At 37.8% G+C, this 72089-nt stretch overlaps 2 protein-coding genes across 2 annotated transcripts; one reads left to right on the forward strand and one right to left on the reverse strand.

Annotated features, from left to right (window-relative positions):
* Window positions 1-17550: 17550 nt before the first annotated feature.
* On the forward strand, window positions 17551-26885 carry CTSO (cathepsin O). The gene is made up of 8 exons (XM_069855857.1): window positions 17551-17673; window positions 19907-20012; window positions 20801-20934; window positions 22880-23047; window positions 24502-24623; window positions 25793-25956; window positions 26414-26506; window positions 26796-26885. The coding sequence occupies exons 1-8, from the start codon at window positions 17566-17568 to the stop codon at window positions 26828-26830; spliced, it is 930 nt and encodes a 309-aa protein (XP_069711958.1). The 5' UTR covers window positions 17551-17565; the 3' UTR covers window positions 26831-26885.
* A 1049-nt stretch (window positions 26886-27934) lies between these two features.
* Window positions 27935-40416, reverse strand: TDO2 (tryptophan 2,3-dioxygenase). Its single transcript, XM_069855856.1, has 12 exons — window positions 40260-40416; window positions 39783-39888; window positions 38852-38942; window positions 37639-37709; window positions 35747-35874; window positions 33904-34090; window positions 32313-32420; window positions 31246-31357; window positions 31064-31121; window positions 30478-30557; window positions 29780-29870; window positions 27935-28733 (listed from the first exon to the last, which is right to left on the reverse strand). The coding sequence occupies exons 1-12, from the start codon at window positions 40292-40294 to the stop codon at window positions 28580-28582; spliced, it is 1221 nt and encodes a 406-aa protein (XP_069711957.1). The 5' UTR covers window positions 40295-40416; the 3' UTR covers window positions 27935-28579.
* Between the last annotated feature and the right edge of the window lie 31673 nt (window positions 40417-72089).

The following is a 72089-nucleotide window of genomic DNA, read 5'->3' on the forward strand; positions in this document are numbered from 1 at the left end:
ACAGGGTTGGGGCTATGACCACTGTCCTGGGAAGCCTGTTGCAGTGCTTGACCACCCTCTCAGTGAATAACTATTTCCTAACAGCCAATCTGAACTTCCCTTGATGCACCTTTAAGCCATTTCCTCGTCTATCATTTTTACGAACAGACACACTACATCCATTTTTTACACTATAGAGCACCTACTTAATGCCAGTTGTTTGTTCCAGTATCTGCTTTAGCTAAGAGGGTTCTACAGATAATAACACTTCAGGGATGTTATATATTAATAATCTCTATGACTTTTTTGTTACTTTTACCTTCTGTTAACTTGCTTAACCTAATTCAGAACACTGTAAATATACAGGTCTATTCCAACAGCAAGAAAAATTAATGAGATTACAGTAATGGTTAAGGCACTCATTTCTATGATGTTGATGTAATAAAAATAATCCATTTTAAGAACTGCAACACTGAAAAGATAATGCAAAACATTTGTGCAGACGCTGGAGTACTGCCAGCCTAACTCAGACAGTTGCCCTTGTGAAGGGAGGTATAGGAACCCTTTTCACAGCCTATTCAGAATGACAGCAGAACAATACCAAGTGAAACACAAGAATATGGAAAGGGACACTAACTGAGATGTAGTACTTCAGTCTGCTGAGTCAGGAGACTCTTCAGAGTCCTGACTCTGTGGGTCAGTTGGCGACACAGGGAATAATAAAAGTAGAAGTCATAACTGATAGCTCTTGGGATATGGCACACTAAGAAATTACAGTTACATATATCTCCCAATAATCACACTTACATGTGAGACCCAGAAAGTGCACTTGGAAACAGTGCCTTCTGTCAGTTCCTAATCTGCATGTATTTGTAGCCTCTGAAACCTATTCCCATTTCACAGGGAGGAAAAAGAAGATCAAAGTTTGAGTTGCCACTCCAAGCTTGAGATTTTTCTTGAAATAGGTATAATATAGACCCGGGATAGGAAAGAATAAGTCAGTTTTAGTTAAAACTGATATTCAGATATTAAGCTTGACACAAGAACACTGTCACAAAGCTCACTTGCTGATTACAGAAAGTGGGCAAAACCAGCTTTTGTAGGACTCGGGCACGGGGTGTGAGGGAAAGGGGAATCCTACAAGATCAGAAGCAAAAATAAAAAGCCTTGGGGGTTTAGTCTGGTTGCTGTGGTTTTCTCACAGTTGATCAAGCAAGATTTTAAAATAGAAATTTGTGAAAATCTAATTTTTTTTTCTCCATAGAAGCATAGCATGGAAAAGCAAACAAAACAGAGTGCTGATTGTCAATGCCAGCATTTTTTAATCTTTTCTGTAAATTTCCTACAGCCAAAGAACAAGTCATATCAGCCATAAAGGGTTAACAATTTGATTCTCAGTCTTGCTTAAACAGCTAGAGTACAACAAATTCTCCACAAAACAGGTGTTTCCATCATTTAATTATTCCTAGCCAAAATATGCATTTGAGTTTTAATATGAACATTGAGTTAAATGTGGAAAAAGTATTATGTAATGCACAAGCACCCTGCTGGTTTTAGCTCCCTAGTAAGGTATAACCGTTTTCAGGAAAGCTAACATAGAACAGCACGAGAATAATAAAATCTTTTTGATGACGTTTCCACAGCTACCCATTTGGATCTCCCTTTAAACTGTTGCATTCTTACATGGTGCAATGGATTATAATTGAAGAAAAAGTACTGGAAAATAAGACAAAGATATCATACCATTATTCCTTGACAATAAGCTACATTTGAATGTAACTGATTCACTGGTAGAACAGTGAGAGAACAATCTACTTAATGAACACCTCTATCCTACATACAGTATTCTACAACAGCATAATACCATTTACCTCTCTGCTGCTACCTGAGTGGGGCATAAATCATACTCGATAGAATTTTTTAAAGTAATACAGTATAAGATTAATGTTTAAATTAACCCTTGAAAATTTAAGGACAAGTCATGTCACTGTTGTGCAGTTTATTCTGCTGAAAACCTATTGATATATGTGCAGTGTCCAACTGCCTGTTGTGTACAAAGAGCCTGCTTGGGTCTTGCTGTAAAATATACTTAAAGATAGTTTCCAGACAAGTAAATGTTAGAAGTTCAGATCATCTCTACACTCATTAATTTTGGTGAAATAAACTGTGATTTCATATTGTAGCTACAGATTTTTACAGTAATATTTTTGCTCACATTTAGCATATTGCTCAATTTTGCTGCAGTGAGAGATTTCTAAGCATTTATGATCTACAGTGTTTGACGTTAAAATATCATAGAATCATAGAATAACCAGGTCGGAAGAGACCCACCGGATCATCGAGTCCAACCATTCCTATCAAACACTAAACCATGCCCCTTAGCACCTCGTCCACCCGTGCCTTAAACACCTCCAGGGAAGGTGAATCAACCACCTCCCTGGGCAGCCTGTTCCAGTGCCCAATGACCCTTTCTGTGAAAAATTTTTTCCTAATGTCCAGCCTAAACCTCCCCTGGTGGGGCTTGAGGCCATTCCCTCTTGTCCTGTCCCCTGTCACTTGGGAGAAGAGGCCAGCACCCTCCTCTCTACAACCTCCTTTCACGTAGTTATAGAGAGCAATGAGGTCTCCCCTCAGCCTCCTCTTCTCCAGGCTAAACAACCCCAGCTCTCTCAGACGCTCCTCATAAGGCCTGTTCTCCAGCCCCTTCACCAGCTTTGTTGCTCTTCTCTGGACTCGCTCCAGAGCCTCAACATCCTTCTTGTGGTGAGGGGCCCAGACAGCAAAGGGTCTCAGCTACAAGCCAGGAGCACATTTCCTCCTGCTAGGAAACTAACCTGATGATTTTCTGCAAAGCACCTGCAGTGCAGAAAAGTAAAATTGCTCATAGCACTTTCAAAGTTGGGAGGTGGAATATTATAAATAGTTCATTAAATAGCTTCTAATCAGATTAAAGCTATTCAGCAAAGAAAAGTCTTTTTCCTATAACTCACTGACTCGGATGTATAAATTATGCTCCTTCCTAAAATCGTATCAGGTAAAAGTTGCACTTAATTTTCTGACAAAACCCTCTAAGAGTGAGGTGACAATATATCACTTACAAACACTGTTTACAAAACTAGTCCCAGTGAAGATTCTTTGTTTATTGAAAGGCTGTTAGAAAATGTATTACTAACTTTACCCTGACAGATTTATTTTAAGTAAGTACAGTCTAAGTCATTTCTGGACCACTACCATTCATCAAGTTCACTTATTACATGGGAAGAATTTCTGAATTGCCTCCATGCTAATTTCTTTAAAATGAAAGTGAAAAGACATCACAAAATAATCATGCTTTTCAAATATTTCTTTCTCAACTTAGAAGGACTGCGTCTCAAGATTTTGTTCCTACTAGTACAACATAAGACTATAAAGTGAAGTCCACAGAGCATCCAATTTAGTTCAGTGTTTTGGTTAGTGATACAGCTATTACTACAACATTTTCAGTCTTCAGAATGGTTACAAGAATCAAATTGAACTGGCAAGGACTAAGTTGTGAAGTCAAACTTCTTCGAGTCATCTCTGATGACTAATCAGTATTCAAGAGCTAAGCTTGTATTCAAAACACTTTCTTTCTTCTTTAACAATTACTGAAAACTACTTCAACAATCTGTAGGTTGATGCTTCAATGAACCAAATGCATTTCTGTGGTTATTTCACTTGGCAAGCAATAGAGACACTTTTAGATTTTTATCATCTTGTTACTCTCCTCCTAGTCTCTAGAGGTGGTAATTCAATAACTGCAGGATTAACCCAGAAAAAAGCAGACAGACACTAAAACTCACTTGAGAATTTTTAAAAGAATTTAAGGAAGGCTAACCAGCAAGCTGGAGGGTTGTGCAATTAATCAATGACTTACCAAGTTTCCATGATGCAGGAGTTCTTGCTATTCTAGTTACGCACAATATCTCCACTTCAGGAAAGAGCTACACTTGAATTTATAACAGACAGACCAAATGCTGGTCTTTGCCTTCACTTTTTGATTTGCAACAGAGGTTGGAAAAAAAATCTTCCCTTTCCAAAATGACTAGAAAAAACAGTGATCGCAACACAACAGACTGAAGGGACATTCTTCTAATTAGCAAGAAAAACATTGCTCGCTGCATACTTGGCTTTCAAGTGAGATGGCATTACGCTTAAGTCTTAATTTTGTGGTTCTTAAAAGGGTCACCACTCGTAAAAATCTATTCAGAAAATGAGAAAGTATCAGCTATTTGTGCCAACATCCAAATAAAACAACGAATGTCTCCATTTTTGCCTGCATGACACCTGTTATCTCCTGAGTGTGGGATGGCTGCACCAGCTGCTCACCAGGAACACAGGTGGCTGCCAAATCTGCAGTCAGCCCTGGCTCCTGGGGATACAACTGGGACTGTTGAAGAGGCAAATCCTGTCTGGGCAGGCAAAAATTATCTCTCTTCAATGCATCTGACTCCATCAAGAAAGCATTTTTTAATGCAGATAAAGGGATAAATTCACCCCACTCTAATAGGTTCACTTCCTTTTCAGCAATGCACTCGAGAAACAGCCAGGCTGATCTGATCACAGAATCATAGAATAGTTTGGGTTGGAAAGGACCTTAAAAATCACCTAGTCCAACCCCCTGCCATGGGCAGGGACACCTCCCACTAGATCAGGTTGCTCAAAACTATGGCTTTATGGCCATTTCCCTGGCAATGCTTCCTGCATTGCTCCCCTGCCCAGCTGGCCACCTCTGTTTCTCCTCACCTGCTGCATGCCACAGAGGATGCTTTTGACTATGCAGAATCAGATTCAAAACAGAACAGAAAAAAAAAAAGATAATCATTAATTCCCTTTAATAAAGTTCAAACCAAGGAACAAAATTAAGCTAAGTTTATGTTGATACAAAACCAAAGATCGCTGAATAAAGTTCTCCCACAGCTATGAGACCAGCTGTAAAGAACTGCCCTCTCAACCTTTGCTGTCCTAATAACATACTGTGTCTGTTTCATAGCCTGCCTACCACACACCAAAGAGGAGCTCACAGGTTATAGATAGGGCACTGTTGTTTCAGGCTCCAACCTAATATATCCCTCTTTATAAAGAAAGATAAAGTCCTCTGGTAATTCAAGCTTGGCACTGAACCGCACCCAGCACTGTTTAAGGCAAACTGCCTGTGTAGTTAGAGAGGGCAAAGAGTAATCTGGCAGGCTTGCTGGGGAAAATGAGATCCTGAATGATCTTGAAGCTGGACTTAGGTAAACATCTCTTGCACAGCAGTTGGTTTCCCATTTTAATTGCACACATTTCACCATAACATTGGCTCCAAATTACAATACATTGTTAAAGCAAATAACACCGTAGCTATTTAATTGCTAGGGCCAGACAGTTTGCGCTTTAAAAACCGACTCTGCTTCAGGGAATGCATATTCTTCCCAATACTGGACCATGAGGTAAATAATAACAAACTCCTAAGTACTCATAAGTGCCCAGTTCCTTCTGCAGTCCAGAACAATGGAATCTAGTTCAGTAGCACTTAATACTCTCTTTGCATTCATTTTGGCAGACAATAAATAGTGGTGTTAACTGAAAAAAAATACTCCTTTCTTACCATCAAAATGAAGTAGATTGGCTTAAGAAACACACTCCAAACATGTTTATAATTCTCCTCAGCTCAAACTATATGTCATTTAATTTCGCAATGTTTTCAGTCATCTCAAAATACTTAAGCATGAATAACTCAATGAGACAAATGGCTGTATCTTGAGCACAGAAAATATTAAAATTGTTGTGTGTTTATGGTCAACCAAATGACGAAGCACTGCTAGTGCTGGTTACTACAACGTCTTTAACACCCCTCACCATCAAAGCGAAATTCTGTTAAAGTTAAAAGGAAGGATAAGCATCTCAATCACAAAATAAAAATGCTATGTATCTGAACATACTAACCTGTCAATAAAGAGCAGTACTCTACTCCAGAGCAAACAATAGCACACCATAAGCAACTAGCAGAACAAGTTGCTTCTCTTAGTCAGAGAATTCAGAGCATGTACTAATCTCAGCCATACATGCACATCTGTCCATGAATATCATGCCTACATTCCCAGAGATAACTACACAAAGACAAAACAAAAACCAAAACCCCACAGAGTTAAGACCTTGCTTTTGACCAGCTGTATTACAAACCAGTAATGCAATGGTAACTTAACACAGATATCTAGATGAGGCTGACCAGCTACAATGCAGCTTTCACATAGTTTTAGCTTTAACATCTTCTACATACATATTTAATTTTTTAGACAATATTTTCCTGTACGAATTACATCAATCTAGTTAACAAATGTTTAAAAACAAATTACAGCAATGTTGTTCATTTTAACTGAGACTTAAACATAGATGTTAAATAAGATGTTAAATCCTTTTCAACTAATATTAAATAAGGATTACTTTCCCTCAAATTCTACCATGTTGGGTTTATATTTATACTCTTTGGATACTCAGCCATGGCAACAAATGCACTATAGATGCTGTGTACATGACTAGACTGGTAATTAAAAAGCATTTTAAGAAAATATACGAGTAAAATTAAAATGTCAAATGTTTTTTGTAAAAGCACAATGTACTTCTTAAGTCCTTTTTAAAGAATGATCTTTTCAATGATCTTCAGGATGAAGGGCTTGAAATAAACTCTCAGCCTCCCAAGGAAAAGCTAAGAAACAGAAAGTTTTCCTCTTTAGAAATAAAATGTAACTGTTGCCATGAACAGGATTTTCAAAAGAAATTGCCTCTCCAGCTCTCTTTTGTGCTCAGCTATATATCAGAGGCTATGAGGTACAGAACAGGGAATACTAACTGCATCGTTAATGATTAAGAAATTGCTTTATAAAAATCTGACCTATAAACATTCCACTTCCTGGGAAAATTACAAGAGCAGTGCAGTATCCTCATCAACTGAAACAAGCAGACTTTAAGACCCAAAGACTTGGCAGTATCCTTTTAAAACTAGGATTAAGATTTGGTAAGACAGAAAGAATGAAGTAAACTATCATTACGTTTTAAATTATCCCAAATACGATAAATATTTGAGTAATTAATGGAACTTTCCTTCTTTGTTCTACAATTCCTGACATCATCTAAATTTTTCAAAACAATGTAATTTAATCATCTGGGAAACTCTACTTGCACTGCCATGTATGGTCTTATACAGAAGGCTCGCAGTACCAGTTTGTAAGAAGAAAACTAGAAGCTGTAATAGGATTTCTCCCTTGCCTCGACAAGCTGTAGACATAAGTTCAAGGCCCATAAATAAGACAAATTTACAGAGCTCTGCTGTGCTCATCATGGCATTAATTTTGCATCAGGATAATTCCACACTCACTTAAATGGAACTCCTCCTGGTTTACACCACCTAAAACCAACACTAGGACCACAGAATAATAGTGGAACTATGCTTTTGTTTAAAGTCTTACAAAAAATCCAACAGCCTAATAGGTCAACATTTATTTGAAACTATGTTAAAATGACATTCTAGCACATAGACAACTATAAGCCCAGCATTGACTTGCTTGACTGACACTTAATTTACATATGTGTAATTAATTTTCCTATGACCCTCTAACTTTCAAATACGCTAAAATTCTGATTCATAAAATGCTTATGTTAATTTCAGTGAAAGGAAACATATAACCCTAAAGCATTTCACTCTTCTACATAATAAAAGCATTTTTGCTATTTCCTTGGCTTCATATTTTTAACCAGCACAACTGTACACTATGCATTTCTAGTGCACTTTTTTCTTTCTCAATAGCAAATTCATTTCATACAACTGAACAGCAAATAGTCCAGAACAAGGAAGGGATTCCAGTTAAGAAGCAACCATTGAGTCACAGAGATAAAAGCCCAGGGTCCTTATCTGTCATCTAGTTCATCTCCTTGCCCTTCGGCAAGTAAACTTTTTCCAACATACCATCTATAAATATCCAGTGGGTATCTTCTTTGTTAGCAGCTCCATGCTTTAAGTGCATTCTATTTTAACTTAAAATATTTGTGAAGTCTTCAATATTGATTAATAATTACTATCAGATCTGAACATATTCATATAAGCAAATGCACATACACATTCTAACCAAATCCTGTAGAAGGCTTCATAATCAAGAAAAAAAGCCAGTAAAGTTTAAAATGAATAGAAGTAAAATGGGTCAAAAATGTAACAGCTCAAGCATCACTCTTCTAGTTAGACACTGCACATGTAAGCAAACTGGAATGAGACAAAGATGGAAATTCCCAAGGTCTGTTTGTACCACCACTCGGGATCAGAGGACGAAAATAGCAGGACAACAATACAGCACTGATACACTGGCTGTAGATGCTGACTGAAGAAAATGACAGCCATGGCAGGTTATGTGCTCCCCACGGCAACAAAAGAGGAAACTAGAGGCACAGTCCTATTCCTCACTCTTTCCCTAAATCTGTTTTCCTGTATACTAATCTTCCCATTCACAACAGTCAGCTGGCTTATAAGAGCTACAAGACTTCAGGAAAGCTCAGCACCTTCGGTAGCATGTATGGAAATGGTGACAACATGGGGCAAATTTCACACTAGCAGCACCAGAGAAGACAGAACAGTCACTCCTCTTGCATAAAAGCCTGCTGTAAGAACAAAGCCTAAAGTTGTTTTTTTTTAAAGTAAACCTTGCACTAGAACTTTACACTATAAAACCAGTATGTTTTCTTGCAAAGATTTTACTTTAAGCCAGACCTTAAAAGAGTGTGGCACATGAACAACAAAATCTGAGCAAGACTGAAGTCAGCCACTGATGTAAAACAGGCCCCTATTTCTGTGCACAGCTTAGTCATGGGCACAGACCTCATGCTTGAGGTGCGAATTTGACGTTAGTTCGACATTGCTGACCTACCCACAAAAAGCACTGGAAATCTACAGATATAGAGCACTACAGGGACAGGGTATAATTTCACTAGTATTATAGCAATAAGTCACAACTGATTCACATCAATATGACTGGAAAATCAGTCCTTTTAGGTTCCACAGGAAAACAAAAGCAGAAGGCATCATACATAGAACAGAAAGAACATAAGACTGGAATGATTCAACAGCATTTTTGAGTTACAATCACCAGTGGAGAAAGTCAGCAATCAGAACCTCAAAAAATGCAGCCAAAAACCTATGTAGGATAGAAATATCTGAATTCCTGAGTGGTACTTTTTTCTTTAAATTTGTTTCTCCTTTTGTTTGAATTTGGCAAGTCCTCTTACCCTCTTGCTAGATTCATTTACCAACAAAGTCACTGATGAATTCACTAAGAATGCATAAACAAATTAACTAGAGGATTTACAGAAATTTGCAAAGTAGATTCTGCAAAACAGCATTACTACTACTTTTGAGCACCTCGTCCATCTCCCATAATCAAACAGTTTGATGGAAGAAATAAGAACAACTAAAGTGAATAAACATTTAACAATGCTCGTGGAAAATGGGCTGCACCCAATATTGTCTGAATTTCTTCTGGAAAAGCTGGCCACTTCATCCGCTTTCTGGGGATAATTAAACAGTAAAAATAAAAACAAACAAACAAAAAAAAAACAAGCAATCCAACATGAAAATGATATTTGAATGACCCGGATCTGAGAAGTTTTCTAAACTTGAGAATACATAGAGTCAAGTTTTATACACACTGGCAAGTGGAATTGGCAATGAGACCAGAGAAAATCAGAAATGGCACAGTCACCATCTTAAAAGTCAATTCTGAGCTCCCTAAAACTGTCAAAATGCTTTACTTCAGTCTCACTCAAAATAGGTGTTGCTCCTTTTGTGATAATGTAATGCCTAAGCACATCCTTCTGCATTTTCAAATTCTGGTATGCTATTTGATTTGAATTATTAGCCCTGATGTCAGCCTTCTTTCATTCAGAATTCCCCCCTACTGACAAGACAGAAGCAAAATATTTTTAGAAGAGCTAGAGACTCACTGGATTCTAGGATATTCAGCTGAGATACAGAAGAGTCAGGTTTGAGAAGCAGGTTCTACAGTTACTTCATTATTTGCAGAGAAAGATAGTTTTGCCAGGAAAGACCTTATGGTCAACACAGACATTTATCATGATCTAGCTAGGCAACTCCTTGCACAGCTTGGTTATTTCTACAAACTCAACTACTCCCATGCGTAATTTTCTCTGCTTCTCACAAACTTCAAAGTCTACCTTGGGGCTCAGAAAAGATTACTCCTGAAAGTCAGCTGCAGCAATGCTGCTCATTACCCTTGCATGGGCTTAAATGGGACCAGATTACATCCCAAGACTGCAACTCTCAGTTGCTTTGCTTACATTTCATAATTGTTATCAGTGCAACGATATTAACAAACAGCACCACTGCAAGGTCTTAAAATAAACAAATCCTTAGATTTATCCAGAAATAACTTATCCCAACAAGTCTTTTTGAGAAAAGGTTCTCAGCTCCATCTGCTGCCAGATTTATTTATCTCTAAGGCTGAGGACTGCACAAGACAGAAAGATTAATTTTCTATTCGTTAAACATCTTGCATGCAAAAGGCAGAAGTCCAAACTGCTGCTATGTTGATAATTATCAAAGTGAAAGTCATCCCCTTGGGTCCCCTTCTCCCCTTGGGTCCATTATCACATCTTGTTATGGCCCTCAGCAGCAGCACCCATCCTTGGGAGACCTGTCTTCAATGCAGAAGTCATTTATTGTATTTTGCCCTTGTTTGGTATGATAATTATAAATGTAAAGGTCAAAAGGCACAGAAGCTAGGCTGTATAACAAGACTCAATTAACTATTTCAAACAGCTATGCAAAAATGACTGGGGGTGAAAAAATAAGCAAATCTACTAAATATTAACATGGTCTCTCACTCTGACCCTGTAATACTATGAAAAGCCACTCACTAATTACACTGTTGCAAGTTACAAGTAATTCTAGAAATGGGTAGTTTGCATCTGATGAGAAACAAATTCTTAAGAAAGGAATATCTGCATTTAAAGGAAATATCTTACAATTAGTTTAGATATTCCTAAATATATATTCATTATTGCTTCTTCCTTTAGTATGCAGTGTTTGGGCTCATTAAATGCTTCTAATGCTTCTAATCAATAGCCAGAACAGATAGAGAGATACGTAAAATGCTATTAAAATATCTAATATATATAAGCAATATATATAAAATATATAAGCACTTACAATCATAAAATTGTAATCAGACTTTCTGAAAAAAAATACTTCAAAATAAACAAAGCATACACTTGCACAGAAATATTTTAATCACCTCTGTGGTGTGACCTGTGTAACTAACATATGGCTTGTGTCAATAGAATCATAGAATCATAGAATAACCAGGTTGGAAGAGACCCACCGGATCATCGAGTCCAACCATTCCCACCAATCTCTAAACCATGCCCCTCAGTACCTCATCCACCTGCACCTTAAACACCTCCAGGGAAGGTGAATCAACCACCTCCCTCGGCAGACAGTTCCATTGCCTAATGACCCTTTCAGTGAAGAATATTTTCCTTATGTCTAGCCTGAACCTCCCCTGGTGGGGCTTGAGGCCATTCCCTCTTGTCCTGTCCCCTGTCACTTGGGAGAAGAGGCCAGCACCCTCCCTTCAGGTAGTTATAGAGAGCAATAAGGTCTCCCCTCAGCCTCCTCTTCTCCAGGCTAAACAACCCCAGCTCTCTCAGTCGCTCCTCATAAGACTTGTTCTCCAGCCCCTTCACCAGCTTCGTTGCTCTTCTCTGGACTCGCTCCAGAGCCTCAACATCCTTCTTGTGGTGAGGGGCCCAGAACTGAACACAGGATTCGAGGAGCGGTCTCACCGGTGCCAAGTACAGAGGGAGAACAACCTCCCTGGACCTGCTGGTCACACCATTTCTGATACAAGCCAAGATGCCATTGGCCTTCTTGGCCACCTGGGCACACTGCTGGCTCATATTCAGTTGGCTGTCAACCAACACACCCAGGTCCTTCTCCTGGCAGCTTTCCAGCCAGGCTTCTCCTAGTCTGTAGCACTGCATAGGGTTGTTGTGCCCCAAGTGCAGGACCCGGCATTTGGCCTTGTTAAACCTCATGCCATTGGTCTCTGCCCAGCAGTCCAGTCTGTTTAGATCCCTTTGCAGAGCCTCCCGACCCTCCAGCAGATCCACACAACGAAGCAGTAAGAATTGGTATCAATAAAACACTTAAGAAAACTTTAACCAAACAAAAAAAAATCCCACAAACTTTACATCTTATTGCTTTTCTAGGCCTGATTCTGATAATATTTTTTAGAAGTGCGTTTTCTTAATGAAGCAAAGCTAGATCTACTCTGGAGTAATTCAAAACAGAGCAAGGATTGCGTGCCTACAGACAGAGCTCTCTTTACGTATAATACTTTGGTAGGGTTTTGTTCATCTCAGCATAATGACAAAAAGCTTTAATAGCATGGTAGGCTAGAGAAAAAATAAAGCACTTGCAAACACTTTGGCTGTCAGTCACCTACCTTTTTGCTGTTTGTTACACTTCTCCCTGAGTCAGTCATCACAGGAAACTGACTTCTCTAACACTCTCTCCTCTTGAGCAAGATAAATTGACGTATCTACTCAGTAAACAAACATACTTTTCTTTCCTGCTATGCTGTACAGAATTTTTAATGCAAATCTATCTGGGATATATATTTTTCCCAAAGTAGGAGGAAATTTTGTTTATTTGATTGGTTTTGGGGTTTGCTTCTTTTTTTATTTTTATTTAAATGGACATTTAAACTGTACGGTTTGCAACTACCTTTCCAGAAGTCCTTTGCTGCCCTCATGCGTTTCACAGGAAAAATAACTCTTGAAGTTTACATACAAAACAAAACCGCTTCTCCAAGAAAGACACCAGCTTCTCCTGTTCTGAACAAGACATACTACATAGAAATAATAACTGAAAAGTAAGTGAAAGTTTGTCTTTCTTCCAGTACAGCTAAGTTGACTAGTTTAGAATTATTAAATATTAAAAATAAGAAAACATATTCAGTTTCAGAAAAAGATAATTCCCAAGCAACAGATTTAAAAGCGAGCAGGCCAATTTATTTAAAGTTGATGATGTTAACCTTGTGGAAAATCTGAAACATTTCATTTCAAAGCTTTTGTCTCAACAAACCTAATTTCAGCATCTTTCTGCTGCTTACACTGACTGGTAAAGCAACATCTTTCCTATTCCATAATACTGTACTGTGCAGAATAAGATTACGCAACTGTTGCATTAAGGCTCCTGTTACTCTCGTGATCTGTACATCCAAAGCTGCGGTTCCTATATCAGGATTTCCTTCGACATTACCACCAAGCACTGCCCTGCACTCCTCCCGAGGGTCTTGCCCTGATGCAGACACTGTTAGCAGATAACCAGAGTCACAGTTTGATGGATTTTGCACTCAGAATTTGGCTGCTGAGATTCAGATAGTCCTTAAAATGGTTTCATCATTCACTTCTCATGTTACTGCCTTCATCCTATCCAGTCTCTGTGCTAAACCGAGACCTCGTTATGTCAATATAAGTTTGTAAGAAGCTGCAATAACACCTCTTATGGCAATCCTGGGTTTACAATGATAAAACATACGTTAACAAGCTCTTTTATACTCTGGCCATGAGCCATAAACAGTCCTATACCAAAACTGGAGATAGTTCATCCTATCCCTCAATGGCCATTCCACAGGAGGAGGAAGGCAAAGCCAGAGCTGGATCATGACCCCCACAGGTTTGTTCAGCCCTGGATGTGAGCCATGTGGTGGGATCAGATCATAAATTTTTATTTATACTGCCAGGCTGTTCCTGAACTGCCATGCTTGTTTTATTACTAATCTAGCTGCCTTTTAAACTGCCTCAACTTCTCAGTAATGACAGCATGTTAACTTCTCTCTTCACTACAGAAATACGTAGAACTCCAACTTATAAAGCAGAATAATTACTTTTTTCTTTCCATCATTAAGAAAAAGTTACCTGCATGGTAAGTGTCCTGCAAATAAACATAAGTGCTCCCTTATCACTGGGGTGAACAGGATAGAACTGTTGACATCTCATGAATAAAGTACCAGGTTTTGTTCTGACAGACAGCAGCTCTGGCATTGCAGTCTCATTCTAGAAAAGCTTTTTGCCCTTGCAGTTTACTTGCTTAGTTTATAAAAACTAGGAAATGCAGCATCAGTACTGACAATGTCAAAATACTTTTGCCATTCTAATCCCAGAAAAGAACAAAAGGCTGCTTTTTGGGAGAAGGGAGAAGAGGAGTAAGTTTTAAATGCTTATGTAACTCAGAGAGCTGCCTAGTCCTGCTGATAGAAGTTATTTAAATCCTCCTGCAGTCATCAGTGGGGAGATGCCAAAAACATCAGTCAAGCATTCAAACTGCTGCAGTTATATGGCCCTCCCTCATACAGGAATTACCGTCCTAGAGAGGAAAACTTAAAAAAAAAAAAACAGTTCTCAAAATTCAGTATGTGAAACAGGGTTGACAGGACACAGAGAGGCAGAGCTTACCCAGCCACAGCCTGCCAGCCAGCCGGGCCACCCTGAGACATGACGACTGAGGAAGCCACTCATTTAATCCCTTGTCTTTTACTTGCCAGGTCAGCATATACCAGCTCACCCAGAAATTAAACATACATGGTCTGATGCATTTCATACACTGTAACTTCTCCTTCAAATTCATATTATCAGTTAAATTCTGCATGCTGGGAAAAAAACAAACAACTAAGCACTGGCACAATTCTGCACCTCATTCTTTAAGACATGCATGTTCCAACACACACTTCGCTGCTACACAACACAGCAATGGCAGTGAAACTTGACAGCCTGTAACATAAAATTTTAGGCAAGGAAAGCCTGGTGTTTCCCAAACACAACACTGCAAGGTTTCCTGGTGGCACCACAGGACAAGGCACCCGAGACTTCCCTTTGTGGCAACAAGTTGGGGGGGAGCAACAGAAACAACTGGAGTAGGTTTAAATAAATATTGTATTTACAAACACTGTAAAAATAAGTGGTGATAGACAGGCCTCTTGCGTGGACTACAGGAGGGAAGTGAGATTGTGTACAGAAAAAATCAGAAGGGCTGAGGCTCAACTAGAAATCAGAGTGGCAAAGTCTGTGAAAGATAACAAAAAATCCTTCTATAAATATATAAATAATAAAAGGAGGACTAGGGAGACCATACAGTCCCTATTGGACGCAGAAGGAACAACAGTGACAGGGGATGAGGAAAAGGCTGAGGTACTTAATGCCTTCTTTGCCTCAGTCTTTAATTGTAAAGAAAGTTGTTCCATCTGTGTACAAACCCAGGAGCTAGAGGAGCAAAATGAGGCTCCCATGATCCAAGAGGAGGTGGTCAGAGCCTTGCTTGCCCAACTAGACACCCACAAGTCTATGGGGCCGGATGGGATTCATCCAAGGGTATTGAAGGAGCTGGCAGATGTGCTGGCCAAACCCCTTTCCATCATCTTCCAACAGTCCTGGCTGACTGGGGAAGTTCCACTGGACTGGAGGCTGGCTGATGTTGTGCCCATCTACAAGAAGGGTCACAGGGAGGACCCAGAAAACTACAGGCCTGTCAGTCTGACCTCAGTGCCAGGGAAAGTCATGGAACAGGTGATCTTGAGTGCTATCATGAAGCACATGCAAGAGAACCGGGTGATCAGGCCCAGTCAACACAGGTTCACAAAAGGCAGGTCTTGCCAAACTAAACTTCTATGATAAAGTGACTAGGCTGCTGGATGAGAGAAAGGCTGTGGATGTGGTCTTCCTGGACTTCAGTAAAGCCTTTGACACAGTTTCTCACAGAATTCTGCTTGGGAAACTGTCAGCCTCTGGCCTGGACAGGCGCACACTCTCCTGGGTGGAAAACTGGTTGGATGGCCGGGCCCAGAGAGTGGTAGTAAATGGTGTGAAATCCAGCTGGAGGCCAGTGACAAGTGGGGTTCCCCAGGGCTCAGTGCTGGGTCCAGCCCTGTTCAATGTCTTTATCAATGACCTGGATGAAGGCATTGAGTGCACCCTTAGCAAGTTTGCAGACGACACTAAGCTGAGGTTTAACAAGGCCAAATGCCGGGTCCTGCACTTGGGGCACAACAACCCTATGCAGTGCTACAGACTAGGAGAAGTCTGTCTAGAAAGCTGCCTGGAGGAGAGGGACCTGGGTGTGTTGGTTGACAGCAGACTGAACATGAGCCAGCAGTGTGCCCAGGTGGCCAAGAAGGCCAATGGCATCTTGGCTTGGATCAGAAATGGTGTGACCAGCAGGTCCAGGGATGTTATTCTCCCTCTGTACTCAGCACTGGTGAGACCACTCCTCGAATCCTGTGTTCAGTTCTGGGCCCCTCACCACAAGAAGGATGTTGAGGCTCTGGAGCGAGTCCAGAGAAGAGCAACGAAGCTGGTGAAGGGGCTGGAGAACAGGCCTCATGAGGAATGGCTGAGAGAGCTGGGGTTGTTTAGCCTGGAGAAGAGAAGGCTGAGGGGAGACCTCATTGCTCTCTATAACTATGTGAAAGGAGGTTGTAGAGAGGAAGGTGCTGGCCTCTTCTCCCAAGTGATAGGGGACAGGACAAGAGGGAATGGCCTCAAGCTCCACCAGGGGAGGTTTAGGCTGGACATTAGGAAAAAATTTTTCACAGAAAGGGTCATTGGGCACTGGAACTGTCTGCCGAGGGAGGTGGTTGATTCACCTTCCCTGGAGGTGTTTAAGGCACGGGTGGACGAGGTGCTAAGGGGCATGGTTTAGTGTTTGATAGGAATGGTTGGACTTGATGATCCGGTGGGTCTCTTCCAATCTGGTTATTCTATGATTCTGTGATTCTGTGATTCTATGAACTACCTGAAAGGAGGTGGTAGAGAGGAGGGAGCTGGCCTCTTCTCCCAGGTGACATGGGACAGGACAAGAGGGAATGGCCTCAAGCTCCACCAGGGGAGGTTTAGGCTTGACATCAGGAAAAAATTTTCATGGAAAGGGTCACTGGGCAGTAGAACAGGCTGCCCAGGGAGGTGGTTGATTCACCTTCCCTGGAGGTGTTTAAAAGACAGGTGGATGAGGTGCTGAGGGACATGGTCTAGTGATTGATAGGAATGGTTGGACTCAATGATCCAGTGGGTCTTTTCCAACCTAGTAATTCTGTGATTCCCTGGCTAAAACATACGCAGTATTTCTCCTGTCCCCAGAAGGAGCAACTACGCCTTCTCCTTCCCTCTGGCAGCTCAGATGGCAGCTGCTGGAAGGCGTTAACTTTTCCACCCCGTCGTTAACAGAACGCTCAGTCCACTCGTTTGCATCACGCCCCATCTCCGACTGGGGGGAAAAAAAAAACAACCCGAAAAGAAGGCAAAACCGGCAGCGAGTAACCCGGAGACGGCCTCAGGGCACCCTGCGGGCGGGCACCTCCCCAGGCCCCGCCCGGCCGAGCGCCGTCTCCCCCGCCGCAGGAGGAAGCGGGGCGCTGCCTGCGGGCACGGGCTGGGAGGAAAACACCTTTCAAATTCCGTTTTTTTCCCCCTCACTCCTACGAAAACAACCCGGAGGGGGGTGCCCCCCCTCCCCAGCCCCGCCCGCGGCCCATGGGGCTGCTGGCGCTCGTGCTGGCCTGCTGCTTGGTGCCGACTGCGGGCGGCCGGGAGCCCTGGGACCGGGGCGGCCGCGACAAAGGAGCGGCGGCGGCGCTCCGGGTAGGTGCCCTGCCCGACCGCGCACCCCGAGCCGCCCCGAGCTCTGCGCCCCAGGGCAGCGAAACCCGCCCGGGGGCGCTTTGCCCCTTCCCTCTCCTCGGCCCTGCCTGCCCGGCTTCCCCTTCGGGATTGCTGGGATTGGGGAAATAAATTCATATGGGCTTCCTTGCATAGGCAAACTGGGGGAAAAAAGGCTTGATCGGAATGTGCCATTGTTCATCAGTCTTCATAAAAGAGAAAGCTGTTGTGCTTTCTAGATGACTCAGTATAAGAAAGACTAGCTAGCGTAGGTTTTGGTTCTAGTTTCTTTTCGCTTCCTTGCCTTAGAGAAGGTCCTGTCCCTCGGGAGGCCCATAGGCTGCGCCTCCTCCCTGCTTTGCATCAGCGCTGCTAAACGCTGCTAAACGCTGAAGCTGCTGTCAGCATCGAGAGCGTGTTCCCCAGTTCTGCAAAGCTAAAAGATGTCCCTGCCGGAGTTTATATGGTAACTACTAAAAGGATAAACGTAATGGAAAGTCCGCTGACCGCGGAAAGGGTCCTTGGGCACTGGAACAGGCTGCCCAGGGAGGTGGTTGATTCACCTTCCCTGGAGGTGTTTAAGGCACGGGTGGACGAGGCGCTGAGGGGCATGGTTTAGTGTTTGATAGGAATGTTTGGACTCGATGATCCGGTGGGTCTCTTCCAACCTGGTGATTCTATGATTCTGTCCACAGAAGATGCATGCTGGCGGCAGGGGTCGAGCTGGGACCGAGGATGCAGTGTGTCCCCTCCAGCCCCGGGGTGGTGGGAAACTTGGGAACCGCAGAAAGTGGCCTTAAGTTTGTGATATTTCCTGTTGAACTTCGTCAGCAGAAGAAATTGGGAAGGGAAGTGTCCAGTTGTCTTGCTTTTGTAGGGCAAGAACGTGTTTTTCGGCGATCTGAGATTCCTGGTAATTTAGAGCTTAGGGGTTTTAATGTCTTTAGACCATTATACTGTTCTTCTCATTATAATTACATAATGATAGACAGAGTTAACTTCTACGCAAAGACATTTTTACATATCTGTGAACCACAAGGTTTGTTGTGCTGTCAGGGAAGGGCATCACATGAGTTTGGCACAATTTGTTCTCGGCTATCCTGCTTTGTCTGTCTCTTATCAATTTTTTACCCAGTGAATGAGACAACACCAGACTGTGTGGTAGTGTTGATCTGCTTGAGCGAAAAAAGGCTCTGCAGAGGGATCTGGACAGGCTGGATCAATGGGCTAAGGCAAATTATATGAGGTTTAATGAGGCCAAGTGGTCCTGCAGTTGGTTCACAACTCCGTGCAACGCTACTGTCATGAGGAAGGTGACTGGAAAGCTGCCCTGCAGAAAAGGACCAGGGGGTGTTCATCAACAGCCACCTGAACATGAGCCAGCAGTGTGCCCAGGTGGCCAAGAAGGCCAGTGGCGTCCTGGCTTGTATCAGAAATAGTGTGGGCAACAGGACCAGGAAAGGGATTGTCCTCATGTAGTTCTCGCTGGTGAGGCCACACCATCAATACTATGTTCACTTGCCCCTCATTACAGAAAGACATTGAGATGCAGGGGCAATGAAGCTGGTGAAGGGTCTGGAGCATGAGTCTTAAGAGGAGCAGCTGAGGAAACTGGAGTCGTTCAGTCTAGAGAAAAGAAAACTGAGAGAAGACCTTATAGCTCTCTACAAGAACTTGAAAGGAGGCTGTGGTGAGGCAGGTGTGGTCTCTTTTCCCAAGTAACAAGTGAGAGGATGAGAGGAAATGGCCTCAAGTTGCAACTGGGGAGGTTTAGATTGGATACTAGGAAGAAATTATTCACTACAAGGGTTGTCAAGTATTGGAACAGGCTGCCCAGAGAAGTGGTTGAGTTACCATCCCTGGAGGTATTTAAAAGACATGTATACCTGATGCATACAGAGATGGTTCCTTGCTGGATTTGGCCATGTTCCATTTACAGTTGGACTTGATGATCTTAACGATCTTTTCCAACCTAAACAATTCTGTTATGTCGTGCACTTTAACAGTTAATTTTATTTGCTATCTTTCTTGGAGTTAAAATTAGTTTAATGGCTTTCATATTGGTTTGGTAGGAATTCACAATGAACCTGAGGTGAGCAGCTGCCGCCTTATCTAAGTTCATATTTACTGTTGCTAACCTTTTCTCTTTCTGCTCTTTGGGTTTTGTCAGTACTGCTAACTTAATAGTGTCCACAATATTATTTTTTTCTTATAGGAAAGCGCTAAAAGAATTAGATTGCTGAATTCTTCATCAAAAGATAATACAACTGCTTTCTATGGAATAAATCAGTTTTCTCACCTGTTTCCTGAAGAATTCAAAGGTATGTTTTCTGACTGCTGCTAATGCCTTTTCCATTATTTTCCTCCCTTCCTCCTGTATTTCCTTCCATCCTTCTGCTCACTGGGCCCTGAAGCCTACTTCTGTTGTAAAATTGGGAAACACACAAGGTTCTAAGTTCCTATTCCCTATCCCAAGACGAAATTGACTACAATCCAAACAGTGCTTGAAGGCCATACAGTGGTAGCTCTGATAGTCAGGACTAATATGAAACAATTTTTATTAGTAAGAAAATTTGTCTGTTACCTAACCTAATCTTCCCTTCTTGCCATTCAAGCCTGCTGTTATATGTTCTATTAACTGGGAGATTTCACACCTTTTTTAATTTTAAATAATTAAGCATCTGCTTTTAGTGAAAAAGTAGCAATTGGATTGTTTCAGAATCTTTACATTATTCTTCTCTTACTTTTCCCCTTTTGCATGACTGAAATGAAGTATTATTTTCCAGTAAGTAAATTGTTGTAAAAATTTTCAAACAAAATGTGTTATGGAATGGTTATTGATTAGCTTGAGTAAATCTTCACGCTTTGTACTCACATTCCCTGTATGGAGTATTTGTGTTCTTTTTACAGCTGTAAGATGCTTACATTCATCACGGAGTATAAGGATTATCTTAAAATGCATGAATTTTCCATGGACTTGAGAATGAGATGTAATCTCATGATTGTGACTGCAGATCAAAGTTACCTCTACAGCTTCTAATAAAACAGTGTTTGTTGTTTGGGGTTTTTTTAATTAGTAGATTTATAGGTGTTTGTATTCTGTGTTTAGCTATTTACTTAAGAAGCATACCTCACAAACTTCCCAGATATATAAAAGTGCCAAATGGAAAGGAAAAACCTTTACCAAAGAAGTTTGACTGGAGAGACAAGAAAGTCATTGCAGAAGTGAGGAATCAGCAAACAGTAAGTCTGGATGTTTTCCTTTCCTGGTTTTCAAGCACTGCTCAGAGACAGTTCCAACAGGTACATCATAGCGCACAGTGAAGGTTTTGGAAGGGACCAGGACTGCTTCCAGACTCCTTGGAGCACTGGCACAAGTACAGCTGGTTGAGCGTATACAAAGACACGTAGCATTTTATGCGAAGTGGAATTAGGCGTAAAAATATGAGAGGTAAAAGTTGTGCACTTAGAAATTGTGAGATTATAGCCTGTGTGTCATACAGGTTTTGATCTAGTTAACTAAATCTGGAAATATTTTGCACCATGTGTGTTTTGTATTTTTCTGAAAAGGCTGAGGCAACTTCAGTACTTGACTTCATTCCCCGGTTTCACTTGAGTGGGTATAGATGCTTTGCTGTTGTTTTTTCTCATGATTGAATGCCCTTGGGTGGTCAACACCCGTATCTTTACCACAGAAGGCCTTGGGGGATACATTCATGACAGGAAGATAACCAGACCCCACATGATTACAGTTTATCCCAAAGTGGTTATGGTCACTGGTAAGAAGTAAGCTGCTAAATCCCCAATGTCTTTCCTTTCTGTGCTTCACATAGTGTAACCTGGACCTTGCACAGGAATAAATTCTGCTTTCTACTTTAAATACTGTAGTTCAAAGAGCCTAGAACTGCAGCATAGGTTCTGTTACTGTCTTAAGAATTTTTCTGTTATGTTTAATTTCAGTTTACTGTTCCTTAAACTGTAATAAAATATTTCTATAAAATTATTCAGACTGTAGAAAGTTGTAGATGGTCTCCTCTAGTGCATCCTTTTCAAAAAGTTACTAACTAATGTGGTCAAAAAATTTTTTCATCCTGAACTTCAATTCTTCTTTAAGAAGAGAGACATGTCTCAGTAAATAACATGCTCAGACCTATCTTAAAGGGCAAAAATTTATCGAGGAGAAATTCTTAAAATAAGACAACCATAATGCATTTCAGAGAGCAGTACCATGGTGGGTTGGCAGGGAGAACAAGTTCAGTATTTTAAATGGCTGATTAAATTTCATAGAATGGTTTGGGTTGGGGAAAACATTTAAAGGTCATCTAATCCAACCCTCCTCCAGTAAGCAGGAATATCTTCAACTAGATCAGCTTGCTCTAAGTGCTGTCCGACCTGATCTTGAATGTTTCCAGGGATGAGGCATCTACTACTTCTCTGAGAAACCTGTTCCACTGTTTCACCACCCTCATTGTAAAAATTTTTCTTCCCTGTATTTAGCCTAAATCTACCCTTTGTGATTTTAAATCATTACCCCCTGTCCTGTCACAGCAGGCACTATTAAAAAGTTTGTCCCTGTCATCTTTGTAGGCCCCCTTTAAGGACTGGAAGGCTGCAATAAAGTCTCCCCAGAGCCTTCTCTTCTTTAGGCTGACCAACACCAACTGTCTCAGCCTGCCTCACAGGAGAGGCGTTCCATCCCTGTGGTCATTTCTGTGGCCCTCCGCTGGACTTGCTTTAACAGATCCCTGTCTTTCCCTTGTTCAGGGCTCCAGAACTGGATCTGGTGCTTTAGGTGGGGTCTTGCCAGAGCAGAGTAGAGGGGCAGAATTACCTCCCTTGACCTGCTGGCCACATTTCTGGCCCAGGATATGGTCAGCCTTCTGGGCTGCAAGCGCATGTTGCCGTCTCATGTCCAGTTTTTCACCCACCAGTACCCCCAGGTCCTTCTCAGCAGGACTGGTCTCAGTCCCTTCATCCTGTAGTGATATGAGAGGGTGCTCCAACCAAGGCAGAACCTTCCACTTGTCCTTGCTGAACCTCATGAGGTTTATATAGGCAAAGTTCAAGGATTATGTGGTAAATTAAAAGCATTAGAAGACCCTTATGACTCTTGTTTTTTGTCTTTTCATACCAGGCTTTAAGAACCAAGTTGACTTTTTCTTCTCTGTTTCCCTTCTCTTTGTGCCAGTGTGGAGGCTGCTGGGCTTTCAGCGTTGTGGGTGGTATAGAATCTGCCTATGCAATTAAAGGAAATAACCTGGAAGAACTCAGCGTACAGCAGGTCATTGACTGTTCATACAATAATTATGGCTGCAACGGAGGATCCACTGTTAGTGCTTTGAGCTGGCTGAACCAGGTTTGAAACTTCTCAGAGATCTTGAACCCTTCCTTAGCTTTCATATTAACTTTTTTTTTTTTATGGGGGAAGGTGAAGTATACAGGTCATTTGATTTTTTAGTCACATATGTGTGTATATGTATGTATATATGCATATATGTTTGTGTATACATATGTGGATGCGTATTTATATAGTTTGGAATCAAGAGAGAGTTTCTTCAAACAGAATTGAAACTTGACTGGAATTTTATAGTCTATATATGGTCATGTGAATGTAACAAATCAACCCATAGGGTTGAAAATAATGTTACTTGAATGCTATGGTATTTCCACTGAATTCAATTAGAACGGCAGAGATACACAGTGTAGAAAGAGCCATTTATCCATGTGTCTTTTTGTGGATATGAGTGTCAAATTTAGGCACTAGCACGTAGAACAAAAGAGGGATGTTGAGATTTTCTGCTTTCAGATTTCTGTGGTTTCTTGCAAACACTGTAGAGTCATGCAGGAGTGTGGAAAACCTCAGAAAAAAATTACTGCATTTAACTTTGTTTCACTTGCAAACCAAAACAAAGAAAATGCAGCCACAGTTTCTATTTTACCAGTAGCTAACACATTTCATTAATGAATAATGCAAAATGTGTGTTAATCATATATGTAAGCAGAAACGTTTGCTTTCTAGGAAAACAGTATGAGTTACAAGGATATAAAAATAATGCCAAGGGTTTTTTTAAAAAGCTGATTTTCCTTTTTAGTAACTGTAGTTCTGCACCTGAAGATTCCTCTAACCCGTCTAGTAACAGTCTAGATAACTTGTTTAAGTTTGCATTCCAAGAAGGACAGAGCATATTCGTCTGGATTCCTCTGAAGCAAAATTCCTTCTTGCTTTGCAACAGACGGAAGGAATTAAGATGGGAGAAAACATTGTCAGAAACATGCTGTACTGCAGAAGGCAAGAAAAGTGTAAAAGTTTGATGTAATAGCTTTGTACTGTGACAGCCTTTATAATACATTACATATTAACATGGGGATTTGACAGTCATAGCAGAATTGGACATCTTTTCAGTATTTTCTTTAGCAGTTTTGGGGATATTTTTGGTTCTTGAACTGTCCCAAGGGGAGAACTATTTTGTGTATCAATGTCCTTTGAAAAGAACAAATAATTATTCATTAAATGAATGCATAGTCTCTGTGTCTTGAAATCAATGAAATTGCTTGTGAGGCTTGTTTAAGCCAGAGACGCCTTTTAAATTTTGTTAATTATTTAAAGGCTTCTGAATCCCTTCTGAAGCTCTCTTCATGAACAATGACACTAAAGATAGTAAATATCTTATTTCCCAACTTGACTTTCGTATTTCTAATCTCACTGAGAACACACTGAATTTCAAGTAAGTTCTGTGGTCATTTTCAATGTGTTTTGAGCGGCATAGTGCTAAAGACAAAAGCATTAAATTCTCATTTTTATTCTTGCAGACAAAAGTAAAACTCGTGAGAGATTCAGAATACAATTTTAAAGCTCAGACAGGACTGTGCCATTATTTTGGTCACTCAGAGTTTGGAGTTTCAATAACAGGATTTGCTGCATATGACTTCAGGTAGCTACTATTGATTCTTTTTGTTTGCTGTACTTTTCCTTCTGTGTTCTCTAACTGTGGAGTAAGCTAGAGCCAATAGTGCATTGATCAGCCAAAGGTTATGAGGTTGATTGCATCAGTCCTGCAGTTGTGTACTGGATAAGAATTAATACGTAGCATTTTTCAGAGTTAAGCCTTGCCACACAGAATCCTCTCACCCCTGCCATTACTAAGCCTGTTCAAATTTGAAAGCTTAAGTCTGTGTCTTGAAATTAGATCTTTTACGTTGTCTCTGTTTAAACTGGAACATTGAGTCAGTTACAATTTTTAATATATGCTAAATGAACGTTACACTGCTATAATATCAGAAGCAGTAACTCCTACCAATAGTAGTTGGAATTTATTGAAAAATATTAGCAAGTATTCAGTTACTTTAGTATTTATCAATTTTTCATACCCACCCACATCCTCCTCCAGTCTATGACTTAGTAAACACTGTTGTCAACTGAGTTTTCTAAGGACAGCTGATAGCTTTTTAGGTTCCTGTACCTAGAAAGTTTGTTTCTGATTTTTCTCAGTAAAATGCAGCTGCATGCTGAACTTCAGGACAGGAAGTATGATCTTGACTAAGAATTGAATTACTGCCAGATATAAGTAACTAAAGTCAGTTGTACCTTTCCGAGTCTGTATTTGCCAAACTTAGTTATTACACTTACCATGCGGTGATAAAGATTTTCTGTTCCAATATATTACATGTATGAAGCTGTATGAGGGTGGTAGTGATAAATAGCTGATAGTGGTAACATTCTGTGTTTTGGCATGTTTGATATACGTATTTTACTTTATTATTATGTATGCTATAAGAGGTACTTCTGCATGTTTGAAAAACTAGTGGGAAATAGTAATGTTGACTAATGGTTTGTCAAAAGCTGGTTTTAATTGAGAGGAGTGATATATAGAAAGTGCATAGTACTCACCATAACTCACGGACCTAACCCAGAAACCTGCTTCTTTTTAATAGAATCTTTGGATATGTTGTAGGATATGAAATGCTTATTCATTGATGTATGTTATGTGGAATTCAAAGGAACAGTTCTAGTTACTTGATTTTTGAATCATACTTGACAACTAGTTCACTACCTCTCAAACTGCTTTAGTGTGCTAACTTGGCATTGTCTGTCCTTTCACAGTGGTCAGGAGGAAGAAATGATGAGGATGCTTGTTAACTGGGGCCCTTTGGCAGTAACAGTAGATGCAGTTAGCTGGCAGGATTATCTTGGTGGGATCATACAGTATCACTGCTCCAGTGGAAGAGCAAATCATGCTGTTCTAATCACTGGTTTTGATAGAACAGGTGAGTTTCCATTAAGTGAACTTTGATCTAGTAGGTTTTGCTTTTTTTCTCTTACTTGCAACTTGCGTCATGTGGGACAAATGATTAGAATCCAAAACTTGGTATTCACTTGAGAGCTGTTTTGTTTTGTGTCGCATCAATTCTGAAAGCACAGTCTAATCGCAGGAGAACAAATTCTTGTCTGTGCTCCTTCAGTTCTGTGAGTCTTCATTTCCTTGTAAAGTCACGAACATCGCTATATTTGTCTTTACACTAGCAGAGGCTGTATACAGCCTGTTCAACACTGGACTATAGCTCTGTCCTGTATGTGAACAGCAGTAGGTTTCACCATACTATATCATCAAATCATCAGCAACTATAAGATATTAAAATGCTAATTAACACTGTAGAGTGTTAGAAGTTTTTTATGCTTCCCACATCTCATGTTGTCTTTTGTTTACAAAAATGACTCTTCCAGGTAGTATCCCTTACTGGATTGTACAGAACTCGTGGGGGCCTACGTGGGGAATAGATGGCTATGTTCGTGTTAAGATAGGCAGCAATGTCTGTGGTAAGTCTGACAAAAAATAATTAAAGTGGTAAAGGCTACATGCTGGGATGTGTTTCTCCATGTCAGTAAAGCAATATAATGGGATCCTCAGAGAGAAAACAGAAAATCATTGCTATGTTTTGAAAGAGGTTGAATGGGTCCAAGTGGAAAAATGAAGTGGTTGCTGGTTCAACCAAGCCATATACAGTTGAATGATTGAAAAGTGCCAGAATTCATATTCATATAATACCTTTCTGGTACACTTTCAGTATTCATTAACATTTTGTTGTTGTTGTTGTTTCATTTGCAGGTATAGCAGATACAGTTTCATCAGTATTTGTTTGATACTTACTGGTCAGAGACCAAGTACTGCTTGGACACATGTTGTATATGAAGTCTTACTTCAAAGCAACATTTTCTGAAATAAAAAAATGTCTGTAAGAGTAATTCCTGCTTTTAGGCAGTACAGGAATGGGTTGGCTGGAGTTTTTAAAAGTATTTCTGTTTGAAATGCATTGTGCATCAAATCTCTCATGGAACACGACAACTCAGAATCAACATCAGAAGGCACAAGAAAAAGTTATAAAGATGGACTGAAACTGTGAGTGTGCCATTGAATACTACTCCATAAAAAAAAAATCTTGCAAGAAGTTATGACAAATGGCAAGGAATTTGGATCACATAGTCAATAGCATGACAGGGTATAATTGAAATGCTTTGAATGTAAGAAGAGCCGTAGTTAGATCTACTCTTATAAGGCAGGGAGAAAGGACAGCTGGAAGAAAATGGTCTCTGTTGTTCATTGATACTTGCCTTGGCTTTCCTAGCACCTCTGACAGGCGTACATTTTGTCTTCCTCCTTTTTGTGAAATCCTACTTTTTTCCTGAATTTAAAAGAATAGAGAATGGAAAAGGGTAGTTGTTTCCTGAGCAACCAGTGTCTCTGAAGTGCTGCAGTCCTTCAGTTTAAGTCTTCAGATTAACAAAAGGAGAAATTTTCTGTAGTCTTACATTCTTCTGTAGTGTGGCTTTCTCTTAGCAGTTTATGAACAACAAACAGCACACTTCTGTAAAAAAAAAAAGAGCCAAAGTTCCTAATTCTCATTAAGTGTTATGTTTTTGTAGTAGTGTCAAACAGAGATGTTCCACCAACGTATTTTAAGGTGGTAGGAGGCATAAGTACTTGACATGCTAAGATAGAGAGCAGCTCACCAGAAATGGAGACCAGCAGCATATGTGTATTTCCAAGGGAAGCGTTTAAAAAGACAGGAGTCCATCTATGAGAAGATGCAGCTTTATCAATATTCTATGGCCAAATTTGTCTAGCTTTTATTATATATAAATTTTATCTTCATTTCAATGATACTTTGAATAAAAAAAGTTTTAAATGCCTGTCATAATGTTGTTTGAACTTTTGTCCTTGCTCTAGAAGAAGCCTTAACAACAGAAGAGCTTTAAATACTCTTTTATTTGAAGTGCAAAGTCAGTACTTATTTATATCTGCTGTTCTTAACAGTAAGTATTTCTGTTGAAGGTATTTACATTCACATGTAGTAACACAGATAGCAACATGATTCCTGATGTGTGTAAAAGTTCAAGAGGCTTGAGTGGCTGTGGACTTGAGACTTAATAGTTTTTTTTAATTTAGCTTTTGAAACTCTTAAACAGAAATTCCTTTTAAAATTCTGCTAGAGCACAAAAACTAATATTCTTCTGAAAGTATTGAGACTAATTATATCCTCAGCTATAATTAGTAAATTACTAGCAACCATGAGCCAAACAAATAAACAAATATGTACAAGTAAGACATGATGGTAATTGTATGTAAGTTGTTCCCACTCCGTAGGTGTAGGCTTTAAGAAGCCAGCTAAGAGTTAAACTGGTTGAGTTGAATTGGGATATTGTTTTAGTTTTAATACAAGCTAACTCAATACAGATTATTTTTTATACAAACAATTAAGTTTCTTCCATAAGCTGATCATGCTATTCATATAAATACATATTTACACACCCACACTGTGTGAGAATAGCAGTGCTATTTGAGGGGTAGCACCACTAGGGCTGAAAGTCCTGAAGTTCTTTACAGCAACCAGTCTAGTCAGAGTCATCACTACTAAAATAGGAGCTGTCACAGTATTCTGCCGTGTAAAGGAATTTATGAATGGTTGGGTTCATCTTTGGTATCCAGTGTCTTGGTACTAGGAATGTTGAAAGATTGAACAAATCCACGAACACCTTGTATCTGTCACTGAAAGAGATAATAGGAGCAATTAATACTATAATACTGACATAGATGGCCGTAATTTCAGAATCCCCAAGAATCATTACATCACTTTATTTATTTAGTAAGGTTTCTGCACTAATCCTCCTCTTGAATATTCCAGAGTAAAACTCCAATCCTGACTGTTTCTAGGGCACAGCAGCTGAGACTTAAAAAGCAAATGTGGTTGACATAATCACATCTTTCTCCTGAAAATGCAGAGTACGTAGGCCTAGAGTATCTCCAGACCTCTGGTCTTGTAGTAGAGCAATACATGGCAGTCATCAGCTACATACAGTTTCTCTTTGAAAACAAAGATCGAAGAAGGTCATCTTAGAAGATGTTTGAAATATCCTTATACCTTTTGACATAGTGGTGTTCAGGACTGTAAAGAAATAGTTGCAACTAACAAGGTTCAATTGTCTTAACTAGGTGAATCCTCAAATATTGTGTCAATAAATGTTCTACCCGTTCAGAGAGTCTGTGCTTAGGCCCCAGTCATGTTTTTAAGTTCCTTTTCTGCTTCATCCAATAAGTGACATGTTTCTAATTGTTGCCTGCACAGCTTGAGAGTATTAATTACTGTCATCTTTAAGAATATATTCAATCCTAAATTGAAATACCTTAGGCTGTACAATTTGAGGTCAAGGAATAAAGATACTGTCATCAGTTGCACAGTAGATAGGGGACACTTGCAGCCTGCATCACCTAATCAACTTTGGCTAGCTTGCACACAAACTAAACAATGCAGGATTAATATCATTGCTATTACAGCGATGCCTAGATCTGTTGACTGAGAATTAAAAATTGCACTTCACATGAGTGATCAAAATGAGGGGGGTTTTGTCCCAAAAGTCTTCGAATTTGTATTTGTCAACCCAATAAGTAAATGTACAACAACAACTAGGAGGAAATGCTCAAGTCCCAGAAGGGAAACAACAGCCCTCTGGCCTCAAGTGAACCGTCTGTCTCCTGGCATTAGAGTATCTGTGAACTGCATTATTGCAGGTAATTGTGGAAATGATTATTCTTACCTCACTGTTGAGCGCAAATAGTGGTAGCCAGATGACCCCCCAGTGCCAGCCTTGCTGCCAATCATTCTGTGCACCATGCAGACATGGTTATCTAAGTAACAGAAAAGAAGGCTGTGTCACATGTTCAGTGTTAAGATATAACCAGAGTCACATTAAGGTACATCACTGAAATATTAAAGATCATACAGAAATCTTTACAGAGATACAGAACTATTAGGTCTTCAGCAATACAGGAGCTAATTATGCCTCCTCTTGAGTCAACTAATACAAAATTATTGTTAATACAGAATGAATACACTAATTGTACATTATTATGCTCTGTTAATATAGATTTAATGTATTCATTTATGAATGTCTAGAGAGGGAAGGAGCAAAAGGAATGTTTGCATATGAAGAGATGTCATGATGATCTTTTGACAGACTTTGGAAAATAGATACCTGTCCCTTAAATAAAATTGTTCCCCTAACCTAAGTCATGTCATAGAAATGATAGCTATGCCTATATAGCTAATGATCACAAAAGATGATCATCTTCCCTCAAGGCTGAGGGACAAACAAAAAAAAGTCGTTCCCAAAGGATCATCTCAGAAGGTCAATTCTAAAACTCTGGGTATAACTTATCTAAAAGAGGGTGAAAAGGAACAGTTTACTTGCATCTGTAGGAGGGAGTATCACCACAGTCAAAAAGTGAAACTTACATCTCCATTTGGTCATCAGCACATCGATATCCATAAGGGAAGTAAGAAGCTGAAAAGGGACTTGAAAGCGAGGCTCCTCTCTTGGAAAAAAAGAAAGCAAGCAGTGAGACCTCTTGTGATAGGCTGTATTTTTCAAGGTATTGCTCCACCAATGCGTAAAAGTAACTTAACATACATTTTTCCTAAATTGGTATTGAAATAGCGGTAGATCCTCTAACAAATGCTTCTGCCATATAAGTCTTATCCTGTGCCTTTTCCTTCACATGCAAAAATACTCTAAATCTTCCTAGGACATTTTGTAGAACAGTTTGAACAAGGCATTTGCTATTTTCAGTCTAAGGAACAGTATCTGGGCAGACACAAACTTGTTGCCCAGAGAGTCCACAACAACCTCCATCCCTGAAGATATTCAAAACTCAACTGGACACAGCTCTGGGCAGCCTAAACTGGCCTTTGAGTTTACATGGAGAGTTGAACTAGATTACTTTCCAAGGCCCATTTCAACCTAAATAAACCTGTATAGCTGTCCTTAACTTTCACCTCTCCTCTATCCAGTAAGCCTTAAAGGTAAAGCTTCTACCTTTACCTGTAGAAGTAGATCATTAAGGCACCCTTCAGTGCTTTATATGACAGTCTTCTTTCTCCTGCAAAATACAAATGTCCTTAGTTTGTTAATGATTCTTCTGCAAATTTAATGCTATTTTGTGATTATGTGTATAATGTATAAAAAAGTAAAAGTGCATATTGACAGATATTAATGCAGCCTACCTTTACTAAGCAGATGTTCATGGCGTTTTTCATCAAATAATGAAAGTAATACATCTTTCTGTTTTTGGAATTCAGATAATAAGTCATCTTTTTCTTCTGATTCTGGTTTGGCCTTTGACATTTAAAACAAAAACAGGTTTTGGAATTCACTAGGGAAAATTAATTTCTTGACTGACCTATGATGCAACTTCTGTTTTCATGATAAGTACTCTAAATTTACATTTTAAATGTAGAAACTGTGTTTTCAGACAACAGAGATGAATCACTGAGTCACTGTCCTTTGAAAAATACAACTACCACAAAATGTACAATTAAATAGCTATCAACGTAATTCAGATGAATGAATGTTCAAACAAAATAACAGTTTATCAGTTTTTGTTTAGGTCTAGAGACCTTAAAAACACTTATTCTTTATTTTTTGAAGTCTGATTAATTTATTTTTTTCAAGGCAAATAGAGGTCATCCTTGCACAGCTGTGTGTAAGATAATGATAAATAAAAACATCTATACGAGTTAGAAAGTTGTAAACAGTCTCTAGAAATTAATTATGCTATAATGTTTTCTCCCATTACAAGATATACTTAAAGCTACAAATCTTACAATATTCAGAGATTTTCTTGTGCTTATTTGCCAGTGTAATTCAAAATATCACATAGCAGAAAATTGTGACATACTGTTAAATAAAAATGGGCTGTTTATAGTGACACTCCATGCAACTCACAGCCCAAACTTTGTGGAGTTTTACTCTGAAATGTAGATATATGTACTAACTAAAGGTGAAGTTGTAGTTTCAATAAACTCAATTTCAGCCCTTCCATTGATAAATCCCTTTCCTTTTCCAATTAACTACCATGTACCACATGTTTTAAACTGTCTTAGAGGTCAAATTACAAACTTATACAGATTTCCTGGAAAAGTGTGCAATTTTCTCTGCTTCTTGCAGACAAAAGCTGCTAAAGATTATATGAAGTGAGTGAGAAACTGATTGGGCCAAAAGTCAGATTTACGTTAGGATGTCATTTGCCAGATATCATTGCTCATAGCTGGATCAAGAGTATATTATATACCTGCACCAAGGCAAATTCCTCTTCTAGACCTTTTAAAACATTCACTTGAAATTGTCCCCAGAAATCAAATCCTTCTGCGTTGAGTCCTGGAGTTCTTTCCAGCCATGCCTTTAATAATAATAATAACAACAACAACCTAATTTGTTCAAATATTAACAATGCAAGCATATTACCTTAGAATTACAAGATATAGCAACATAAATTATACTACAACAGTTGTTCTGGTTTAATATCCTGTAGAGGTACTTGTTGCTGGAGTAAGCATGTCCACATAGATTTATACCTGCATAATGGTGCTGTACAAACACACTTACAGGTTCTATGTTAAATGACCAGTATTGGAAGGCAAATAACACCTTTAAAACCAATGCCCTTGTAGATACAGAAAAACAACCTGATTCCACGTGTATAAGATAATTGTAAAGATAAAACTTGGAAAGAAAATAATATAACCATCTACTTGTACAATCAAGTTTTATCATGTCAGACAGGGTGAATCCTGATCAAGCAGTCTGTCATTAGCTTACATCAAAATATGTGCTAACAGAAGACACAAATTTACTTGGCAGTTAGCAAAGCTTTCTCGATTTCCTTTTAATATTTGGAATGAAAATGGGAGGGGGCTTCAAGCCCCGACAATGGCTTCAAGCTCCGACAGGGGAGGTTTAGGCTAGACGTTAGGAAAAAATTCTTTACAGAAAGGGTCATTGGGCACTGGAACAGGCTGCCCAGGGAGGTGGTTGAGTCACCTTCCCTGGAGGTGTTTAAGGCACGGGTGGACGAGGTGCTGAGGGATATGGTTTAGTGTTTGGTAGGAACGGTTGGACTCGGTGATCCGGTGGGTCTCTTCCAACCTGGTTATTCTGTGATTCTGTGATTCTGGGGGTGGAATTAAGAATTCTTATTGTCAAACTACCTTTAGAGACCACTTAATTTAGCTCCTCATCTGAAAGATAAAAGACTGTGAAGTCTTTAATGAATCGAGAAAAGCTAGACAAATTTCTTAGGTGTTTTGTATAAGGTGTCATAGACAAATGGATAGGCATTATAAGAGTGGATGCTCTTATTGAGGTTTTTGCTGCCTTATTCTTTAAGAAGTTATGTTAATTTTCCATATGAAAATGACAATAGTGTTAGAGAAATTACTGTGTGTCATTCATAACTTTGAGACAGTCATTAAATCAAGGTAAGTGATAATTAAACTTTTCTTTAACATATTTTCTCCTTTCTATTTTGGGTAGTCATTTTTCCCTTTTATTTTTTTTAAACCTTTCTAACAGCTATAATTAAAAGTGGGAATACTTCTTAAGTTTTAATCTTAAGAGGGCTTATGGTCATGAAAAACAATGCAAATGGAACAGTACATTAATATTCTTAGCTTATATTTCCACAATGTAGTTTACCAACTTAACAGTCAAACTTTCCAGAAAAGAGGAAATGCTATGAAAAATCAAATAATTTACTACTGAATAACCAAATTTTTTATGAAAGATAGTAATGATCCAGAACATGACTGACGGAAATTACCAGCATGCTTGTTTCTCTAAGGGAAAAATTATTTGTCACTGACACCAATGAAGGACATTGTTACCTCCACAAGTTGCAGTAGTGTTGGTTCTTGCTCTGATTTAAGCAGTAGTTCATAATCCTGTCCCTTGAAGTTGTCACGATAGTGCCTTCTGTTATAGGGGACTCTCAGACTTTGGGGAACACCAATTTTGTTCTCTAACAAGCGAAACTGTAGGCTCTGAAAGCCTGAGGCTGGGCTTAGGTAGTATCTTTGGGAACAGAAGAAACAAAGAGAAAAATACAGGATATTATTTTACAGTGATTGGGGTTCTCTGGTTCTCAACCAAATAAAAAATACATACTTCACATTTGAAGAATATCAAATAGATATCTAAGCATTTTTCTTTATATGATTGCAACTAAGAAAAGGAAAAAACCTATTTTAATGAAACTGCTGTATATGTATAACCTATTCTAATTTTCTAGCTATACATTGTTTGTGCATACACAGATATAAACACACTTAGGTTTGTACTGTGTTTTAAAATGGCAGCTTTGTGTGTGTGATGTACAAGAGGAAACATTAGCAAGTGTTATTTCATTTCCTGACAGAATAAGCAGCTTTATCCCAAATAGCTATTATAAAAATTTACACATTGTTAAAGTGCCAGTGAATGTGTTTTAAATAGGCTTGTTATACAGAGTAATCGCTATGTATACAATAGAACAACATTCAGAAAAACATTTAGTAGGTTTTGTTTAAGGGATTAATTCATTAAAAGGATTTTTTCAGAGTTAAATTTTATGACTATGCTGAAAAAAATGATCCATAAAAGTAATCTGAAATCCCACACTGCTAGATAATTGTGATGCACTTGGAATTGCAAATAGAAGATTTGACTCAAACAGATCGTTGATTTGATCTCATGTTTGCTTATCAATCAACAGTACATTGTCGAAAAGCAGAAGCAAGAATGCATCTCAATGGATGATTAGCCCAAGGATTTCCTCTGCTGTAGTTAATGCTAGGCAGTGCAGATGTTTCAAACTTCCAAGAGAAGAAAAATTGTAGCTTCACGTGCTTTTTAGTTAGGGTACATTAAAAGACAGAAAGGAAAGGATACTAAAACAATGCAGAAGTGGATGGGATGCTGTGTAGCACTGAGGTCATGAGTCGGGTCAGTGACAGAAACAGAAACAGAAAAACAGAAAACTGTTCCTGCGGAACAGGAAAGCAGACAGTGGGTGAAGCTGTCACATGCTGTAGCGGAGGGACAGCAGAAGCGGGGAAAGAGATAGTAATGCTATGAGAAAAGTGAACTAAGCCAAGGGATCCCAAAGAAAGTCTGGGCAGAAGGCAGAAGAGCTACCAACCACTGGCCCAGCTACATTTTATGCTACTGGTGAGCAGAATTTACTGGGGAGAAAAAAGAAGAGACAGCAATGCTTCTTTCAGTCATTTGAAGCCTCCAGCACTGCAGACCCACTGAAAACATGAAACAAGGAAACAGTAAGCAAACTAAGACATCTGAAATATCTATTTGATAACCTATGGAGATTGCATTTCTCTCACCCAAGCACTTCTATGTTTTGCCATAGAATATGGCTGCAACTGTGCAGTGGCAAGTTTCAAGTAAACTGATAATGGAACCATGAGCTATTTGTATTGTTTCTATTTTTTTAACTTTCTACTCCAAAACCATTCAGCAGCACCACACATTAACATCAAAAATTAACGCTTCTTTGCAGAGCATGCTCGACTCATGCTCAACTGACCCTTGCACTCTAATATCATGATTATCTCTCTAAGGTGTGCTCTCAGCTTGCTGAATGAGGTTTCCAGGGTACATGCAAAATTCACCAGCAATTTTAAGGACAGGAAATACCAGCTCAGGGATTACTATGGAGAAATTGTAAGTATTTACCTGAAATCAAAGAAGTCCAATGCAGTCATAGTTTCCAAAACTGAGAACTGTTCTACAAGTAATTTCATAATCATTGAAATTCTGTTCATTCGAGTAATAACCTTCAGCATGTTCCTCTCATCTCGTACCTGCAGAAAAAAATAAATATCAGAACAAGACAGAATGGTGTTCTCTTTATATCTTATGTATTTATTGCAGATCTTTTCACTGACGTACATCACTACAGTCCCAATTCCTTTACATCTGAAATCCACTACAGCAGAATCTCATATTGAATAGAGAATCCTGTTTTTAACTGAAAACTGAAAATATAATTTTCAAGGACTGAAATGTTTTTCTCTGACTGATGATACATTACAACTAGGCCAATAGATAGGATTTTTTTCTTTTGTACATTTTTTACCAGAATAGAAGTCACCACAGGAAATTAAATTCTAGACCAAAATGATTTATATCATATGAGATCATTTTCAATTACTACAATACAATTTTAATGATGTATGGTATAATATGATTATATTATGCTTTCTATTTTAATCACTTCTACCATCATTTCTGTTACTATGAAGAATGAGTCATAAGGCAGGTGTGGGAAGTACTTAAAAGCTGAGAAGCAGAGTAATGTAAGAGGTACATCTAAAAAGATATGCATGAGACATGTGCATTAACAAGCAGAGGAAAGCAGAGAAGACTGCATCTGATGGGAAATAGAAAATATTAAATGGAAACAGCGTAAGCTCTTTTTTGGGTACATTGAACACTGCCTGCAGAAGTCTGCTAAAATTCCTTTTAGTTTCAAAAAGATTTAACTTCTCTCTAAGGCCTGGGCATGCAACTAGAAAATATCAAACTACAAAAATGTAAGATGATAACCATTTCCTTAATTGCCTGGCTGCACACTGAACCTTAAAATTGACATTTCAAATTATGATTATGAGCAAAATTTCATTTTTCAGAAAAATCAATAATGAAAAATTATTCTGCTTAAAAACTTATTTTTAGCAGTTGCAAAAAACTGAAAAGCCAATAGATTTATTAATATGGAGGATGAGAGAGAATATTGTCATCAGACATAATGATAAAAAGATTCTTTCTTTCAATATAGTCTAGTTTCAAATTTTCTTTCTGTACACATGCTCATGATTTTATTCAAGGTATTTCTCACATTACATGCTGTCAGTCTTTTTCTGTGGATGTAGTATCAGGTCAGGAGTTTTTCTCTGTTATCTATTATTATGAGATGTGTTTAGCTTTGGACAAATGTTTAGAGATGTTCAAAATATTCCCGTTATTCTGAAATTATTCTGTAATTTCCAGAAGTTCTCATACAGTTGAACATGGGCTTTGATTATTTCTTTTCTGTTGGATTTATTAGTACACAACTACTGAAAAGAATTCCTTCGTTTAACAGTTATTGGATGGAAGGATATAGTACGTAGACTTCAAAAAATTAAGCAAAGGAAAAAGTGTTTTTCAATATAAAAATACTTGTGAGACCTCTGGTTTTCAGTTTCGATTCTGAGCACACTTTTTCTGCAGCAGACCATTCCAAAGTTAAGTTTCTGTAGTTATACAACAGTAGCGGGAGAGTATGAGAGCATTTTGGCCAATGAAATTGGTCTTGGAGAGTGAGCTATGCAAAAGGCAGGCTTCAGGAGGAAGTAAGATTTTGCAGATCAAATTTCTGTACTATCAGGATATAAAAGCCATTTAGCCAAATTTCCTTCATGTTTTTTGTTTATGTTTTTTTGGGGGGGAGGCGAGGGGGGGGTCTATTCTTAAAAAATAGTACGAGTTGCTTTAGTAAAACCAGAACATATCAGGCTGAGAGACAGAGGCAAGAGAAATAGAGGGCTGCATTTTCTCAAAATTAATATTTGCTCTTAACTTACATGGCCATTTTGAAAGATCACCCGCACAGAGTCCATTTCCCACAGAATCTGCTTAAACCAAAGTTCATAAGCTACAACAGGAAAGGTACTGTTAATGTTAATTTCATAATTATTTTGCCTTCTCATCACAGCATTGAAGAAGTAAAATTCTTACATTTTGGTTTGAAATGAGTGGTTTATCTCTACAATGCTGGTGAAAAACATGCCTATACATAAACATGTTACCTGTTATGCTATGCTGTCCTTTACCTAAACTATTACATGAAATAATCTACTGTCAAGAGTGTTGGCAATTTTTTAAAACCACATTTTACATGTCAGAGATTTGATGAACAGAATGTTCAATACAAAATCAGGAAAGAGGAAAATCTAGGTCTGATACTCCAACAAAAGCTAACTCCAGAGCTGATTAAAATTATTATGTCATCTACAAGTTTCCTGTCAGTAGCAGGAAAGTATCATCAGGCCAGTATCTGCAAAACAAACAGATATTAGGAGTTAAGGAGTGCCTAACCAGTATGCTGGCTTCTAGACAGCCACTAGATGATTAAAATTGGATTGAAGTTTCAGAGAAGGCACCAGTCGGCTCACAAAATTTGCCTACAATAAGCTGCGTAGCAACCTATTACTCAAATGGGGAAGGAGTTTCACTGCCTTCATTCCTCTAGAAACAGAACAGTCCCAAAATTGGTTTACCATATTCAAAGGTTATACTTACAGCTTGTTAAGCATAGAGTTGACTATATAAAGGAATATATACGAGGGTCTAGGACAACTCCCCATGGCCAACTCTCTGCAGGACATCTGTACATGGCCAGCTCTCCATGGGGGAAACTACTCAAGGTGCTCCAAGTACTTAGCAGAGAGTGGTCTGTCAGATGCTGCCTTTCCTCTTACCCAGCACATACTGATCTCCACAAAGCCCTTGAACATTGGCAAGGGCTCTTGCCAGTTACTTGGGGCTCCCTGTGTAGAGTTGTCCACACAGAGTCAGCTATGCAGAGTTGTTCCTTAAAGTTGTCCTATGGACAGCTGACTGCCACAGAGTTGTCCTTTTCTGTATATACAAATATTAATGCAGGTAAAAGACAGAACAATTATGCTGATTGTATCTAAAATGAAAACAAATTGTGCATTGCATACTTCAGCATTAAATAACTCCCTATGGCAAAAATGCTGGGTAGCCACCACTGAACTCCTCCTGGGTATTTACCTTGATGTGTCACAATGAAAAGATGCTCATCATGTATTTTTTTCCCTCTCTTCTCACTTTGAAGTTCTTGAGCATTCAGTATTTTGTTCAGCTAAAAAAAAAAAGCAGACCAAAACTGTTCTGTAAAGCTCTCAATTCTGCTAATAGTCATGATAGTCCTACTGTGTAAAGGTAATATTTAAGGATAATATTAAAATATATAATAAGCTCCATATTCCAGGTTGTATAAGGAGTTAGGTGGTCTTAGGTATAACTTTTATTCTTAATTTTTAAAAAAATCTTACCTAAAATCTTACCTCAATTAGTAAAGTTTGGAAAATCATTTAAAGACTGGCTTTAATTTAAAAAAAAAAAAGAAAGAAAAAACAAGATATCCAACACATTTCCTGGATTGTACACCAATATTACCGTTGTTCAGTGAAAATGGAGGTCCTACAGTAAAATTCTGTGTAGTTATGCAATAAAATATCTGCACAAGAGCCCTGAGGCTGTACAAGTAATTACAGTTCTGCAATTACTAATTTTTTCACTAATTCAAATTTACAATGTAAATTATTCTGGACTTTTATGCAATAATTCAAGGAAGTTGCACACGGCCTACTGACGTGGAGAATTTGCCAAAGAATAACCGAAGAAAGCCTTTTGTGGTACACTACTTCACAGTTTAGGTTTACCTATATAATCTCTATGAAAACCATCAAAATGTCCAGGTTCTCTGCAGTTTGAGAAGCCATCCCACAATCCAGCTGCACTGTCTCAGCTGAGACAGGAATCTGTGTCTTTGACTACATATGGAGAGCTCAGGTAGACAAAAGGCACTTGGACACCTCTCTTAGTGACTTGGCTGACTCCTGGAACCAACGTCAGTCGCAGGTCCTGGCTCAAGTCTTAAGAGCAATCAGGGCATTAAACATAAAAACATTAAACTTACTTGTAGGTAGTCTCCATAGACAAGTCCACCTTTGCTGGCTTTATTTATCCCTTCTTGTGATTTGTCATCTTTTTCATCTTCCAAAGATAGGTTGCTAAAATTAAATCTAAGAAGAAAATTAAGGAAATATATGCACTATTTAATTAAAGAACTGTGAATATATATACCTACCTCTTTACTCATAGATGCATTTACAATTCAAGCAATGCTTTGTTTTGAGAAACTGAGACACTAAAGCAGGCTTTTGAGAAAAAAACGTACACCTGAAATACCTCTTGTCACAGTAACAGCTGGTAGCATCGTATCTAGTCCATCAAATAACAAGTACTCAGATATGTCTTTGTACAATCTCTTTTCCTTTAGCAATACTTAGAGCTGTCTATACATTTATAATCATAAATTCCTTTCATATTTTACATTAATATTTTATCATTTGAACTGATGTTATGAAGTGAAACACAGGGACAACAGACTCACAGGTAATTGTTCCCTGCGAAGGGGCATCCACTCATGATTCCAGGATCCAAACTTGCTGAGCTGCACACCAGGAAATATACTCCACTAGTGTTCTGAAATCTGCTGCAGCTGCCTTATATGTAACCTTATGTCACTACCTAGTCCAGCCCCCAAATTCTCCTCTTTAGCCCTCAAGCCCTTCCCCACTATTCAATAATTACAGAAACTATCAGCACAAAGGTCAATAAGTTCATGTGTTGTTGGCTCTCCAGGTTTGGGGTTTTTTTTAAAAATAGTCAGAACAGGAATAAGTGGCATACTTGCACTTTCCCGTGGCACACGATTTTGTGTTTTTACCACAACTTTTCTACCAGCTTCTTCTTTAGAGAACAGGGCTGGTGTAAGATATAAGTCATTGAGAGGTCTGTGTGTAAGAAAAAGGCGATAAATTCAGAAATTGCTAAAGTAGACTTTTAACTTGCAGCCCCTTGATATCAAGGAAACTTTTAAGTTTAAAAATGAAACAGAAAAGGAAAGTGAAGGGTAAGGGGAGGAGAATATATTTTCATGGCAGACAATGACGCTTATAAGAGGTTTCAAGTAACGCACATACTATAAAAAATGCACACACATTAAGTAAAAACTAAAAATAAGCATGTATATCTCATGCTGTTTTTCTGGTGGTTTAATTCATGGCAATTCTTAGTTTTATTTCTTTGCACAAAAGTTTCACTCTCTTTATTGACAAATGTTACTCAATTCTATTTAATCATCAGCTTAACACACAATGAAGTAACATGTAACTAGCATGCACTTCTTCCCTGCCAATCAGCCTTTTCTGAAAAAAAGTTAATGTCCAGTTTTACTGCAAACAAAGCTACAGAGCCCCTGTGACCCCAAACATTTTGCACTCTGCAAAACTTATTCTGCTTAGTGGTGTCTAGGTGGTTTCAGCTGTTCTGGTAAGTAAGAGTAGTTGGCTCATAAAAAAAAAAGTCAACAGCAGCACATGGGTGGTAGGATGTATACCCTGCTCAGCTAGATGCCGTACGTCGGGCTGTACAAAATTAGCTTAAAACTAAGCTGAGCCACAAGAAAAGTAGGACTCGACTAAGGCAACCCATTAAGCAAGGTCAAGGTGTTCCTCCTTCATGATATAAAACCTGACATTGGAAAATAATCCTCTCACTACACACATCTATACATCTGCTCAGGATGCAGGCAACTAGAGATGAAAGTGAAGACTACACTCATGCATACATCAGGAAATAAACACTGAAAACTCTGCTTTTCACCATCCCATTTGCACTCAAACTGCTTGACTACAAAAGTAATAATCTCAGACATCCACAGATCTCAAAAGCACAGATAGGGAAGGTTTTTCTTGTCATTTCTATGCATCTTCACCTGAAGCATTTAGACTGAGCCTCCACAGTGAAATCAAACTTTCTGTTACCTTTTCTCATGGCACAGGCAAATAAAGACTGTGAGTCTAATAAAAATAAGGACTGTTGAAAAACACTGAACTCTTAACATCACCAGAGAAGTTAGTCTGTCTTCTTGTGCAGTTTTAGTTTCTTCTGTGAAACACAGAAAAATAAAATTCCAGAGCAATGTTCTCTGACTTGCAACCTTTATATTGCTTACCCAGTAGGCAAAGAAATTTGAAGTCTCAGAGCCATTTTAAACTGTGCTTAACAAAACATTTAACTCCCTGTTTGAGAATTAATACTACCCTTACTCAGTTCAGGGTTACCAAATTCGACCAAAATCTGGTTGAGGATACTAACCCAAACAAGCAGTATACAAACTCCCCTTCTAATTCAGTAGCAGACAGTTTCAGTCAATCAAATGAATTGGCCAGACCACAACAATTTATAAAGTTATTTCCAGTTTTTCCAAGATACTCAGACTCTCTATTGAAGAACCTCATAGTTGATTGGTTCCAAAAAAGCTCCATCCTAAAATACACGAGGTTAGTAATGCTAGAAAGCTCATCTACCCCCAGAACCCCCATGCTGAGAACATTCTCAGGTGTCTCCAAGCCCTTTATTACCAATATCTACCTGTCCATCAGTTCCTCTTGTATTTCACTAACAATCAAGAACCTTAGTTTCAAATTCACGTTTGGACCACAAATACGTTCCTCTAACTATGTTTATACAATATAATGCTTTGATTTTAAAATGAGAAACAAATATTTTTACAGTGCTGTCAATACATGGAACACTGTTATCAGAATATTCACCCAGATCATAGAAAAGCCCCAACAATTTAACAATTCCATGGCAGAGATGATAAAAAATAAGTAAGCTGTTACTTTAATACACAATGTAGAATGAAGATGGTAAATTCAATTTCTTTTTTTTTATGAGAAACAAAAACCAAATACATGTTTAAGAAAAGTTTACTTAGTAAATTTGTTTAAAAATATTTCTAGCATCTAAAATATATAACCCACACTTTGTAAAGCAAATGCTATAGACTATAGTCTTTGTATTAAATGTAAATCCATGCTTACCAGGGAAAGTATATGAACTTTGACTTTACACACAAACCAAAACCAATATGCTGTCTCTTTTCTCTCTCTCATAGGTAACCCAAACTGAAATAAATGTTTATTCTAAAATATGCATAGGTTCAATCACTCTGATCTGGTGCTGCAGCAATTTAACAGTCCATGTTTCACTTTGAAAACTAGAAATGTTGGAAGTAGCTTCATGTTAAATTCTTGAGCAAAAACTTTACACCCCTCCCTGCCCTGCCTCAAAAACAAGCAAACAAAATGAAACCACTATATTCATGTTTATAGAGAGGAACAAAACCAAGAATGGGGGTTAAAGTGGTAACACCCACCTCACTGTGTATCCAGCCAGAGCAAGCTGTGTAGGCTGACCACTTCCTGAAAAACTGGGCAATATTATGGATAATATTAGCCATGCAACTATTCATTTAAGGACATTTAATGTGATTCTAGCTGAGTTCTGCTCTCTAACTCTTCCAGCTGAAACAGACCTCAAAATATCCAAGATTAGTGGAAAAAAGAGGTATTAAAGAGGACTTGAAAACACCTGAAATAAAACCATGAACAATACAGAACTGTCATTCATTCATCTTACTGGCCACCTTCATCTGATCTCCATAAGGCTTCACAAATGCATAATGCAAATTGTGGTAAAAAACATGTAAAAAGTGATTTGAACTACCTGTTTATGAAATTGTCTGTTTGCAGTATAGATGATAGTACAGATTAAAAGAGCCCTTCGGTTTTGATAAACTCTGTCATGGCTGCAGACACCCTTAGAAATAACTGTTCTTCTGCCATGCTGCTCAAATTTGGGTCTCACTGTAGGGGCCTGATTTTGCTTTGAGTGGTTTTAGTGGCCTTTATAAGCTGATAGAAAATTAACAGCTACTTTGCCATCTTTTTCTCTTTATACTACTGTCATCATAAACAGGTCTCGGTGAAAAAGGTCTTCCCTGTGAATATATCCAAAAGAAAAATGTAACCATAACTTTAATTGCGGTTACTATTTTTTTCCTCAAAATTTGCTATGATTTCCCTTTTTCATGCTGAACAGTCAGAACCGTATAGAAGCAGACAAAGCCACACACAATTTTCAGTTCCTGCTGTGGATGACTGAACAAGACTACGAAAACCAAGAGATTTGGTGTGTACCCTTGAGCTTTTATTTGGTAACTAGTTTATTTTCTTTTAAAGCATGAATGCTAGAGAAAGACTTCTGTTCGTAACAGAAGTCACAGGACTCTAACCTTCTGCAGACACTGAGAATGTTCTGTTTCGTGACTGTGTTGAATACAGGACAAACTGTTAAATACAGCAGGGGGAAAAAAAAAAAAACAAAAAAACCACAGCTTCCCAGAATTGCACTTTGTGGCCTTCAAATGAACTCTCATGACCTTCATGATCAAGCATGGCAATTGTTAAGCACCCTTAATGCACTCTCACCCTCTTTCTGTTTACCCTGACTTCTTCAGGTGGACATGGGGTAACTGGTCTAGCTTTGCTCATCTCAGCTGCAACAGGGCTGCAGAGCAGATACAAAATGAACTTACTTGGACGGAGAGAAGTGATTCATATCATGGAAAGGGAGCCTCCCTCTAGCCTGGCCAAGGGAAGGTATGATGTAAGTCAGAGGTGGACTAGAGAGTGAGAGCCAAGAGTCTGCACGTTCTTGTTATGTGGGACTCTATGTCCAAAATATTAGTCTGGCAAGGACTGATAAGTAAGAATGACCTACTACGTATTTTCAGAAATCCAACAGAGTTTTTTCTTCTACTAAATTAGAAGTGGCCTGTTCACCTAAGCCAAATCTCAAGTTATCCTACATGAAATTACTTATGGAGAAGAAAATATGCACTCACAAATGGTTTGGACAGTGTCACTCATTCTTTTGCTCAAACTCTCATTCTGATTACAAAATCATCACAGATCAATTTGTTTTTCCAATGTACATTAACTTGGGTAAAGAGCTTGTAGTAGAAAGTGGCAGATTTTTTGGGAAGACCTATTAGAACAAAACAATCACATATTGAATAAAAAAGGACGGAGGAGGAGGAGGAAAAAAACCAAAAAGTAAAAAAAAAAAAGTAAAAAACAAGCTCACAGTGACATAATTTCCCTAGAATATGCATCACAGTCCAGGACTTCCTAAGATATCCATGTCCCTTTTTGACCCTTTTTCTGCAAATCCACACACTGCAGCAATGAGTTCTATAACTTAAGTACATACCATGTAAGAGAGTATTTCTCTGTGCTATTTTTCAAGCTTTCTGCTAAGTAATCAAGTAACTTTAATTTCTACTTGGTAGTAAGTCATGGCTTATAAGAAATAACTGTACCACACCTGGACAGTCTCAGTCATCCTTTTCTACGCTTGTGCAGATTCTATTTTTTCTGACCTTTTTGAGCTGAAGCATTCAAAAAGAACATATCTTTTCAATGTCTGATGTGGGCAATTTTAGTTCCATAAAATTGTAGCGATGAATGAATTTGTCCCTTGGACAACAAAACCACAGCTATACTAGTGAAACACAGTACAGCAGCTGCTGGTTGGTTTTAGTTGACAAGGTGCACCTCAAATTGCAGAGATTAATTACCCAGTAGCCTAAGCCAGAACCTCACTGTGCTGGCTGCTATACAGGCATTGAGCAAAAATCACTTTCCCAGGCAATTTAATAATCATAGAATCATAGAATCATAGAATAACTAGGTTGGAAGAGACCCACCGGATCATCGAGTCCAACCATTCCTATCAAACACTAAACCATGCCCCTTACCACCTCATCCACCCATGCCTTAAACACCTCCAGGGAAGGTGAATCAACCACCTCCCTGGGCAGCCTGTTCCAGTGCTCAATGACCCTTTCTGTGAAAAATTTTTTATATATAACAAGAGGTAGGCAAGTCAATAAAGACACACAAAACAAAGGTGAAGAGGAGAAGATAAATTTGTCATCAACACATGTCCTCTACAAAAATGAGCATTTTGTGATTTTCAGATCTGGACTTGCTATTTAAAATTAGCTGTTGGTTTTAAGAAAAATAAAATTTAGTGACTCAAGGCTAAAACAAACAAGCTTAAAGTTGATGCAATATTAATAATCCAATCAGACATTTGTATCTGGGGGAGGAGCAGAGCTCAAGGTCTTGCAAACTACAAACAAAGAGAAGAGATAGTACTGCAAGGATTTTATGTAAAAAAAAAAAAATATTGTATTTGTTCTACTTCTTAAACATGAAGAACTGTCATCGCTTCAAGCATACCTTTAACTTCCATTAGCATTTCACACACCCAGGCACAATACCCCTCTGCTGTCTATCATTTGTGGTTCAGCAGAATGCAGCAGTATTTCTTTCACATTACTCACTATCTGACCCTGTTAATGTTGCTACCAAATATCTCACCCCAAGCTATGCTTAAAAAGGAACTTCTCTTAGATTACTGCCAGTTCCTTTTACACCTGTATTTATTAAATATACAGCGCTCATGCTGACTGTGCTTTCAAGAGTTGTCTGTGAGCTGTATGCCGACAGTGAAACAGCTTGCCCTCTGAATTATCCCAAAGGAGCAATTTATCTTCCTCATGTTCTGACTGATAATTACTTCTCATTTATGGAGAAAATGTTCTTTCACTGTTATTGCCAAACCTTCCTCCTTTCATCAATGAACTGTATCAATGCCAGCCAAAACTATAAACTTAGGAAAACCAGAATACCTTGAATACATGCCACAGAGGTGTCCCAAGGCAATCTATTCCCTTTTAATGCCTTACAGCCACATATTGCAAGGTGCAATTCTTTCCTATAAGAAAGTTGTTGGTTTTCCCCTCCTAAACACCTGGATCCTGGTTTCCAGTTAGGTACTGTGAAGTCAAAACCTGGAGCAATAGGCTACTCCTGTGCCTCCACGTGGCTCAGTTCGTGCTACTGTTTACTCCATGATGCAGCTGTTTAGCAAGTGCAAAGGGCTGGTTCAGGACAAACACTGATAACAATTTGCTAATCTGATTTTTTAAGTGTGAAAACTAAAATAAAATATTTTCACAGGAATGTTTTTGGGCAATTTTTCATTTGCATCCTGCATGTTAATATAAATTTCACTTCTCTGAACCCGTGCTCTTTTCCATAGGTTAGCATAAACAGCACACTGAAATACATGCTATTTTTTCTGTGCTTTGATATCAAATGTATGTATTGCTATAAAAGCTTAACTGTAATGGAGAATACTATCATATAGAAGGAAAAATAATAATATTTGAGATAATTGGCCTAAGTTGTGGAGTTGTTTTGTTAATTGCCAAGTAACTGGTTAGTTTATTTATAAATTGTATTCCTCAAATGTTTACTGAAACTTCTGTGTTGTGGTTTGGCATTCAACCACTTCACTGTATTTCTTCGGCAGTATGCTTCTGGTGAATATAAAGGCTGTCCATGAAAGGCTTTCTTTAACTACAAAGAGAGTGATCCACAGTCAAAAGAAATAAGAGATTATTGTACCTTCTTTCTTCCAAAATGGTAGATTCCTCCCAGCAGGTAGTAGCAGAATTTTAAGACACCAAAAACTGTAGCTTCAAACATGATGGTTGAAGCTTTTCTTGCCTTCCCCAGTGAAGAGAAATCATAATGCTCGAGGTAAGTCTTTTTGAAGGATGAAGAAGCAATTATCACTGAGTTTATGTTTAAGTTCTTGGAGAGAGGTACTCTGTTTTATCCTGAGGGAAAGGCCTGCACAGATGAGCATGATACCGTAAAATGTACTGTAATAGCTTGCTCTTTGCTTCTCAGCCACCAAGCAGAATAGGATGCTGAAGGTTCTCATCTTGATTCAAGAAGCAAGGAGGCAAATTCCTTAGCTGGTTTCTTTAAATCCTTACAAAAAGTAAAGAGACTGTTGTATTTTGTTATGACCGTTCTCAAAGCACTTACAAAATGAACACTCTTTTATGGAAACACATGGCCTGTACTTCATCTTGTCTCTTCTGATAGATCTTGCAAAGAAGTATTATTATTGCTGGCAGCAGATGGTTCTCTTAGATGTATTACTAACTAAATAATGGTGTTTTATGCGGTGATGCATACAAAAGATATATACCCTAGCAGCTGATTTACTTCATGGGAAAAGGCTTACAATCCTTTTATAGGAAATTTAAATGACAAAGTAGCATTCCACCATTAAGGTTTCCTTTTTCCTTAAAATCCTGTCACAGTAATATTCATTTTATGCAAATTAATACTTAGTTTATCTGTTAATAATTGTTCTTAAATAGCAGTTATTTATTTTCTTTTGTTTTACTCAGGAAGATATTCAGAATCTTTGAATCTCCTTTCTTTCTTTATCTCTGCCCCTGCCCTGTTTACTTCAAACTCCAGCACAGCTGCATTTATTTCTTTTTTCCAAATAACAAGTGGTCTAATAATGAATTTCTACTTCATCTATGCATAAGCTACTAAGGAAAAAAACCCACCTCTGAAACAACACAATAACATTATCTAGAATTATAGACTGCTTAATCTGTTGGCTTAAAAATTGTGAAGACATATATGATTAAGAGAACCTTTCAAAACTCAGATATGGTCAAAAGAGGGTATCTGATCTCCCAACATCTTCTCCCTCCCCCAGCTCAGTGCTAATGGAGCACACCAAAGTCACCTGTAACTGTCCTCTTCAGCTGTATCCCTATGTGCTTGTTAGTGGTGCTCCAGGCCAGAAATTCTTAAAGAAATAGCTGCCACTCCTTCAAAATCATAAAACTGGCAAAAAAATGGATTAGAGATAATATGCATATTTTCAGAGCTAGGGAACTGTGATGGTGAGCAAGGGGTTTGGGTATATTATACCCATAACCTTGTAAACTACAATTGTAATATATTTTGCAGTTATAGTTCAAAGTGCTTTACAAGAAAAATCCTTATTTATTTCCAGAAAGAGGCTAGCATTCCAAAGCCATACTCAAAGTGCTTTTGCAAGTGACCATCTCAAAAATATTATCTGGGGATAGATAATATCTAGCTAGAATTGCCTGGTATGGTGAGTGTCACTAAGCTGCCACAGGCTTCAGACCACCTGGCTTTACAGATGGTTGGCAGGCAAAAGGGGTGACTGGGGACTCTCTTTGCAGAACCAGGCTTTGGATGCCATGTGTGCTGTTTTACTTCTGTGTTTTGACAGGGACAAGGTACAGTATTATTAATCCAATCTGCCTCCTTGATAGGTATTTCTTCTTCACAATTTTTTTTTCCCCCCAAGTGACTGCTGTGGCCCTCGGTGCTCATTCCAAAGCTATTATGAGAAGAAAAAGGGGGTTGGATCTGGTTACAGCCTATGAGTCTAGAAATTAGTGGTTTAAGTGTGAACAATACTTAAATTTAACAATGATTTGCATTAGATGTAGTTATGGGTGGCTCACATGGCAGGCATACAAAAGCTTCTTTGTGTAAAGGCAGTTTTTGGAGATTAAGATGAAGTAATAATAATACTATTGTCTATGGCTGTTTAAGTCTCTTCTTTCCCTATTCTAATTTTATTTCTATAAAGTATTTTCCTGTATTATTTCTCCCTCCTTCTCTAAAAGGAGGAGGTGGTCAGAGGTTTTTTTCTTCCTTTCCAGTCCCCATCCCTCAGTAAATGCTTCTTGTTCATCTGTTTTTTGCTTTGGGAATCAGCATAGTAAGAAACAGATAAGCACTGGCACCTGCAACATAGCTGTTTATATTGCAACAGCCAACATCAGCATTCTTCTTTTTAAGGACTGGGGCCTTTTACATTTACAAATGTTAAGATGAAAAAGTAAAGTGATTTGTACAATTTCAGTCTGTAATAAAATTATTTAAAATTGTCTATCTCGTCACATACATTTATCTGAGTTCACTGTAAGAACTTATTTCCCAAACTCTGATCCACTTCCAAAGGAGCAATGAACACTGCCTTATTTTCTTCTCTGTATTGTCAAGTCTCATTGCTAAATGGAGTATCTCATTAGGACTCCTCTTTGCAAAGCGTAAAATGGCTTTGAAGACTTAGTCAAAGGAGCATGCCTAGAAACAGTGAAGACTGTATCTAGATACTTGGGATGAAATAAGGGGGTTTTTGACAGTGCATTCAGTGCTATTTATGAGCTGTGGGATAGAAGATCCATAAGCAGGAAAGTACTTGAAGATAGGCATAAAATTATTTAAAAGATTATACACACTGATATGTGAATAATGATCACTATGACACTTTTAATATTCCTGGTTTTATTGTTATCTAGATTTTTCAAATTGTGTACACATGTAAAAGCAGAATATAATGTTGGATAACAAAAATAAGTTATTTTATGAAGTACCTGTAACTGAAAATTTACTTCCAATTTTCCACCACCTCATTCAATTAATCTTTATCAGAAATATAGGTACTAATGTCTTGAACAACTGATTAAATGAAGGACTTACAGCTGACTGTGGCTATTTTTATAGCCGTTGTAATTCTTCACAGTTAATGGAAGTTTCCTACATTGTACTTAATTTAGTCTTGCTCCCTGGAGTTATCCCGTTGCATAAATCCATGCAAAGTAAGAGCATGAACAATTACATTGCATAATCTTAAGTACAGATCTGAAGCAGGACTTCAACAGAATGGATCAATGCAGTAGTAGTCCTGAACTGAGTAGGAATTGTTACAAATACTAACCTTCAAGTGCTTTTTTCCAATAGTAATATTTAAAAGGAACTTTATGCTCTCAAGCTGAAAGTAGTTGGATAATTTGTTATGAACAATTTAACATACAACACTGAAAACATTGGTTCAGTACAAGCAGAAATTCACATAAATAAGGTCAATAAATATTTTATACACGTAGTTGTGGATTTTCACCCTTGGGATTAGGTCTAAGAAATGTATTGCTTTTAATTGCTAGAAATCCAAGAAGATAGATGAAATAAAAATTCATCACAGCTCCAAGTGGAGCAGTGTTGTGTCTTGGAAAAAGCACAGAGTAGTTGATGGTTCTTCGATGCTCTGGCATCTGTATTTGCCATCTTTCTGCCAAAAAGAGAAGTGAAAAAACATAAAAATAAATACTCATATCTAGAAAGTAATATAAACCCTTGGTTCTGTGGTAAAGTTTATAAGGATACTTATTTTGTATTTGGAGAGCAGCTTTAAGACAGAGTATAGAGTTAATTTTGCAAGACGGTGAAGTATGTCTCTTACAAGTTTGGCTGAAAAGTCTACAAGCAAAAATCTGTGCTGCTTCCAGAATGTACTGTCACTTAGTTTTAGAATTCAAAGTAATATCTTTGACCCAGCTATATGATAAAGGTTTATGGGGTTTAATGTTTTTTGTATCTCAACAAGCTTATTTTTAATGCATATCCTTGCTATATAAGCAACCTTATCTTCTCTTACTGTTCAAAAAAGTATAAAAAATAAGTAGAAACACTGGCAAACCTGTTCCCTACCACACTATTCCAAAATAATGTCAAGCTCTACTACATCTGCTGTCTCTAAGGTGAAAGGGTTTGCAGATATCACATTATTCATTTTCTTAAAATGGATGGGATTTGTCCTTGAAAACACTTAAATCTTCCAGAAGGATATCGATATAAAAAGTAAATGAAACTTTTTGTGACACAAGACCATATAGGTGTTGTCTTTGACTTAGTGAACAGTCAGCACCATAATTTTCCCCTGTCCCTCATTTTGATGTTATTGATCAGGAATTTGAAATGCAGTTGCTGAGTTGCTGAAAACAGATAGCAGGCCACTCTTCAAAGGCAGATGATTCTGTGTAAGAACTCATCAATGTTCACCAAAGCCAGTGGGTGTCTTCAGGTAAGGTATGTCTGTTTCTCCAGGATACCTGGCATAATATTAATGTCATGAGTTCATTAGTTGTGTCAATTTTTTCTTTTTAATGCTCTTCCTATGCCATCAGGAGGAAGAATCGTTCAAGTACTATAAAATTTCTGATTTTTTACTGCTAAGGGAAACCAGTAATGTGGAAATTCCACTTGTATTTTGCATAACAATTTGTTATACTTTTCAGGGAAATCCATTAACTATGTATGGTATATACGTGTATCTATATTTTAGTGTAAACCCTCAAGAACTGGTGAATACTAGGGAATTTCAGTGATTTGTTTCAGTGCTGCTTATATGTCTGGGGAACCAGTGTCAAACATTGAGACTTGTTTGCACAATTCTGCTGGGTGCAGCACCAATTTAACGTTTTTGTTTCTGAGGAGCTGTAGGTGTAAATTAGTTGTTTTCCTGGAGCCAACAAGTAACGATTTTTTGCTGACTTTGATTTTAAATTCTTACTATTTTTTTTTCCCGTCTTCATTTTTTTGTCTTTTGATTTTATTTTGGGGTGTTTTGTTAGGTTGGTTTTGGTTTGTTTGGTTGTTTTACTTTGGTCAAGGAAAATTTCAGGTAGTTTGTAGTCAGAAAACTCATTTTGTCATTACATCAGGGTAACTCTTTTATGCTCTCTTTTTGGCAGTATTGTAGCAAACTATAGCTTTTATGTTGCACATAATGAGAATTGCACATTATGATATAGGGACTCAACAGATGTTCTACCAGATTTAAATTCTATTTTATTGTTTTTGTTGATACAGAAGGAAAAATGAGAAAACAAAACTGAATGGAGGCAATAGGTTTTACTTTTCTTTCCTCTCCATTTCATGGGGTTCATGGTGATGTTTCTACAGGGCAAGGAATGAAGGATCAGTTTCTATGGCTAAAGGAGTTCTGCTGTTTGATATCCATGTCATACTGAGTTTCAGTAAAACTCAGTTGTTAACTCTGAAAGTTTTGAGGTCCTTTCCACCCCGTTCTAAACTGTCAAACTTTTTGCATTTTATTTACTACCTCCATACTAAAGAATTCATAAAATGTTATAAAATTTCCTATTTTCCTGTGTTTATTTGTTCTTCCTCTGCTGTCCTCTGGTTGCGATCCAGCTAGATGACTTTGATATGCCACACAAAATTAATTTCTGAATTATGTTTTACCAAAACGTTGTGTTACACAATTACTTAATAAAATCACAGGTACTTATATATTTTAAAGCTGAGTCCTACTTAGTCGTAGTGATATGTCCCAATTTTTTAAAAAAAAAGAACTGTGTGAGTCATGAAAGGGTAAAAAACTAGAAAGCCTTCAACTTATTATTTTTGGGGCAGTCCCCTTCTGCTGTTTGTTCCAGTGTAATAACATTTACACCCGCCCCCTCACCCCTCATGGCAAGGGGGTTGAATCCAAATGATTTTTAAGGTCTCTTCCAACTCAAGATATTCTATGAGTCTATGTTTTTCTCCCACATCTTTTCTGGCTCCTAAAATAATCTTCTTTAATAGAGACATGTTTTAGTCACAGATGAGATTGTAAGTCAGAATTTTAATGAGCATTCCTGCAGTCCTTTTGTTTCAGTTATCAGTTGTGTTTTTTGTTAGCATGACTGAAATATTAGAGTAGTGTAGAAGTAGCTTTCTAAAAAAAGTTCAGTCTAAACAAAAGGGAATGTGAAATACAATACCACTAGAACTACTTCTGTGAATTTATTAAAAATTATGTGCACAAAATCATGTTGGGGCAAATGTGTTTTTCTGAGGACTGGATTTGATGACTCCTGCAGGCAAATTTTATAGGAGTTTCTGAGACTGTCTTGCATCTAACAAGTAAAAGCAATATTGATTCGGTTTTGGAACCTCATTACATCATGATTGTAATAATTTAACTCTTTTATTTGAATAATTTGTATATGCTAAAGCATCTTCCTTAGTCTATAAATTAAATACAGTTTGATTCAACAATATACAGTTGACCAGCAGATGTCAGGCATTCACTTTACAAAACAACTGATCTTGAAAAGTGTCCATTCTCACAGTAGGGTATAAGAAGCTTTGATTTTAAATTTAGATATGTAATGCTGTTGTGTAGCTTGTTACCTATTAGACTTGAGAGATTTTACTTTAATTAACGTCTTTTCATCATATTTAATGTTAAATTATGGTGGACTTAATCTTACTGTAAATTTTAAAAAATTGACATATTTTTGAATGCCATATATAATATGGTAAAAAAAGAGTCTAAAAGATGTGCATGTGTATATAAGTTACATCCTTGCATTTGTCTTCTCTAGACATTAATTGTCTGGTGACATTTAAGATAGTACTGTTTAGTTAATCCCTGGGATTTGAGCAGTCAGCTGTTGCAAATGAAAGAATCCTTACAGTTTTTAAGTCCATGGTGGAGTTGGGACTCTGGGCTATTATTCTTGGCTCCTTTACAGACCTTTCATGGACCAAAGAAGTTGCAAATGATAGAACTATGCTACAGAGTTTTAGAATATATAAAAGCAGTGGTTGGTTGTCTCATAAGCTCTTTGAAACCTAATTCATTGCAAATATAATCTACTTTTTCAACTTTGAATTGTATGGATAGGAGTTGCTGTAGAAAATTATGAGACTGGACAACATCATTTTCTTTCTGATTCTCCACTGCTGTTGTGAATATATTTAAGGCAATTTTCTGTGCACTTATTAATTGTCTGTTTATTATTTTCTGTAGGAAAAAAAAATATTTTTCCTAAATATTTGGGCAGTGGAGCACAGATAGCTGTCCTTTGAAGTGGGGTGGTATTTCTATACAGATAACCGCATTGACCCCGTTCTTTAAGGTAAACGTCTGTGTTTTGAGCATCTGCTAAGTGGGAACAGCTGCTTTCTGAGGACACAAGATACAAGTCAGTTGCTAGTGCTACAGCAACGTGAGCCTCAAAGAAGTCTTGGTTAAAAGCAACAGAAAGGATTGAGCATTGAATGAGAATTGCTGCCTTAGCAGTTCCCACTGTGTTAGAAATAAACCATTATATTCGGGTATAAGAAAAGATTACACTCCATATACCTGTGAAAGAAAAAGGGAGGACTACATCTATTGGGCTTTTTTTGTACCTGTTTCAGAATGTGGAAGGGTTTTTTTGCCTCATGCACAAGCACTACGAAAGTCTTTTTGATTAAAACCAAAATGGAAAGACAAAGACTAGTGATGGAAAGACAAAGACTGGATCTGCTACAAACAGAGATCACTAGTGTTTGTGAGCCACTTTGAAAGTGCCACGTGTTCAAAGTGCCTGGGTAAGATATGAGGGAAGATGACTTTGTGTAATGCTTAGGGGCTTGGAAGAAAGCCTTTTAGCACTTCCTCCACCTCTTCCACTCTGGCTCAAGAGCTGATGCCACTGTTGCATCAAGAATGTGGTGGAAAAGTGAAGACCTTACTGATTAAACCACATTTTTTTCTCGGAGTGTAAATACTCCTTTTGTCATACATAGGGAATCAATTAGTATCTGCTTAACACTGCACTTAGCAGTTTGTGGTGCTCAGTATTGCTTTCTTGTAAGGCTAGCATGATTACTTCGTTTGAACCTCATTCATTCATTTCTGAACTGTAAGAAGTCCTACCAAATGGACACCTCCAGCGATTGACTCCAAAGCTGAAAAAGAACTCAGACAGGGCATCCCACCCTGCCAGCATGTGCACAAAATAACTTCTGACAAGTAGTGGTATTGCAAAGTTTGCTTGGAACAAAGACTGTGTTAAGAGACAGGTAAAAACAGGCCTGTTGACAAATTAATTTGTGTAAATTATGATGAGCCCTTTGGAAATGTCCTCTGTTTGTAGTACTGTTAACTATAAACCTGTCACAAGAGTGGCCAGAGGCAGTACAGTGAAATCTCCCTAGGGCTGGGAAGGCTGGGGTGCACACCACAGGGCTTGTAAAGCTGAAGAGAGGGAGCACACCAGGGCTGGGGTTTGACTGCAGCTCCCTAGAGCTTTTATTGCTTTAGCAAGATAGTGCTGGAGCAGCTTCTGCTGCTCAGCGCTGTTGCAGGGGATTTGCAGTGTCTCAGCAAGGTGAGCCTGTGGCACTGTCTCACCTGACCTGCTGGGACTAACTTCTGCATAAAAGAAGTCTAACCCAGCATTGCATCTACCCTGCTGATCTTCATTGTTTGTCCGTTCGTTTTCAGGTTAAGTCTGGCTTTTCCACATGGGCTGTCAGGTCTTATGTTTGTAACGAGCCTGGTATTGATTAAGGCAATGGCAGGTAAGACATACATCAGGAGAAGGTTTGATTTTAAATGTAAAACAAGTAAAAATGCGTATGGCTGTTCAGAGCACTAACAGCAAGATCTGCAACCATGCAAACAGTTCTGCGTGATCTCTTCCCAAAGGAGAAAGTACTAATTTCCAATTTCTACTGACATAAAGGTCTTTCTCATTAGAAATATTGAAAGGTACCAACCAGACTACTGAAGAGCTAATCATGGAAATGCAAACACACAGTAAGAAATACTCTAAAATCAATCAAAAAATAAAATTTCCTTTCTTATTAAACTGCATTAATGGTTTGAGAAATCTTTTATTAACACTAAACTAATACACTGAGCTAGATTTCATTAAACTATTCTCAATCGCTTTTTTCTATCAGCAGGAAACACCCTTGCAGTCACTAGATGGCAATGTTACATATAACATCGGGGGCTTTTGTCTTAACTGTACAAGCAAGATTTTGACATTAAGAAAAAGATCTTTTTGAGACAGTTTTCATGGATAAAAGCACAGCAAATGAGAAGAGAGATAATCTTGTCACAAATCTGTTCCCTAGAAATCTTGTGTTTATAATCATGAAAGGTGAGAAGTGTTAGCAGTGTTTGTGGTCAGTTGTTTCTGAGCACCATCAGCAGTTAGACTGAAATAGCAGTTGCACTAAGTATTTATCTAGTCAGAGTTTCTGCTATAGTGCTCCTTCATGAAAGGGCAGCTTGAAAGATCTTTGCATCTACTGTCCTTGGTAGCTGATTAACATTATGTCTAGACTGCAACCTGTTAAATCTTGTACTTACTTAGAACTAGGCCATTGCTCTTATTTCTAGGGGGTGGAGGACATCTGTTTGATGGGGTTTTGTTTGTTTTTCAAACTCCAGACTCGATACTAAGAGGGACCAAATAACTGGAGGGACTTGCTGCAGAAAAACAGCAGTCTGACAGAGCCTGATGTGACAGTACTGCACTCATGTCATGCTCAGAAATCCTACTGGTATCTAAGGGAGTTCCTGAGGCATAACGCATGAAGGGTCCACAACACGAAAATTGCATGTGATGAATTATAGAGGGGAAACTAAGATTTTCAGTCTCCTTCGCTTATCGCAATGTGCCTGGCTATAGCACAACAGATGGGGTTGAGTGTACGTACAGATTAGTGTCTGTTAATCTTGAAGGGAGGTAAGATTTCATGGTGTGTAAAGACTTTTTTCCCCATTTTTTGTGCTGAAATACAGAGATGCTTTAGGGAAATGAAACCTTAATGATGTTTGACTTTACACAAAGGACATATTATTTTAAGATCAATATCATATTCTCTTTCCTTTTTACTCTAATGGATCATAAAACAATATTGCACAAAACAGGTGCACTTTATTTGCTGTTAAAAAGTTACATGGCTACAAATGTTAAATAAGTTCCTATTAAACAAGGAAACAAAGTTAGCAACTAGAATGAAATGTTAACTTTTTGTTGACATGGCATTTGAAAATGTATCACAATAGTTTTCTCAGTCTTTCTTACCAAAGAGTATTTTCCATTACTGCTGTTCATTCATGAGAACAAAGGAAGTGATGCAGGATGAGTTGGTGAGAAAATTTAAAGGAAACAATAGTAATGACTCACATCTGAGGTCTGTGCTTTAGCATTCCCACCTTTCAAAGAAGGTCTGCTAAAGAAAACTCAAAGTAATGTTCTAGCCAAATCAAAATTATATTGAAGAAATACTATGGCATGCAAAGTATTGTTTTCAGAGGACAGCCCAATCTGCTTGTACATTTGTTTTGAACTTTTTGGGGATTAATGGCATGCTAAAAATTGCTTTCACAATCCGTTGTATTCAGAGACTACCCTTTGAAGACTTACAAGAATTGAATTCTGCAAAGAGCTGACTGCTTTCTCTGGCATTATGTTTCTTCACTCTGGAGCAGTATTTTGAAGTGTTTAATGGAATGAATTTAATACGTCTAAGGTTCAAGTCTTTAAAATGTTAAATTTGGTATAACAATATTGTTTAAACTAGCACTAAAACAGGAACAAGGTGACCAGAAGAAGATTATGCATTGTAATGTGATAAGCCACATACTGAGAGAGATGTTTAAGTTTTAATTTTTAAGCACTTTATACATTTGTGATGACGGAGTGATGTTTTCAACTTCCTCTCCCTCCAAGTTCTGTAAATGTCTTTTTCCTGGCTAGTTTGTACAACCCCACTGGAATTTCCAAATGCTTCTCTTTGTGACTATGCTTGGACTCAAACTAAGTTATGTACCTGATTTTACCATGTGAGACTCCTACCTCTATGAATAATGGTTCTTTTGTGTTGGAAAATGGAACAGAATCATATCTTGAGTTAATTGAGTTCAGTGTAGTAAGATTTTTATCTGCTGCTGGTATGTGCTTCTGCATATGGCTTCTGTTATGTGTCTGCTTAGAACACTTATTTTCTTATGAATGCTTGTAGCTGTCATGTTAAAGGAGTCTTGTTTATCTGTGAGTTGGAGTTAAGATTACAGAAGTTATATTTTTAGTGGTGATTTGATGTGTATATGGCACTGAGGACAAAAATAGGCTAAAGTCGTCTGTTAATCCACTAAACAGAAAACATTCTGTGTCATATATGGTCATTTTCATGTTAATTTATCTGTGTTCCTTAACTATGTCTGGCAAATTCTTTAAGCTATCATCTGGAAGAGTTGCTCCTAAATGTGTATGTGTTACAACTATATTTTTTTAGCAGAAAACATACTAAGCTTTTTATTATTTTTTAATATCGCTATATTAATGTTACCAAGTATCAGATATTTCATGTGTTTTTACTGAAAATCTTTTCAGCATCCTAGAACATGTTATCGAATGAGCAATTTAATAAAAATACAATCTCAGACCATGCACAGATGTAGTGAAATATGAAAGGCAATGTATGGAAATTCACAAAGCAGTATTGCCTAAATATATAGACAAATCATTACGTTTATTAGGTATGCATTGCATCCCTAAAATGAGATAATGTTTGAGAAGCTGCCTATCTCGTTGACTGCTGTGAACGTTTCATTTCTGGGTATCAGTATGCTTGGGTGGGGGTAGTTGTTGCTTTAATTGTTCTTATATGACTGTTTCTTTATAATTTATTTGCCCTGCCCCTGACAGTTATTCCTATTTGCCAAGCTCTCTAACTCCTAAACTCAATTCACTGGACTACTGCAATTTTGCAAAGGTGGTACAACAGGTCCTAAAGAGAGACGTCAGTATCTTCCCATCTTCCCTTGGTGTAATTGTGGACCACATCTAGATTCTTGTAAATTTTGTCCATTGCATAATCAACTTTATTTAAAACAAACAAACAAAAAGCCCCAAACAAATTATTCAAAGTTTCATTGCTTTGAACTGTAAGCTCAGTCTTAAAAATATTTAGTATAAATCAACTGTACACAGACTTTCAAATAGATACCTAAAAATGGATCAAGGTGCTATGTCATTCTTAAATTTCTAAACAATTTTCTAGTAGACAAAGTAGCAAACACAATAAGGTTCTCAGAAACATGCCAGTTTTAAGGAAATCTTTTGAAAAGTAAAATTCTTAAAATGCATCTACTGTAGAATAACTCATATTCAAGTGCTTTAAAACATTGAATTGTTGAATACAGAAATGACACTTTCCTGTATTTATGAGTTTTCACTTCAAATTTTCATTATAACTGAGGCATGGAATGTGTAAGGAAAGGACGACTGTGATTTTTCTTAATTTTGCATTACACAAATGAAGTAAGAAGTAAACTAACTTTCTGCCTCCCCAGGACACAGAAGATTGAACTTCTCCCTGTTCTTAAGTGCAGTGCCTTCAACTGTCACACAGCTTTTATTTTTAAAGACAATATACCTTGAGTCCCGTTTCTATATGCCACACGATATAGTGTGATCATCCTTATCAATCAGCCTCTTGGAGATCCATCAAGATTTTTCGATTGGTCACATTTTACTAATAATTAGCTTAAGTAATCAGACTACTTTTCCTTCAGCTTGGTCATAATTTACTACTGAGAGTTGTACTTTCTCAAATGTATCATTTTTATGTACTTTCTCAAATGCATCATTTTTATGTACATATGTTATGTACAAAAGTAGCTTCTTTTCTGCTACTCTTCTTTAATAACCTGGAACACAAAGCTCTCCAGTTTATCTCTGCAAAACTAGTACTAAGATTTCAGTTCCTATGTGGTAGTCCAGAGTGTAAACCCAGCCCCCTGTTACAGCAGCTCAGTTAGAAGCTCTTCTGTGCTCCTGGTGCTTCTCTTTTCAAGAAGATTAATCACTAGGCGATGTGAAGCCTGTGCTGAGCTTCTGGTTCATGTGGATATAATTAAGTAACGTGAAAACAGGTCTATCAGGCAATAGTCTCCTGCCATAGTTTAAATTACTTGGGTTGGAATTTCATTATAAAGCTGGATTTTAGACTCCTAATGGAGTTACTTATTTCCTGCAGTATGTAGAAGGCCGTTGTGAGAAGATGCTTGTGTTGCAAATGAGATGCTTGATTCTGTCATGACCTAAAAACTGACCTCTGCAGGAACAATTTTTTTAGTCTTCCCTATACTAATTAATTCCTTTGTGCTGATGTGCTTGTCCTGCTTGCTTGCTCTGGATCTAGCTCAAGGATCTTTATGCTGTAATATATATATTGTGCAATATATATTATTCTGTTCCCTTGTGAGGTTTTTCTGTGAATCTGAGCTAATTCTGTTAGCTGGAAGCAGTAAAAGACTGGTTAATCTCTGAACCAAAAAGTAGTACAATACAAGCCCTTAAAAAGGAATATATAAACATGGAAACTGATATTCTTTTTCTGAAACTACTGAATTCTCTGTGTGACTTCAGACCAGCTATTTATTTACTATCTTTATTTACTCATCGGTGAAAGGAGGATGATATTTACCTCATTGGAATTTTTAATGGTCCATTAGTTTATTTTCAAAGGGTTTAATGACAGCTGAAGCAGACCAGCATGCACATCCTTCCTGCTGCCTTCTCAGTGAGTGGGTGCTGAGTCTCCTGAAAGTGTCCTTTGGGTCTCACGTGGCTCCTCTGCTTTGTGCCTTGGTTGCTGAACCTTTCCCAACTAGTTTACATGGTGTATTTCTATCCTAACTGTGGGGATGTATGGCTTTTTAATAACACTCCTTCACTGATGCTTTCCTTACAATATTCATTTTTTTTAAAATAGGTATGACAATATACTTAGCACACATGCAATGTGTAGGTATATGAAAAAGCATGTGAATTTTCAATAAAAGTACTTATGTTGCCACGTACTACACATCTAACACTATTAATGGGTCAGATCTATATATAAATAAGGAATATTGAGATAAAGGAACTTCTTTTATACTTAGAAAATATTTTGCAAAAGTTTCAATCACATTATGAAATTTGAATTGTGAGCCCCTCTTTTCATTAAAATTTGAAATAGATTTTTACGATTTTAAAATAACTTCCAGTTCTTCCGTATGAAGGTATTCTTTTAAAAATGTGTGTTTATTTTTAAAAATATAAGCTCATTATTTGCTCATGACCTACAAGCTTAGCCTTGAAAAGCACTTCAGCAGTGCAAAGTAGCAGCATTCAGTATTGGAGAATGTGAGCGTATTAAGAAAATACTTCTTTTTCTTAATCACTAGAAAATACTTTTAAAGGTTGCCATAGCTAAGATATTTGCTGGCATGGGGTTTGGTATTTGCTAGGATTTACAGGAAGTAAATGGCTGGGACTTACTTTCTGTTATTCACATTGACCATATCCTTTTCTGTATTACATGTGTTGAGGTTCACTTCCGTACAGAATAATGGAGATTACAGTGGATGAAAAAGTTAGACTCTGTTTTAATTTTTTTGTCTATGCACTACATCCTAGACAAAAATATATACAGTCACCTTCTACATGCTTATTAAAGAGAAATGTTTATGATATAAGAATCTAATTTTAGATTTAAAATACAAACTATGGTTACAGAAGTAACCATTATGTTAAGAACTGTATGACATCTTTTTCATGTCTGAAGGCTTGCCTCCAGGTGCTAGGCTAGATAAGCAATTTTTTCTGTTCTTCCTTTTCTCTTTTGGATTCTAAGGGAGGCTGTGTTTCAATGCTGAGAGGACCCTTGAAGAACCATTTACCCTGAAAAGGTTATATCAAAGACCTGCACAAAGAAAAATTGTCTTTCTTCTGGACCTGGTTCCATCTGTGTAGATAGTCTCTGAATTAAAGTATTAATATTGAAAGTTGACACCGATGAACAGAATACTGGCTAGTACTTGTGTGATTATTGATTTGCTATTAAATGTTTCCTATGATACCGGTTTTATAAATTATAACAAATTTAACTTTGCAGCTATTTTTTGTGCAGATTTCCCCATCTCTTTTATAACTCTTGAGCTTCATCACATAACAGGGCTATATTTCATAATAAATCCAATTTACCTCTTGTTATATTTATTCCTGAAATATTCAAAAGCTTGCAACTGAGCAGAAAATTTCATAAGCTAGAGTTTCAATATTTGTTATCAAATGTTTGTATCAAGCATAAAGCTGTGTAACTAAAAACTAAATGGCCCTAATTGTGAGGGACAGCAGGTTTCACTATTTCAGACTTGATGCAGCCTAAAACTGCTGCCAGGGACATTTCTGGTTATGTTTCTGGTCTGAGGGCTTGCAGATCGGTACTTAACTCTTCCAATTTTTGACTGCATTCCTGCTATCTCTGACTTCCCCCAAGAAGCCCAGTAGGACAGCGAAATGGTGATTTGTAAATAGTGAGATGGAATGTCAATTGCAACGTATTAAAACAAGATAAATGACTGAGATAATTATAAGGACACTTATCTTCTTGTCCCCAGAGTCATTGTTGGGTAGAAGCACTCTGAGAACAAATCCAGGGTCTTCTCTAGCACTGTATAAGGTGTACCTGCCTTAATAGTTAAATTAAACTATTAAGTGTAAATTTCTTTGTTTCAGCAGAGCTAGGCACAGCTGGCTGTGAAGGGGTGCAGGTACTGTGACTAGGAACATTCACAGTCTCCAAGCAAGAAAATTTACAACTCAATTTTTGCAAATTCACAGATAGCTTGCAGTTCCTTCCGTCTCTATTTGTAAATCCAAGAAATTTTTCTTCTTTGGTTTGCAGTATAACAAGTAAGCTGATGTCCAGAGGCATTTGCAGCCTAACAGTCAACATTCAGCTGCCCAAACCTACACCTGTGGGGCAGGATTGTCCTCGCTGCTGTACAGCATGAGAGAACAAAGCCCTGTAGCACACTGGGAATAGATTTCCTTATCTGCGGATTTTTGGTGGATTGATACAGGTGAATACTCAGTGCTTTAGTGTACTAAGTTACACACAGAGTGGGTGAATGTGCATTGCAGGAAGGATAATCAGTTACTTTCCTATGGGAGGTTTTGAAATAGTCATGAAAACCATCTGCCTGACCATCTAAAATCTTGCAAATGTTAATGTGGAAACACTTAATTTCACTTTGTTTCCTGAAGTGACCTCAATCTTTCAGTGAGGACCTGCTCATCTGTCACCAGGAAGCATTTAGGAGATTGATGGGTGTTAAAAGTTCTCCCATGACACAAGCACTCAACTTTTAGATACAAAAATTGCTAAATAAACATGCCATAACTATCAGTCACTTGTTCGATGATTAAAGAAAACAGAAGAGGCCAGAATCTGAAGTTGATATAATTTGCTACTGTTGCTGTTTAGTATGACAAATAAATGGATGGAGGTGAAATTAAAAAGACAACCACAAATTCAAGATTCTTTTTTCTTTTTTTTCTAACTCTTCCCCTCTTCTCATTTTCTTCTCTTCTCCTTTTCTCCTTTTCTCCACCTTTTCTCCTTTTTCTTCTTATTTTTTTCTTTTTATTTACTTTTCTAAGGTTTCTAAAGTTTGTTTTCCAGTCCTACATTAGAAAGACAGGAAGTTGAATGAAATGTGGGTTTGCTGACAAGGTTTCAGAACTTCTGGATCAATATACACTCTTTAAAGGGCATCTTAGAACTACTCTTGTATATGCTTCTGGGAATTAATGAATTCTCACAGACTGCAGTTTGGAAGATGCTGCTAAATATAATATCCGTTTTTCCTCCTTGCATAGGAGGATGAGAAATAGAAAGAGAAAGCCTGAGATCCTGTGAAATTTATCTACTTCTGAAATGGTTTAATGATATTTCCTTCCTTATTTTAAAGTATTTTGGGATCACTTTGTAAAAAGTAATGTATAAGAACAAAATAGTAGTGTTGCTTCTTACTATGACAAAGAAATATAATGCAGTTTACTTAAGTTTTATTAGCTTCAAACTCTCATTGCAGAGGATAAACATGATAAAACCCCAGGAATATTAGATTTTTGTTACAAGTAATTGCTTAGACCTTTTTCTTAGTAATGAAATAGCCCTAAGGCCATAACTATAACTTTCTACCAAAAGTCAAAATAATAAATGCCATAATTTAAAAGGCTATTTCAGTTATGGTCTAGTGTGAGCTGAATTTCTTTCTAGAATGCATATCTTTAATGCCTAGCAGAATTACACAAAATTTGTAGTGCTGTAATACTTCCACTGTTTCTAGAAGGGAAGATTTGGTGGCTGATTCTATTTCCTTTTTTTTGAGGCAGCTAGAACTAAACTAGATAACCAGCTCTGGACTGATGGATTTTTCTAAAGAAATCATTTTTATAATTACTGTAACATGCATTAATCAAGACTAATGTTCTGAGTACAAGCTTGAATCTTAGTTACTAATAGAATAAGCCCTTGAAAAATATGTAGTTTAGAGTGTAATTAGGCATACTCAGTTATATATTATAGCTGTGAAGAGACTTCCCTTAAATACACCTATGAATAGCAGAAATGTATTGACATTTCTTTAAAAATAAGTCATGTACTTTTGAGAAAGGTTGAAAAATTGTGTTGCTGTTGACATATTTTGATTTTAAAGCCTTAAATAAATGCTGAAACCCCTATAAATAATCAAGGCTCGTGGTTTCGTGCAGTTCCATAACACTGATCACTTGCACAGTCCCTGGCCCAAAGTGGTTGCTGAGAGCTGGAGCTGTCCCTGTCAGAGCTTTCCCCTGGCTGTGCTTGGCACTCAACCCCACATCAGCAGTTAGAGTGAGGTGCTCAGGGCTTACAGTGCAGTTTACAGTACCTGATTTCAAATTCAGGAGTTTTCCCATTACAAAATGATGCTGTTGTGCTGGTTTGAGCTAAAGCAGAATCAGTTTTCTCACTTCAGCTAAGTCTTGCTTAAGTAACTTCATTTTCTGAAAGTCAACTGCGTGTTTTTCAGCCAGTCTTTTTCTCTAGAAATGATAACACAAAGCAGGTATACAGAAAGGCCATTACTTACACTTAACCCTACAGTAACCAAGGTCATCTTTGAGCTAGTGGAGTACCATAAGCTAGAGAGGTGAAAAGGTTGCCACTGCAGGGAGAGGTAAACAGGACAGGCAACCACAAACTGACCAGAACAGTTTTCCATCGCATATATGTTATACTTGGTATAAAACTGAAGGACCACAAGGTTCAGTCTCTCTTCTTTGATGGCCAATGTCCAGTGAGGACTTTGTCTGTCTGTTTGCCTCTAGTCTTGGATCTGTGCATTCCTGAATCCAATTCCAGAGTCCAGCTCCCTCCTAGTTGAGGACCCTTTTCCCGTGCCTGTTCTGCAGCACCTGTGGTGTCGTATAGTCATTAAGGGGGATGACACAATTTCATATATTTGTATATATTTTCTTATTAATAGTAATTTTCTCTTCATTATTATTATTATTGCATTAAAGCTATTTTAGTTTACAACCTACAAATATTTTTTTTCCTCTCATTTCGCTTTCCCCGTTCCCTGGAGTGAGTTGGGAAGGGAACTGGAACCCCAACTGCTCACGCTTTACCTGCCAGATTGGGCTGGGCCAGAGCTAAACTGTGACAGTGGTTCGGGCTTGTTTGTATTTGGGCTGATTTTCTTGAAATGAAAAGTGGAATTTGATGTTTAAGCTAAAATTACAGCAATAGTGGTTACAGGCATAGCACCTTCTGTCCAGCTACCTTCTGACAGTTGAGCTGTCTTTAGTTTGGACTACAATAGTCTAAATCTTTAAGATTTTATTATAATGGATACAGACTCCTTTGTAGCACATCAGGTTCTTGTGGCTGAAGTGAAAATTGTAGTTAGGCCAAAAGATTTCCATTTCCTGTTTGTATCGTGGACATATTCTGAATTTGGATTTCAAGTTGGTTCAGCAATTTTTTTAGTGACTGTCTGTCTCATGGTCTTACTTAATCTCTTTCTATATAATATCTGCCACTTTGTCACCCCTGAAGATATGGGGCAGGACCCGTGATGTGAACTGTGTTCAAGATAGATGTTCTTCCACTTGTTTGGCTGTTTCGTAGGATGTGTCAGTCCTATATGTTCTTATGGGAAGTCCCTTCTGCTGCTCTCACAGATTGCTATGACTATGCTGGTGAGTTGTAGTGACTCACTGTGGAGGAAGGAGGTTTATGTGGCAATGCCAAAACCAAGTAAAAATTTAACCTACAAAAATTCTTAAAATCTTTTGCATATGTGTTGGAAATGAAGACAATACATCACATTTTTAGAAATCATGAAGGGCTTCATAACAATGACTTGCAATCAGAGCAAGGTGAGATGCCTAATTAGTGGCAGAACTGCCATCCTTACACAGGGAATATTGTTTGAAACTGCCAATTCCATCAACATTTTCCCACTACATACTTATTGCACTTTAAAGGAGGGCTATGAAGGAGCTTGAAACTTCTGAGAGTGTCAGCTGGAGTCTGATGGAGGAAACATTGTGGTCTGTGGTTTACATTTAGAGACTTAGAAAAGGTATGTGAACATATCAACATCACCAAATTTTTGTGAAAGTATTCTGAAGTACTCTTCTGCCACTTACATTACTTCATACAGCCATGAGTCCCCTGGGTCTGTGCAAGGGAGAAGATGTACTTTTGGTCTATAGAGCCACCAAACATACTGAAGATACTTGTGTTATCAATGTTTGTGCTATGAGTATCAAATGCATTGTCCTTCCTTTGGAATTTTTTTTGGAAAAACTTTCAGAAGACATAATGACATAAGACATTATGGTTGTAGTTGTCCCTTTTGTTATCTTTAGTGTTAAGCGTTTTACTTTTATAATGTTATCTGTGTAATTTTGCATTATTTTCCAAATCTGTGCATAATTTTAGCTGTAAAGTTGCTGATCAAGAAGCCTGACCCTGTAAAGATGGTGTGCCTGTGTTGTTAGCTGAGTCTTCTCTATGCACGTGTTCAACAGTGACTATTTTACCTTGGTAATATCTTTTTTTCTTTTTTTTTGGCCCAAACAAGTAATTGAAGAATGTTTTAATTTCTCTTTCAGACCAAGGATGATGTTTTCTGTTTATACTACTCCATCGTATCTGTGCAAGGCTTATGCTGTTATGTATGTGCCCTTAATGGGGATTACACTGGTCAAACACATGTTAGTACTAGTAAAAGTACTTAAAAATAACAGCATCTGATTGGGCTTTTTACTTGCATTTGTGGGGCTGAAGTTTAACTTTGTCATTTCACTTGTAAACTATATATTTGATATGAAAACCTTTTTTAAAAATATCTTGAACAGTTTTAGGATTTGTAAAATAATTTTCAGAGTCTTTGTTCTGCAAATCAAGATTGCTGTTTTAAAAAAATACAAGAGCGGAATACAATTTCTCTGAACATTTGTAACATGTGAGGTTCAGTTTACTTGGATTTGCAAGGCTGAAGTTTAATGTTTTTTGGTATTTTATCTAGAAACTACATATTTGGTGTGGAGAAGTGACTTTTTTTGTAAAAAAAAATCTTAAACATTTTCAAGATGACCAAGACAGTTTTCAGAATTTTTGTGGAAATTAATATTACTAATCTGTCTTAAGTCCACAATAGAATAGTATGATTTGCTTATATGTTTACAACTGATATGATTAATGATTTCAGATCTCTCTTTCTTTTAATATCTGTAGTTTGTCTGTTCAGACTACTATGGACAAAGAAAAGTACAAGCTTTCTCATGCTTGCTTAAACACTTTTAATATAGTTTAGGTGCAGCCTTCAGTGATTAGCATGGTATTTCTCGTTTCCTAGAGACCAAGTGCTAAGTCTATTAGACATTTCCTGCTATTCTTTTGAATTGTAAATACTATTCTTGTAAATTGAAAAGGCCAGTGTAGGGAGATATTCATGCAATTCCCATCTATTAAAGACGTAGATTTAAGAATGGAGAAACAATAAAATGCAGTTTTTCATAGAAATTTAGGCACACTATAGATAGAATTCACACTCTGAGCATTCACAGGGAGCAAATATTTGGAATGCCAGCATCAATTATCTTCCTTTTCTCATGATCTGTTTGAAGCAAATATCAGCACATAACTAAAGCAAATGGTCAAATCCTGCTCCTAGCAAGACAGGAGGAAAGTATGTAGCAACTCTTTTTAATGTCAGGGAAATTATTCAGTGACATAAGTGAGATCAGAATTTGGCCTCCTGCTTTATCTTTTTAGAAAGCCCTTCAGTATACAAATGCAGATGTTGTAGTTCTTAAATTAAGCTATTTAGCTAGCATTTGGAATAGCAGCCACTAAGAACACAGAGAGCTTACAAACCAATGTACACTGTTTGTAAGAATTAATATTTATAGCCGGATACAGCTGATTTTGGGGCAGGAGAGACTGGAGGGAAAAGGAGGAGGAGAAGAAGGAAAAAAAAGAAAAAGAGTCCAGGGCCGGGAGGAGGAGGGAGAATGAAATCACACAGCCTACTGAATGTTAGCTCTGTGTGTCAGCCTGAAGAGGAAGAGGACCACCCATGGGGAGGACAAGTGAGCCTAACCTTTTCCTAAAATTCTGTCTGCCTTTGAAATGCAGCATCCTACAAAGCAGCTGCAGCAAGAAGTATTAACCAGCCTCAAGTGCAGGTATAAACTTAATGTTATCCAGACTTCAAATGCATCCTGTCAGCTGTGTTTGTATATGCTGATCTAGAACACATGACATTTATTGGACTTGGTTAATCTTTGCTGATGTTGGAGAGCTCAGACTTGCATGATCCTGCTGTATTTCAGGAGAGCAGGTGGTAGCTATGTTATTTCTTTCCTTAATGATTTTGCCAGGAAAGAATGGAATTTCATCATAGTTTAGATTGCCCAGGAATCACTTCTGAATTGAGTATTTTCTGAAATGACCTTTTTCTTGAACACGGAGCCCCCAGATACTTTTACAGGGATGCTGGCAACTTCTGATGTGATTTTTTTTCCTTAGTTATAGCTTGACTTTTTAAAGTTCTTTCCTTCTCTAGGCAGAGTTTTGAGTCCTTTAAATCATTACACCTTTGTGGCTGCTGAGACCACAGTAATGTAAGCTAACATCAAATGGCTTGCCAAGAAACCTTTAGGCAAAGTACAGGATTTAGCTGTTTCTCAAGGGGACATGACTATTATGTAAGCACAGAGGAGCACACCTGTTTTGTACATGGCTTATTCTCCTGCAATAGCATCTTCATTATAATAATTTCTAAACAACTCACTTTAATCCGGATCTCCTTCTGTTGCCTTATGTGTTTGGTAAATACCCTGTGGTTTTTGGCTTGACCAGAACAAAATCAAACTGGGAGAACAACAGCACTCAGAATCCTCTGCATCAGTTTTGTCCTTGACATAAACAAAGAAACAAACAAAACCCAGGTAAAAAATTGTACTTGGAGTGATGACAGCGTTGCACCTCCTCATGGACAAGGTTTCAGCTTATTTTGTACCTTTGGCTTCTAGGCAGTTCTTGAGAAAGGGTAGGGCAACACTTGTGTTCCAGGAACGAAGGCTTGCAGGTGCAGCTGTGTTTTCCTTTCAAAAGTTTTGACTGTGAAAGCAACCCTTTTCTTTCTGTTACTCACAATGGACATGCTTTGTTCTTGGAAATAAATGTTGTCCAGTTTAAAGAATAAGAATGTTAGGGTTTTTTTCCCAGGGACTAGCTGTGAGGCCTAGTTAGATGATGCCAATAGCTCTGTCTTCAAAAGCTCTTCCATTGCTGGAAGTGGTGGAATGATGTCTTGTTTTAGCTCTCCTTTGTGGGGAGAGAAAGGGGCTGGAAAGGGGAAGGCATTTAAGAAGTATTGCTTTTTCATCAGCAGAAGTGCTTTGCTATCTGACTGATAAAAGCCCTGTACACAGGCCTACAGAGTTCAGTTCACACAGTCTCTTTCATACATATTGTGGCATACAATATGCCACTCTTCAAAATAATATGCCTTGCATTTATTTGTGGTGTTTTCCATACAACAAATATACTTACAAGTTTTATATTCCAATCAATAATATTAGAAAATAGGCAATGCAGAAAAAAAGAGGTAAAATGTTTATAGTCTATCATGTCTTGTATCAAAGCTATAGTGTATGTTTGTGCACACACACCTATGCATTTTACTGCTGAATTATTTGGATTTAAACTTTGTCTCAAAGCAGAGGGGTATTCATCCAAAATTTTTTGGTAGGGGGATAAGGTAAGGAACATAAGGACTGTTGCCAAAGGAAAGTTGATGAGTAATACTCAAAGATACTGAAATAAAACCAACATCTTAATTACAGTTGTTGGGGATTTTTAAGCTGATATGTATCTGTAACTGCTGTAAGTGTTATAAGTGTTTTTTTAATTAAATTACATTTTTGTAATAACAAGACATCTTATTTGTAATAACAAGTAACATATACAATTTAAAAATAATAATATTCATATCATGTCTGCATCAAAGTTTAAGAAAAATCTCAGAAATAAACAGTAGGAAATTGCAATTTGTTATGTCCCACCTTTCCAGCTATCTGCAACCTTTTTTAATTATAAAAATATATATAGGCTGAAGGGTAGTCTAAGTTCACTCAAGAAAAACCTGTCAAAGGCAAAGATGACACCTCTAGTTCAGGAAGTCAGAAAATTACATCTTAGCTGGAGACTGGAACAGTATCCAGAGGAAATGTCACTATATGCTTGCTTTACTTATTTACTCTCCCTAGTCATTTGTCAACTCTAAAAGACAGGTCTGAGTCTGTTCCTTTTGTCTCAAGAACCTGGATAGAAAAGTCACGTAAATCAACAACACATAGTTGTTCTGGCTTTTAGGCTACAATCTGAATTTGCCTGCTTTTGTAAGTTTAACAGAAAATGTTATGACTTTAGAAAATGCAATAGAACACTTTTATTATGGCACATTGTAAAAAATGGATGAATGAGCACTGGTATAGCCTGTGTGTTCTTGTAAACATTTGGTACTATACTTGGAGTACGTGGAAAACACACCACAGTCTAGAATAGTTTCTTGCAATTAAGCTAGCCTTAATAAATCAGTGCAGGGAGTAACCCAAAATTCAAAATTAGAGCAGCTGGATGTCGCCTAGCATAGACTAGTTCTCACCTTTTTTGGAGTAAAGATTTATACCTTTTTTCCCTTGTCTTTTTCTCAAAAAACTCTTAAAATTCTTTTTGTTCAGGAGAATGGGAACAATGTTGTGGGGTTAGTTGACCACAGTGGTACAGGAAAAAAAAAAATTACAACATCATTTCTATAGAAAAAACATAACAGTTTATTTCCTCATTTTAAAAATAATTCTACTGTGTTTTTTCACAGTAATTCTTTGAAAGTCTTTTCACTTTTTGGCACTGGATATGTTCAGAGCAACTGTGTTTTGTATTACTGTGTTGCACTGGGATATCCTGGTATTAAAGAATACTTTCCTTTTCCTATAGATGCCAGCAAAGACATGCTGGGGGCACAAGAACTATTAATATGTGACAATTATCAGCTATTGTGCTTCATAGCTGTTATTCCTGTCTGATAATAACCTCCTTCTCAAAGTGCCTGCCTGTTGTGGAATCATTCACATACCTGTTATATTTCAGAGACAGCACTACTAAGTCCATGCATTTGTCTGACTTGCTGCTCCGTATTGACCCTGATAACTACAGGATGCTATTATTTGTATAATTAAGAGTTTGAATGGCATGGTATTAGGTGCAATTGTCTGCTTTCTGTAAATGGGAAGGTATGGTAGTTTGCAAGCAATTGTTAAAGATGGGTAAGACAAGAACCAACACTACTAGACCTACTGAAGCATGAAATAAAAACCTACTACATCAGTTAT

The sequence above is a fragment of the Phaenicophaeus curvirostris genome, chromosome 4 (genome assembly GCF_032191515.1).
Source record: "Phaenicophaeus curvirostris isolate KB17595 chromosome 4, BPBGC_Pcur_1.0, whole genome shotgun sequence".
Classification (NCBI taxonomy): domain Eukaryota; kingdom Metazoa; phylum Chordata; class Aves; order Cuculiformes; family Cuculidae; genus Phaenicophaeus; species Phaenicophaeus curvirostris.

Coding starts and splice junctions, on each gene's coding strand:
- CTSO (XM_069855857.1), top strand. CDS start 17,566: ATGGGGCTGCTGGCGCTCGTGCTGGCCTGCTGCTTGGTGCCGACTGCG. Junction 20,935..22,879: donor AAGTGAGGAATCAGCAAACA/GTAAGTCTGGAT, acceptor TCTTTGTGCCAG/TGTGGAGGCTGCTGGGCTTT. Junction 24,624..25,792: donor TTTGCTGCATATGACTTCAG/GTAGCTACTATT, acceptor GTCCTTTCACAG/TGGTCAGGAGGAAGAAATGA.
- TDO2 (XM_069855856.1), bottom strand. CDS start 40,294: ATGAGTGGATGCCCCTTCGCAGGGAACAATTACCT. Junction 39,889..40,259: donor TTCGCAGGGAACAATTACCT/GTGAGTCTGTTG, acceptor TTTTCTTCTTAG/ATTTAATTTTAGCAACCTAT. Junction 35,875..37,638: donor TGATCTTTCAAAATGGCCAT/GTAAGTTAAGAG, acceptor TTTTTTCTGCAG/GTACGAGATGAGAGGAACAT.